At 39.4% G+C, this 72,089-nt stretch overlaps 1 protein-coding gene across 1 annotated transcript; it reads right to left on the reverse strand.

The window, feature by feature from the left end:
* Positions 1-25,137: 25,137 nt before the first annotated feature.
* LOC127078551 (uncharacterized mitochondrial protein AtMg00810-like) lies at positions 25,138-25,791 on the reverse strand. The gene has a single exon (XM_051018997.1). It carries the CDS (start codon positions 25,789-25,791, stop codon positions 25,138-25,140), a length of 654 nt encoding a protein of 217 aa, XP_050874954.1.
* Positions 25,792-72,089: the final 46,298 nt, after the last annotated feature.

Below are 72,089 nucleotides of genomic sequence, written 5' to 3' on the forward strand. Positions count from 1 at the left end.
ATCTTCATCGTGTTCATCATGTTCATGCATTTTCCAGTTTTGCTGGGGATTTACCTATGGAATTACCTACGAAACGCATAGCATTACCTGCGGAACGCATGCATGTTTCCTGCGGATTTTTTTGAATGGATTGAGCGCGCGCTTAGGGTTTGGCCTGGTGAAACGCAGTCGTTTTGTTTGGCGCGCGTGTAGATTTGAATGTTGCCAGGGTTCGAATCCGGTTGGGAGCGTTTCACATAGCCTTGCATTTTCTCATTTCTTCATTTGTTCATGCATTGTCCACTTCATTTTTTAAAATTTTTTCCACACTTCCAAAATTCATTAAAAATTGAAAACTAAACCAAATTCATCCCAATTTTTTGCATCATGATCCTCATTCTATCTAGTTTCTTATGGTTATAAAAATGCAAATTGTGCCTGGCCTGGAAATTATTTTGTCTAAGGAGTTCGAACATGTATGCTTGCTTGACCTTGCCATGCTATATCCTTTGTGAAATGCTTGATTCTTGTCCAATGCTTATGAAATTTTGCATGCTATAAATAGACACTTTGCTTGACATTTTGGTGTTGATTTAGTATTTTTATCAATTACCATGACTGTTTTATGATTATGCTAAGTTAGGTGTGACAATTTGTGTCACACCTTGTGATGTTCAACTTGAATGATGTGTTTGCCATGCCAAATGAGCTCTAATTACCCTGATTTTTTGTGTGATGCATGTTATGGATGTTGTGATTGCTCATGAATTTTGTTGGAATTATTGGAATCATTTCTGATTTAATTGAGATTTTTCATTTTGGTTGGTCACATTTGAGCTTTAAAATTGCCTTGAACTTCATTTGATCATGAAATGCTTGTTCCTTATCCAATGAATGTGAAATTTTGCATACTATTTCTAGACATGTTGAGTGTTGTTTTGGCTTTGGTTTGAGGTTTTTACCATGATCCATCCCTGTTTTATGCCTATGCTAACTTGGTGGGACAATTTGTGTCACACATGTGCTTGTTGTGATTATCTTGACTTATGCTATGTGATTGCCATGCCTAATGATGTCCAATGCCTCTAATCTTTTGTGTGATGATCATGTTGTATGTCCTGTTTACTCATGAATTTTTCCCAGATTATTCGAATCATTTTTGATTTAATGTGCATTTATTTCTTCTGATGTCACAATGTGGTCACAATTTGCATACCTTGCCATGTTTGGTTCATGAAATGCTTTTGGTTAATGATATTGATATGGGACCTTTTGGAATGTGTTCTTGATTGATTGAAGTTGATTCATGTTAAATTTCATGTTCTGTTTTGAATGTTTGACCCTCTTTTGACCCTAGGCTTTGACCTAGTGGTTTGGACTCACTGTTTGGATTGTGGATTTCAGGTTAAGAAGCACATTACCATGGTTGAAGTGGTTCACTCATTTGGATTGATTAAGTTGATTGATGTTTGGTAACCTTGTGTTGTTTTGTAGGTTGATGCCAAGTTATTTGTGTTGTGCCCATTGGCTTGTGGCTTGCACATTGTTGCCTAATGCCTTATCTGTCTGATTGTGTGATTGACTGTTGTCTGTCTATTTATTTGAATTGTATACTGATTGGGTTAGATTTTTTCAGATACCTAACTTGCTTTGAGTTCTTTTGAACTTGCTTTTGCTTTGCTTGGTTGCTTAACCATTGAGGTATAACTCTCTGACTTCATGTAGTCTGGAAGACCTGTCCTGTTATGTGGACAGGCACCTGTCTGAAGCCCTCCTTAAGAGGCAATGCTTGTGTTTGTTTACCTTTGTGCCGAGCAGGAAAAGTCCTCTTATGAGGCAATTGTCAGATAAAAGAGATGAGCAATCCATCTCCTGCTATTCAGTGTGTCATTCACTTTGCTCACACCCCTTGTGTTGATGCATGTGGATAATAGCCCGAGATCTTTGTTGTGTCAGTCATATGTGGAGAAGAGTTCCTACTTTCTGAACTCCCACACTTTCATTTGTATGAAGCTCTCCCAGGCTAGGGATAAGAGCTGTGAGGTCTTACCCTCACTTCCCATTTCATCTGCTTCACCCTAACTCTCAATGTTAGGGTTAAGAGCTAATCATACCCCATTCGAGTTGGCTTGTGTTTCACAGCCTAACCTTGTATGAGCCCAATTGTTTGCATATAGTGTGTGTGCTTGCTTTTTGTGCTTGTATGACTTTGCCTGTGCTGTTTAGGATAGCTTGCTTCCTGTGCAAGTTAGATAGAAACCTTAACATAGGGATCGTATGCATGACAACTTCTAGGCTCGAGTCGTAGTCTCCCTAGTAGTTGGTGTCTCCCTTTGTATCTGGTTAGGCTAGTCCTTTTTCCCTGCGTAGGGGAACTACGTCGCCCTGATCCTCATACCAGATGAGGTACGTAGGCAGGAGATGAGCTGATCTCTCCGGGCGCCCTTTTTCTTTTGCAACCCCTTTGCGTGTGTTTGGAGTCTGACATAAGTCCAGCGATTGGCAGTCGGTTTCCTGTGTGTGTGTGTTTGTTGGTTCGGAGTCTGATGTAAGTCCAGCGATTGGCATTCGGTTTCCATGTTTGCCTGTTTGTGTGGAGTCTGACGTAAGTCCAGCGATTGGCAGTCGGTTTCCTGTGTGGTTTTGTTTGGCGTGCGTTAGCCGAGCTACGAGTGCTCTGATTCTTCTCCAGTTAGAGAAGATACGTATGCATAGGATGCGTCATCCTAGCGAGCACGTTTCCCCTGTCCCGAACTACACCGACTCTGATGTCTGTGCCTGACAGACTACGTAGGCCCAGGATACGATATCCTGCCGAGTTAGTTTCTCTTGTCTTTCTGTGTTTCCTTCCAGCCTTTGTGTGATGTTTGAGCAGTCTTTAGCAACCTTATCCTTTCTTTTGTGCATGGATCCCGTTGAGTACGACGGATGCGTAGAGGTGCTAATACCTTCCCTTCGCATAACCGACTCCCGATCCCATCTCTCTTTGGTCGCGAGACCATGTCTTTCCCATGTTTACTTCGAGCGTTTCCTTTCCCTCTTTTGGGATAAATAACGCACGGTGGCGGCTCTGTTGTTTTCGTTTCCCGCCGGTTTTTCGCGTAATGCGACAATGGGTACCGTACATACATCCACGCTTCAACATGGGAAACCCCTTTCTCTCTTGTTTATGGTATGGAAGTCGTGCTCCCCATTGGGTTGAGATCCCATCATTGCGTGTTTTGATGAAAGCCAAGTTGAGAGAAGCTGAATGGTGCCAAACTAGATATGATAAGTTGAACTTAATTGAAGAGAAGAGATTGAGTGCCATGTTGTAATACCCCAAAATTTACCCTTCATTTTTCCTAAAAAAGAAAAAAAAAAAAAAAAAAAATTAATTAATTAATTATTTAATTAATTAATTAATTAAATAAATAAATAAATAAAATATAACAAATTATTTTGGACTTGGGTCTGCCTCATTTGAGCCCACTACCCACGAAAATCAGTCTATAAATACTGAAGTTTCAGTAGAGGAAAACACACTTGGAGTTACACTGGGAGATTCACTAGAAAAAGATAGTGAGAGAAAGAAGACAGAACAAAGGGGGATTTTGAGGAGAAACAAAACACTCTGAGGTTTCCTTGGAACAAAACCCTGAGGAAAAAGATAGTGAGAGAAGACCTGACAGAGAACTCAGAGCAGCCTCCAAACCCTGAAGGGAACTCAACTTGTAAACCTCACGGGTGCAACTCAATTTCAATCAAGCTCTCCAATCAGGTTTGCCCTATATCCATCATCTTTATGCCTTTAATTTGAATGCTCTAAATGTATGAGGTATTATGGGTGAATTTGATACATTTTTTGTGAGCCTTTTGTGAATTTTGATGGAATTATTCATGTGGTTACATTTTGATTTAGGGGCAACTCTGGGTTACCCTATTTTGTTTCTCTAACCTGTCTTTGCGTTGCCATGACATTGTTTTCTCTTGATTTCACCCTGTTGCTCTAACCCTTTGTCGAGTTTTGTGAGGGCTCACATGGCTTTTGCAGAGACACTCGCGTGGTTTCCCACTTTATTTGTGGGATACCCCCCTGGAGTTTTATTCTGATTATTCGTGTTGACTGATTTCCTTTGACGGTCCAGCTGGAGAGATTTCAGGGTTTCTTGCTCCTTTAACTGTTATAGCTTCGGATCTTTATCCGTGTGGTAATTTTTTCCTTTTCTCGTACTTTATCGCTTTCTTAGTTGGAAGACCTCGATAGGAGGCAATGTTTGGGCCCCTTGGTGGCATTTTACTTTGAGATACATGTTTTGTGTTTTGTATTCATATCCCCACATGTAGCGCGGTTCCTTCGTCAAGGACTGCCTGTTTGCCCTCGAGCATCCCAAACCCTAAAATCCAAAGCAACACGTTTACTCCTTCTACTACAGGCGAGTAAGTCTCCAAAGGTCGAGCATCCGGTAGATTGCGTAGTGACGTCGTTCGTCCAAAACCCAATCCATAACCCCGTAGTTAGCCGAACTACGGCTTGCTCTGATTCTCATTCCAGATGAGATACGTAGGCATAAGACGCGATGTCTTAGCGAGCACACATCCCCCCAACCCATAGGTCAGCCGAGCTACGAAGACTCTGATTCTCATATTCAGATGAGATACGTATGCAGTGGATGCAACATCCGCGCGAGTCATTTTCATTTAACCATTTTTTTGTTTTTTTTGGCAAACAGCACAAGATAAACCCACACCCTTTAGACAAAAACCACAGAAGTGGATCCCGTAGAGTACTATGGATGCGTAGGGGTGCTAATACCTTCCCTTCGCATAACCGACTCCCGAACCCAAGATTTGGTTGCGAGACCCCGTCTTGTCCTTTCCTTTTTCAGGTTTACTTCGAGCGTTTCCTTTCCCTCCCTTGGGATAAATAACGCACGGTGGCGACTCTTCTGTCATTTTCTTTCGCCGGTTGTTTTTTCGCACACTGTATTTTTCAGGTTGCGACAGCTGGCGACTCTGCTGGGGATTTTGAGAAGTTGACCTCTTGCTGGTCCATCTTCCCTAAGCGAGTCCCTCCAAGCTTTTGTAGTTTGTTTGTTTATTGGGTGTTCATGCTTTTGTACAGTTATTTATTTACCTGCTTTACCTTATTACATTGTGTACATATCATTGTTGTATCTGTTGGCTGGCTATGACTGCTTGGTGATCTTTGTGAGATGAGTTCTATACCCGAACTCGAGTGCACTTAGGATAGGAGAATGGCATAGTCCTGTCAACTTGTGTGGAGTTATTCCTTAGCGAGTTGACTTGCAAGCCCATTCACTTGGTGGAGGTCATGTTGAGATCAATAATGTCACATAAGTAAGTTGTGGTTAGACATTACTTGTTCCAATATAGACCTAAGAAGCCAAGGACCTTAGTTTACCAAACCCATCTTGGCCTATTCGTAGGACGTAGTGCGAAAGTCGTTCAAGTGTAAGATTTGATACGATTGTTACGCGATGCTACACTCATAAGAGTCTCTCTTGAGAATATTGTTGGAATACGAGTAGTCGTTCCTCTGATAATATCCGAAAGATGGGATTATGACTATGGGAACCTTTTGTAGAACATGTTTGGCAGGTTTAAACCTTAGTACACTCCTTTTGGGTGGTTCTTAACCTAAACTCCATGCTCGTGACTTGCGGCAAACCCTTGATTCATGGTTAATCCGATCAGGTATCCTTAATATCAATGAAACTCGGGTGTTGATAAGGTGTAAACCATAATCCACCAAAATGGGTGGTTGATATTAAGGATAACATGATCCACCCCATGACCTTTGTTTGGTGTACTCTTAATTTCTCTCCAGACAATGCAACCTGACAGATGTTCAAGCAGATACAGCAATCCTGATTGACATGCCACTGTATTGCATTCACATCGTTGCATCACATCATTTGCATTCATATCATTTAACACATGTTTATCCATTTCTGTGGGGTTTATATCTTCTACTTGATTCTAGTCGGAATTTTCTTGGTTCTCATCAACGGCTTAGTCTTTTTCTTACACTGCTTATCAAATGTGAGACTGGAATCAAGGGGGTAGAATACTTTTGGAATTGATAAACATGTCATTGCATTTGCATAGTCATCCGCATGTCTTGCATAACAGGTACCACCACAGTGTTCTCAGTTTGTTTGGTGTTCCATTAGCAGGATAGCTGACTCAGGCATTCACCGATACGGTACCCGAAGGAATCAACAGAGAGTAATGGAAAACCTACAGGCAGAGTTCGCCGAGATGAAGATTCACATGAATCAATTCATGGATTTGGTTCAAGGGGTGGCTCAAGGACAGCAGGAGCTTAGATTATTGGTACAGAGGGATCCCCCTATTACTCAACCGGAGACGTTGGCCGATCCTCCAGCTGGAGAGGCTAATGGTCCCAATGGACCGGGGCCTATCCCAATCCTACATGTCACCTCCGGTCAACAACCCATTCAGGATGGTCAGGATGATCAGTTCCCCTTGCTTCAGGAAGACTTTGGCATGGACCCCATGTTTAGAAGATTGGAAGAGAGGTTGAAAGCTGTGGAAGGACAGAATCCTCTGGGAGTAGATGTTGCTGACTTGGGGCTGGTCCCAGGTGTGAGAGTGCCACCGAAATTCAAGGTCCCGATATTTGACAAATACAATGGCAGCTCTTGCCCCAAAACTCACGTGCAAGCCTATTTCCGTAAAATGGTTGCATACTCTGATGACGAGAAGCTACTTATGTACTTCTTCCAGGATAGCCTAGCTGGGGCATCCTTGGAATGGTATATGAGGCTGGACAGAGCCCACATCCGTTGCTGGAGGGATTTGGCAGAGGCTTTCGTGAAGCAGTATCAGTATAATGCAGACATGGCTCCAGACAGAACTCAACTTCAGAATCTGTCTCTTAAAAGCAATGAGTGCTTCAGGGAATACGCTCAACGCTGGAGGGATACAGCTTCCCGTGTTCAGCCTCCTATGTTGGAAAAGGAAATGGCCAACATGTTCATGAATACGCTGCCTAAACCTTACTTGGAGCGTCTGGTAGGTTGCAATGCTTCCAACTTTGCTGATGTGGTCTCTACTGGAGAAAGGGTGGAGAATTACCTAAAGACATACAAGATCCAGAGTGGAGGTGGATCCTCATCAGGGGTGAAGAAGCCGTTCATTCAGGGACAGAAAAGGAGAGAAGGGGATGCAAATGCCATATCTTCTTATCATAACAGGGATAACCGGAGGAATAATTTTCAGAATTATCATCAGCAACCGTATGTTGCGGCTGTGACCATTCCAGCTGCAACACCACTACAACAACAACAATCACAACGTCAACCAGCTCAGTATCAACAGCAGCAACAACCGAGTAACAGACCCGCTTATCAACAGAGGCAAAGGATGATGGACCGGAGTTTCGACACCATTCCAATGTCGTACGCCCAGTTGCTTTCTAGTCTTCAACAACTACAACTTGTGCAATTACGCACTCTGGCTCCTCCTGTCGGTAGACTTCCGGTGGGTTACGACGCCAACGCTAGGTGTAGCTTCCATTCTGGGGCACCTGGCCACAATATCGAGAACTGCAAAGCTTTTAAGCACGTAGTTCAGGACCTCATAGATTCAAAGGCCATCGACCTTGCACCAGCTCCGAATGTCGTCAACAATCCCATGCCCCAGCATGGTGGTGCGAACGTTAATTTGGTAGAGGGAGAAGCCAAGTCCATTAAGGATGTGTTGAAGTTGAAGACTCCATTGTTGGATATCAAAGGATGCTTGCTGAAGGCCGATGTCTTCCCCGGTTGTGGGAAGGGTTGTTTGGATTGTGCCACTCAGAGTGGAGGTTGTTTGAAACTACAACAGGGTATTCAGGCCTTGCTCGACAAAGGTATCCTCCAGGTTGAGGGTCTGTCTGTCCAAGAGTCTGTGGAAGGGGTTGAGGAAGAAGAGTTTGAAGATGCTAATGATGAATTCGCAGATGTTGTTCCTGTTAATTTTGTGATTCCCAGTGAGGTCTCTGCGGTCAACAATGAAGATGGGGATAGTGATTGCGACATTGACAACTGGGTGCGTCCGAGGATCCCGGGTGAAGTCATCAACAATTGGTCTTCTGAGGAGATTATCCAAGTCACTCTTCTTGAAGAGTAATTTTCTTTGTTTATTCATGCATCTCCAAGTCTTACGTTCCGCCCAGGGCGTAATGACTCATTGTAGGGCCCATCTATGTGACACTTGCATTTTTATCATAAATAAAGGACGTATTTTTGCATTCAAATATTTCGTTCCCTGTCTTTCTATTTTTGTAGTTTTTCAAAATAAAAAAATGGCAATGTTTCGTTTAGTTTTCACTTCTTGTTCACACTCATAAGCACATACCATCACTCATGCAGATGCACATCACCGGATCCTATTGATAACGGTTCTGCTATGGCTCGTTTCGACTTTGAAAATCCAATCTTTCAAGCTGAAGAAGAGGGTGATGAAGACTGTGAACTCCCTGAAGAACTTACCAGGTTATTAAAACAAGAGGAAAGGGTTATTCAACCGCATCGAGAGTCTGTTGAAGTGATTAATCTCGGCACCGAGGACGCCAAGAGAGAAATCAAGATAGGGGCTGCTTTAGAAGACAATGTGAAGAAAGGGCTGATTGAATTGCTGCAAGAATACGTTGACATCTTCGCCTGGTCTTATCAGGGCATGCCCGGGCTGGACACAGACATCGTGGTACACCGCTTGCCTCTCAAAGAAGGTTGTCCTCCGGTCAAGCAGAAACTCAGAAGAACAAGACCAGAGATGGCTGTCAAGATAAAGGAAGAAGTGCAAAAGCAGTTGGATGCAGGGTTTCTAGAAGTCACAAATTATCCGCCATGGGTTGCAAACATCGTCCCAGTACCTAAGAAGGATGGAAAGGTACGGATGTGTGTCGACTACCGGGATCTGAACAGAGCTAGCCCTAAAGATGATTTCCCATTACCTCACATCGACGTTTTGGTGGATAATACAGCTCAGTTCTCGGTATTCTCCTTCATGGATGGCTTTTCTGGCTATAACCAAATCAAGATGGCACCAGAAGACATGGAAAAGACAACTTTCATAACCCCATGGGGCACCTTCTGCTACAAGGTGATGCCGTTTGGTCTGAAAAATGCCGGAGCAACATATCAACGAGCTATGGTAACTCTGTTCCATGATATGATTCATCATGAAATCGAGGTTTATGTGGATGATATGATTGCCAAATCTTAGACAGAAGAAGAACATTTGGTGAATTTGCAGAAACTGTTTGAGCGTTTGAGGAAATTCAAACTGAGACTTAATCCGAACAAGTGCACTTTCAGGGTGAGATCGGGAAAATTGCTGGGTTTTATTGTTAGTGGAAAAGGGATTGAGGTGGATCCTGACAAAGTAAAAGCGATACAGGAAATGCCAGAGCCAAGAACAGAGAAGCAAGTCCGTAGTTTCTTAGGGAGGTTGAACTACATTGCAAGGTTCATCTCTCACCTAACAACCACGTGTGAGCCAATTTTCAAATTGCTGAGGAAAGATCAGGCTATCAGGTGGAATGAAGATTGTCAAAGGGCTTTCGAGAAGATAAAAGAGTATCTACAGAAACCTCCGATCCTTATACCTCCAGTTCCTGGGAGACCTCTGATAATGTACCTATCAGTGACTGAGAACTCGATGGGGTGTGTATTGGGACAACATGACGAGTCTGGTCGAAAAGAGCATGCCATATACTACCTTAGCAAAAAGTTTACCGACTGTGAAGTCAAATATTCGCAGCTTGAGAAAACTTGTTGTGCTTTGGCCTGGGCTGCTCGCCGGCTGAGGCAGTATATGTTGAATCATACTACCTTGTTGATTTCTAAGATGGATCCAGTGAAGTACATCTTTGAGAAGCCGGCTCTAACCGGACGTTTTTCCCGTTGGCAGATGATTTTAACAGAGTATGATATCCAGTATACGTCACAGAAGGCCATCAAAGGGAGTATTCTGTCAGACTACCTTGCCGAGCAACCGATTGATGATTATGAACCGATGAAGTTTGAATTCCCTGATGAAGACATCATGTTCCTCAAGATAAAAGACTGTGAAGAGCCAGTTGTTGAGGAGGGACCTGATCCAAACGAAAAATGGACTTTGTTGTTTGATGGGGCTGTCAATGCTAGAGGAAGTGGAATTGGCGCTGTTATTACTACTCCGAAAGGTGCCCACATACCTTTCACCGCTCGTTTGACTTTTGAGTGCACAAATAATGAAGCTGAGTACGAGACCTGTATCTTGGGTATTGAGCAAGCCATTGATCTGAGAATCAAGACTCTGGACATCTTCGGAGATTCAGCTCTGGTGATCAATCAAGTGAATGGTGATTGGAATACTCTCCATCCCACTCTGGTCCCCTGCAGGGGCATCCAACAATGACAGAAAGACTTTGAGAAGATTGGCAGGCAGTTTCTTCTTGAACAAAGACGATGTGTTGTATAAGAGGAACTTCGACATGGTTTTGCTCAGATGTGTGGACAGACACGAGGCGGACATATTAATACAGGAAGTTCATGAAGGTTCCTTCGGTACTCATGCCGGCGGACATGCAATGGCTAAGAAATTGTTGAGAGCGGGTTATTATTGGATGACCATGGAATCAGATTGTTTCAAGTATGCTCAGAAGTGTCATAAATGCCAGATTTATGCTGATAAGGTGCATGTACCACCGAATCCTCTGAATGTGATGTCTTCGCCGTGGCCGTTTGCTATGTGGGGTATTGACATGATTGGAAAGATTGAGCCGACTGCTTCCAATGGGCATCGCTTCATCCTTGTTGCCATCAACTATTTCACCAAGTGGGTCGAAGCAGCGTCGTTCGCAAATGTCACCAGGCATGTGATTGCCCGTTTTATCAAGAAAGAAATCATTTGTCGCTATGGGATTCCCGAAAGAATCATTACTGATAATGGTTCTAATCTCAACAACAAAATGATGAAGGAGTTGTGTCAGAACTTCAACATTCAGCATCACAATTCTTCCCCTTACCGCCCTAAGATGAACGGCGCTGTTGAGGCGGCAAATAAGAACATAAAGAAGATTGTGCAGAAGATGGTCGTCACGTACAGAGATTGGCATGAGATGCTACCCTTCGCCTTGCATGGGTACCGTACTTCAGTACGTACATCGACCGGGGCAACCCCTTACTCCCTGGTGTATGGTATGGAAGCAGTCCTACCTGTTGAAGTGGAGATTCCTTCTCTAAGAGTCATGTTGGATGTCAAGTTAGATGAAGCTGAATGGATTCGGACAAGGTTCAATGAGTTGAGTCTTATCGAAGAGAAGCGAATGGCAGCCATTTGTCATGGGCAATTGTATCAGAGTCGGATGAAGAGAGCTTTTGATCAGAAGGTGCGCCCTCGTTGTTTCCAAGTCGGAGATTTAGTGTTGAAAAGGATCCTTCCTCCTCAGACAGATCACAGGGGCAAGTGGACTCCTAACTATGATGGACCGTATATTGTCACCAAGGTTTTTGATGGTGGGGCCTTAATGCTTGCAACTATGGATGGTGAAAACTTCACTTCCCCTGTGAACTCAGACGCAATTAAAAAATACTTCGCATAAAATAGACCCGCTGGACAATAAAAAAGAGTAGTCCAGGCAAAAATGGGCGTCCCGGCGAACCAAGAAAATGAAAGGGTTCGGGCAAAAATTAGGGACAAAAATAAAAAAAAGATTGTACACCCGGTAAGTTGAAAACCTGAAAAGGCAACTAAGGCAAAAATGGGTATCCCGGTGGATCGAAAACCCGAAAAGGGCGATCCAGGCAAAAGTTAGGGATTAAGCGAATGACTGCGTTCTGAGTAGTTCTGAATCTCATCTCGTGCCAATGACTGGAAATTTTTGAAGGATAGGAAACAGTGCAATCACTCTTTCAGAAAGCTGATCATCTGGAGGATCTTGAAGACGGGCAAGTCATAGCAGAATTGGAACCCAATTGAAATCCATTTCACATTGCCATTAGATTAATTTCTGTTTTTATCTATTGTGCGATTACCTCTTTCCAGGGATTGCTTCTTAATGTAAATGCCTATTCAGAGGCCATTCAATCAATAAAATCATGTTATTCAGTATATCTCTGTTTTCATTTTCATTTTACTGTTTTGTTTGCAAAAATGACGTCCGAATTTTTGATAAACATTGCATCATGACACATAAGGGCTTTACAAGTACATGCTTAATAAACATTTAAAATTGCTGTAAATTTTAAGTGCTTTGGATCGTCTATTCAGAACGGATACCCTCGGGGCATTTCCTTAAAATCCCCTGCAGATGATCGTGAATATCTTCCCTAGTGAAGTCGCCAACAGACGAATCTGGTGTCTTATCCCTGCAGAGCTGATCAGAATGTTGGATTCTTCAATCCCCAGCAGGTTCTCACCACTGTACTTCCCCAAGCGGTTGTTTCAGGACATACACTCCCCAGCGGAGTTGACAGTGCCAGACTGTATCTTCCCAGCAGAAATGGCTGCTCCTTAGAGTTTGATGCCAGATCGATAATCCCAATGCCAGATCCATGGTTTCTTTTCTTGAAGCAGAACCTCGGTACCGTATCAGTGTTTGCTCCCCCTGCTAAGTCATCTCTCGCAAATCGTGGTTGCCAGAATCATTGTAGCTTTCCTCAGCAGCAGGCTTCCAATGCCATCCTTTCCCCGATCAGAGTCTCGGTATGGCCAGAACACCGCATGGCTAGTCATCTCCCCACAGAGTTCTTTGCGCTGTGCATCTCCAACAGCCTTGTCAGGGTCCAGAAGATGGTGATCATTTCCCCAGTAGATCCCCTTGCCTCAGCTTGACATTCTACCCAGCATTTCGCATCCCTGCATGTAGAATCATATTGCATTGCATCCTTCCAAATCGCGTAGCATTTCCATTTTCATGGAGCATTACGCCATTGAAAAATTCAAACATACGCATGTAAGCATAAAACATTCTCGGTATCCCAAGTGATAAGCTAGAAGTTGTTTCCAGTACTCAGACTGAAGATTGTTCATGACTTACCTTTGTTATCCCCAGCAAGTGTCATTGGCCCATGCGCCGCCTCTATTATCATTCCCTATTTCTGCCAATGCTGACAGACATGAAGTTTTCCGATGTTCAGATCGAAGAAGTTTCCGACGTTCAGGTCGATGCAACTTGTGGCATTCAGGCCAGTTTTCCGGTATCCAGACCGAAGTGGCATTCAGGCCAGTTTTCCGGTATCCAGACCGAAGTGGCATTCAGGCCAGTTTTCCGGTATCCAGACCGAAGTGGCATTCAGGCCAATTTTCCGATATTCATATCGAAGAAGTTTCCGATGTTCAGGTCGATGCAACTTGTGGCATTCAGGCCAGTTTTCCGGTATCCAGACCGAAGTGGCATTCAGGCCAGTTTTCCGGTATCCAGACCGAAGTGGCATTCAGGCCAATTTTCCGATATTCAGATCGAAGTGGCATTCATGCCAAGTCTTTCTGATGTTCAGATCGAAGAAGTTTCCGACGTTCAGGTCGATGCGACTTGTGGCATTCAGGCCGATTTTTCGATGTTCAGATCGAAGAAGTTTCCGACGTTCAGGTCGATGCGACTTGTGGCATTCAGGCCAATTTTCCGATGTTCAGATCGAAATCCTTTCTAGTATTCAGACTGATGAGCGACATTCAGGCCATGGTTATTTCTGTGTTACCATTTATTTTGGTATCCAGTTTAACATTCTTTTTCGATATTCAGACTGACTTTCATCGTACCAGACGGATTCTTCTTTCAAGACCACCTCTTTGCCGATTCTGACAGACATTGTTACTTCACTTCACTTCAGTGCAAATTTTTGGGCTTTTATTGTATTCAATCCCTTGATACCTCGAAAGCACGAAAGCAGCTGCCATCTTCTTTCCGGGTCTCCAGTTGATTGAATAGAGGCAGTTGTAATACCCCAAAATTTACCCTTCATTTTTCCTGAAAAAAAAAAAAGAAAAAAAAGAAAAAAAATTAATTAATTAATTAATTAATTAATTAATTAAATAAATAAATAAATAAATAAATAAAATATAACAAATTATTTTGGACTTGGGTCTCCCTCATTTGAGCCCACTACCCACGAAAATCAGTCTATAAATACTGAAGTTTCAGTAGAGGAAAACACACTTGGAGTTACACTGGGAGATTCACTGGAAAAAGATAGTGAGAGAAAGAAGACAGAACAAATGGGGATTTTGAGGAGAAACAAAACACTCTGAGGTTTCCTTGGAACAAAACCCTGAGGAAAAAGATAGTGAGAGAAGACCTGACAGAGAACTCAGAGCAGCCTCCAAACCCTGAAGGGAACTCAACTTGTAAACCTCACGGGTGCAACTCAATTTCAATCAAGCTCTCCAATCAGGTTTGCCCTATATCCATCATCTTTATGCCTTTAATTTGAATGCTCTAAATGTATGAGGTATTATGGGTGAATTTGATACCTTTTTTGTGAGCCTTTTGTGAATTTTGATGGAATTATTCATGTGGTTACATTTTGATTTAGGGGAAACTCTGGGTAACCCTATTTTGTTTCTCTAACCTGTCTTTGCGTTGCCATGGCATTGTTTTCTCTTGATTTCATCCCGTTGCTCTAACCCTTTGTCGAGTTTTGTGAGGGCTCACATGGCTTTTGCAGAGACACTCGCGTGGTTTCCCACTTTATTTGTGGGATACCCCCCTGGAGTTTTATTCTGATTATTCGTGTTGAATGATTTCCTTTGACGGTCCAGCTGGAGAGATTTCAGGGTTTCTTGCTCCTTTAACTGTTATAGCTTCGGATCTTTATCCGTGTGGTAATTTTTTCCTTTTCTCGTACTTTATCGCTTTCTTAGCTGGAAGACCTCGATAGGAGGCAATGTTTGGGCCCCTTGGTGGCATTTTACTTTGAGATACATGTTTTGTGTTTTGTATTCATATCCCCACATGTAGCGCGGTTCCTTCGTCAAGGACTGCCTGTTTGCCCTCGAGCATCCCAAACCCTAAAACCCAAAGCAACACGTTTACTCCTTCTACTACAGGCGAGTAAGTCTCCAAAGGTCGAGCATCCAGTAGATTGCGTAGTAACGTCGTTCGTCCAAAACCCAATCCATAACCCCGTAGTTAGCCGAACTACGGCTTGCTCTGATACTCATTCTAGATGAGATATGTAGGCATAAGACGCGATGTCTTAGCGAGCACACATCCCCCCAACCCATAGGTCAGCCGAGCTACGAAGACTCTGATTCTCATATTCAGATGAGGTACGTATGTAGTGGATGCAACATCCGCGCGAGTCATTTTCATTTAACCCTTTTTTTGTTTTTTTTGGCAAACAGCACAAGATAAACCCACACCCTTTAGACAAAAACCACAAAAGTGGATCCTGTAGAGTACTATGGATGCGTAGGGGTGCTAATACCTTCCCTTCGCATAACCGACTCCCGAACCCAAGATTTGGTTGCGAGACCCCGTCTTGTCCTTTCCTTTTTCAGGTTTACTTCGAGCGTTTCCTTTTCCTCCCTTGGGATAAATAACGCACGGTGGCGACTCTTCTGTCATTTTCTTTCGCCGGTTGTTTTTTCGCACACTGTATTTTTCAGGTTGCGACACATGTGTCATGGTCAGTTGTATCAACAAAGAATGAAGAAAGCTTTTGATAAGAAGGTCAAGCCTCATGTGTTCAGAGAAGGTGACCTCGTGCTCAAAAAGATTCTATCTTTCAAACTTGATGCTTAGGGCAAATGGACTCCTAATTACGAAGGCCTGTATGTTGTGAAGAGAGTCTTTTTAGGCAGTGCTTTGATTCTTACAACTATGGATGGTGAAGAGTTCACTCGTCTTGTAAACACCGATGCAGTCAAGAAATACTTCGCCTAAAAAAGAAAAGAACATCTCGCTAAGTTGAAAAACCAAAAGGGCGGCTTAGGCAAAAATGAGTGTCTTGGTGGATTGAAAACCCGAAAGGGCGATCCAGGAAAAAGTTAGAGACATAAAACATAAAATTTATCTCGGTAGATTGAGTACCCCACCTTGGGGAAATCTAGGCAAAATTAGGGATTATGGCAAGTAACTGGATTCGTCTGGTCCCGATTTTAGAAGCAGTTTTGAGCAGGTCATTTGGTTGTGATTCATCATTCTCAACTAAATACAAGCACAATGGATTTTAAAGTTGGTAGGGAGAGTAGTGGTCATTGTATTCAATGTATCCCCTTTTCCATGTAAATTACCATTTTCAACTTTGTAAAGATCTATGGAGTCTCGTCATTTACGGACTACCATTCTATTAAATAAAGTTGAGTTGTATCCAATTATTTCTATTCTTATTTACTTCTACTAAATAAAATTGAATTTTTATGATAATAATTTTAAAATAAATTTATGAATAATAATTAGTTTTCTTAAAATAATAAAAACAATCACTTTAAGGATAATCAATTTTAGTAAGGAATGTCAACAGCAATCTGAGAACAGGTAAGTCTTGAAGTGTGAAGCATTATGGGTTTTCCCCAAGCAGTTGGTTTGGTAACTATTTTCCTCTCCAATAATTCCTATTTATCCTCGGCCTGGTTGAAGGGTTTCTCCCCGAATATTTCATCGTCCCCAGTAAAGCCAGTGGATCTCATCTTCAATTGAGCTGATGATTGATCCCTTTTGCAAATCCATATTCCCCAGCTGTAGTGATCCTGTTTGATTTGTGATTGGACCCTGGAGATCTGGAACCTTTATTTGGTTTCCATTTGCATAATTGTGTTGCATAACTTTGGCAGTTTCTCCTTTGTGTGAATCAAATCCGATTATCTTTTCCTTGGATTTGGTTTATTTCGCAATTCCCAAGAAGAATTTGATGATTATTGAGGAATGCGATGATCTTGGTCATAGCATCCTCAACAATTTGCTTAGATCCCCATGCAGAGTTTTATCTCTTGTGTCCCCTAGCAGAGTTCATCTTCTGATAAGAAGATCCCTTGTTCCCGGCAGTATTGGATTATGAGCAGTATTCATTTTTGTACCCTGCAGGGTTGTCTCCCCTTTGATATGGTTTTGACCTAAAAATTCCCCACAGTGTTGACAATTTCGATCCTCAGCAGATCTTCTCTCTATCTTCGGCATGTTTGGTTGATCATCCTTCAGCAAGTACTCTCTCTCCCTGTAGAGTTTGATGTGATTGATTGGAAGCATGTTCTTCATGACTTTCTCATCCAGAGTTGATTTGTTCATAGCCATATGATTTAAGTTCATCCCTAGCATTTTCTCTAGTTGGTGTTTCCATCTTGTTGAGATTAGCCGAGTATCACAACAATGATTCAAATCTATGTTATTTGTATCCTTTGTGTTGTGTTGTCAACATAATCATGAATCATATACATGCATAAAACCCAACATAAGATATTTCATTATGCATCTTATTGCATTTGATTCTTTATTCTGATCCCCTGCTTCGGTAATATCATTTACCTACGCCGATTTGGTGTGTCTGTCCTCCTTCGGTAATATTCTTTCCCTTTCTCCAAGTGGTCTATCCTTGATATGTTCATCTTAACAGATGACGAATATTCTTCCTTTGAGTTTATCCTTGATATGTTCACTTTAATTAGGTGACGAATACTCTCTCGTTGGTCTTCTGCCCAGTAACTGGAAGTTATAAATCCTATTTGAGTTCTCTCCCTAGTAGGTCATTCTTACCCAATAACAGGTAACGAATATACCTCTTTTCCTCAACGAGTCGTCCTTGATATGTTTACCCTAACCGGTAACGGATGTCCCTCTGTTAGAGTGTATTATCTTCCTACCCAGTAACCGGTAATAGATGATATATCTCTGGTACTCCTGTGTTGAAGTTCATGCTTCCCTAGTTGAGTTTGAGTGTGTATTTCCTAAGTGGAATCTCCCTTTTCATGTTTGATTCGAGTATTTCATATTTGTTATGATCTACTCGTTTCCCTTGCATCTTCCCTTATCCCCGGACCGAGTCCTTCCATTGATTTATTTTTATGGAAATCCCCTGGTGTCTCCAACAGTTTTTAAGTCATTGCCCGGCCTACGTATAGCCTTTTATCCCCTAGTGTATCTGTTTCCCCAGGGAGTTTTTCCTTACGGAATATGTTTTGCTCCTATGGACTTTCAGTCTCTCCAGATTCTTTTCCTTTGTGGCAATTTATTCCCCACAAATATTATTTTAACATTCATATCATATGCATCATGAGGTCTCTTAGGGACAAAAATTCATTTCTAGATGTTGTTATTTAAGTCCATTCTATTGAGTTGATACAAAGATTTTAACTTTCACATCCTCAGTTAGAATGTCCTTAAATAGGGGCAGCTGTAAGACCCCAATTTTGACCCTAAGATCCCTCATGTTATCTCACCATATACATTGGCTTTGGGGACCACACCTTGGCATCCTCCTCACCCCTCATTCATTGGCTTTGCATTGGGAGAGATCACCAAGCATATTTGATTGTATCATACTTTGTTTTTCTTTGTTTTCTAACCAAAATACCCAAAATATGTCAATGTATAGTTTTGTTTCTTTTGTAGGTAGTGCGTGCATCCACCAATGCCTCATCAAGCTCATATCTAGGGTTTGAGACCCTCAATGCAAGGAGATCAATCAAGAGATAATTCACATTGTTTCTAGACACCATATATGGGCCCCCATGTTCTTCATTTATCATTTTTATCAAGAATTCATCAAGAATTTGAAACTTGTTTGCCTTGGAAGCCCTAATTCATATGGGTATCTTGTGTGACTTCCTCAGCAAGTTTCTTCAACATTTGATCAAATATTTCAAGGTATACTTCATTATACATCATATTATACATATATGATCCACCATGAGTCCAAGACGTCAAGAGAACTTCAAGTTTGCCAGTTGGTTCATGGTGGTTGTCCAGAAAAAGTCAACTAGTCAAAGCCGGGTTCTCTAGACCCCATCTCCTACAATTTTTCATCATATGAAAATGATTCCAAGAGAAACGTTACTTCTTATGACACTCCAAACAACTTTCATGTTAAGGTAAAGAGCTAGTTTTGCTTAGAAAGTCATTTTATATGGTGAAAGATTATAGGTCATTTTGTCTGAACCCTAGTTAGGAGGTCAACTTCCAAGGACCATAACTTGCTCAATTTTTATGCGATGAAGGCCACCCAAGTTTCATGATCAATTTAAAGATGTCCTCTATAACTTGTATTCTTTGAGAAACTTGAAATTCAACTTGAAAGGGCATGTTCCAAGAGGAAACATTATAGGTCATTTCGGGTCATTACCATTGAACAAGCAATTTTCCTCAACTTCTAAAATGCATAACTCCTTCATGAAAAATCCAAATGGGTTCAAATTTATGACCAAATTTTAGAGGTTTAAAATAGACACAACTTTTATGAAGGAACTCTTTCCATTTCAATTATGTTTGATTTCCCAAATTTCCACCTCAAAATTCATCATTATCAAAGCTTCAAATGGAAAGGTGTTCAACATGAAAGTTGTTCCCCTTAATCTCACATTTCTAAAAAGTCCAAAATCACTTTATTTGACCAAGGATTGAATGACTTTCACATGGATTTTCTTCAAGGTTCCATTTGGATGAATCTCATGATCACTTTTCAATTCCAATTGCATGACTTCATGACACATTTTCAACATCACTCATGATCAACTTTGTACCTTTTGACATCACTTCACGGGCCTATCATACGCCCATGCATCCATGAAACTGAGAATTTCTATTTTTGGAATTTTGATGGAAGTGTATGGAAATCAATTGCCTAACCTTTAAATAGATTGCCTCATGCTCAGAATTATGGACACCTTGCCCAAGCTTTGATCCTGCAACCATACCCTTCACCATTAGAGGATAAACTTGAAGGTTTTCAATTGAAAGTCCAGTTTCAATTTCACTTATGTTTTGAAGTTGAAACTCCAAGAATCCAATCCATTCTTTGATCCTATTCACTTCCTGCAAGCTTATGAAGTCAAGCCAAGGCCAATTGGAAGCAAGATCAAGCAAGATTCAAGCTCCTCGAAGGTGATTTTTCAGAAACTTTCTCTCTTTGATTCTCTCTCAATTCTTCACCATTCTATTTAATTTTTGGTTGGATGAAGTCCTACCAATGTAGGCAACAAGATTGAGTTTCTTTGAGGTTAAATCGAAGCAACTCAATTCATGATCCTCAAAATCCAAATCCCTGTATCTTTTAATATACTTGAAATTGATGAAAATTGAGGCCAGATTCGAGTTCCTGAGCATTTTCTCTTTGGAATAGTGTTCATGTTTTTAATTTTTCATTAAGTTGAAGGTGGATCAATCCGGTGAGGTCCACCGAAGAAGATGACCGGAGCCCTAGCTCTGGTGGTGTGTTGGCGTGTCCAGAGCCATTTGATCACAATCTCATGTTTTAATCTCAGCCTTTCCTTTTAATTACCAAGCCTGTTGCGCATTGACTAAGGACCATTGTGGAACGCGCGCGCTTGGCCATCATATCTGCCACCTCAATAAATGAGGAAGATCTGATGGCCCTTGTTTTTTTAGTATTTTTTGATTTTTCATTTAATTGCTTTATTTTGTTTAATTCATATTAATTTCAATTTTAATCCAAAAAATATGGGACTTTCACCAAAAATCTTTAAATATTTTCCTTTTCCATATTCTGAATTCAAATTATTTTTTGGATTAATTTTGATATTTTTCATAAATTAAATGTTTTTGTGCATATTTTTAATTGTTTAAAAATACTTCTGACATTCTAAAAATTCTCAATTTTTTTGTCTAAAGTCCTTTGACCTTGTTTGCCCTAGGATAAATTCCTTGGACATTTATTTGGTGTTTTGAAGGGATTTTAGGTTTTGACCAAATTAAAATGTATTTTAATTCATTTTTAAATTGATATTTAATTGATTAAATGTTTAAAAATATTGTTGAGCCATTTTTATGGTCTTGTGATGTTTGACTTTCTGTTTGGGACTTGGTCAAGGTTGATTTGACTTTTGTTGGATCAAAACCATTGGGCTTAGGGGATTGATGAAATGTACATTTCATCTCCCAAAATGAATGGATGGTTTTGATTTGATGAAATTCCTCCCATGATCAATTTGTGTTTCTATCTTCCCCTCCCTCTTCATCTTTATCCCTATTCTTCCCCATTCCCTCATTTGACCAATGAAATCTCTAATGTCTAAAGACTAATTGATTCATCTATGACCTTGTGTCAAGTGAATCAATACAAGTATGACTGAGATATGTCCCTCCTTCTTGATCTTTTATTTTAGTGTGTGGTATGTTTTAGGAGTTTGGTTCTTTATACCAAAACTCTAACATGCATTAATACCTAAATTTTTATTTCCCGACCTCAGAGAGTTATGACTTCTACATAAGTCCAATTACGATTGCTTAACATAGAGCTAAATTTGACCCTCAAGGCATAACATTCTAGTAAGTGAGATTGTAAGTCTCCCATTCTTCATGGCATTGTATGGAGACTTGACCTTTTTTCCTGTCATGGGAGCTAGTGACATACTTGTTGAATTATCCAAGTTGGAGCCCTTCTCATGGAAGATGTCTTGGTCTAAGGATTCATACTTGTGAATGAATGATTGAGTGTTCTCCAAAGAATGACTTAATCAATTAAAATCACCACTAACACTTGACTAACTTTTGACTAACTCTTGACTAAAGTTTGACTAACTCCTTTTAATATTTCTTTACTTTCAAGTCATTTACTTTATGCAATTTAAATTTCAGTCATTTATCATTCATTGCCATTTACATTTGATTTAACTTGTTTATGTTTATGTCATTTTCAATTTACTTATTTGAGCCATATCTTGGGATTACATATATTGTTTGTGTGTTTTGGTTTTGTTTATGGTCTTAGGACCTTAAAATACCTAATAATAACAAAAAAATCCTAAAAAACATCTGGTGGATTGTTGAACTTGATCTGAACTTTTGGACTTAGGATTAGGCAACATTCCCTATGTAAAAAGGACTTGGCCAATGCCAACATTCTGAGACTAAGCTATTGTGAATTGAGCTTTCATCTGATACAAGCCTTGGGATTTGTTTGAATTCATCTACTAATATGTCTTTGTGCTTAATTGTTATTTTGAACCTGTGTCTGATGCTTTGTTATGAGTTGATCAAGAAATATTTCATCTGATACATTGGAAGACAAAGAAGACTGCTAACTATGGTAATTGCTTATGTGAATATGGATATCTTTATTTGATGCCTTGATCTTCATGATATATAGATATTGCTCATTGCTTATTGGTTATTGCTTGATTAAAAGTCCAAAGGAACATGGGTTTCTATATGACATTCTTGTCTATATGATTGCATCCCATTGGTCAGATCTTTTCAACTCTTAACTTTTAAGTTTGTGCTTAGGGTAGTCTCTTCATCTCCTCCCACTTCTTAAATTTCAATACTTCTCCCTCTTTTCAAAAATCTTTTTTGCTTGTTTTCTAACTTTGACATGTTTTAAGAATTAGAAACTTTGGCCTTATGCCATTGAATTTTTAAACCTTTTCTTAAATCAAACTTGTAAATAAACTTAATCATATTGACTTAAAATTTCAAAAAGACAAAAAGAACTAACAACTTCATTCAAACTTTTGGCCCTTTGTGCCTTTTCATTTAAACTTTTGTTAAAAGCAATTCACCAACTTTGAAATTTTTACCACGAACTACGAGGTTTTGATCCCTCATTTTTATGTTGGTACGTAGGCACAAGTTCGAAGGTCTTATCAAACACAAAAATATAATCAATGAATTCTTTTTCTCATCCCCACACTCTATTTTTACTAAACATCATTTATACCAAAAACACATACACACATAAAAAAGGGCTCCCTAGGAGTACCTAGGACACTTTGGGGGCTAACACATTCCTTCTTTGTAACCAACCCCGTTACCTTTAACCTTTGGCATTTTATTAGTTTTGATTTGAAAACATCTTATAGTTGGGTTTTGTTCGTACTTTTCTCTTTTCCTTTGGAAACAATAAAAGCGTGGTGGCGACTCTGGTTTTATTGACGTCAAGTTTATCCATAGCTTAATGGTCATGAATTCACCGCTACACCTATTTTCTTTATTTACTTTTTACTTTTTTTTCGTATATGCTCTTCGGACCACTACCTCAAACTTTAAATGTTGCTATTTCAGAGCAACCCAAACTTAAAACTATGCTACATATATGATTTGTATGATCTTATAACTACCTAACTCCAATTGAATCAAATTATTACAAGAGATGCTTTATAAATGATATAATTTATTTTGATTTTAACAAAGAAAAGGTTCAAGGCATAAAGGGTTTAGCGATGTATAAGTTTATAATGAGTCAATTAACTATAGATAAATAATTGATGTTCTATAAAATCACACTATAACATGGATGTACTCATATCTAGACAAAAATAGTAGACACTGATTATTTGACTCAAACCTTATTTATTTACGTATCTAAAAATTAAAAGATGTTCAACTAGAGTTCCATCTTTAGTTGTTATCATTTAGTAGTCTTTTTGAACTTCCACGGATCTTAAACATTGGCGTTTAGGTACCTAATTTATTTCATGATCTACTTGTATTTATCATTAGCAGCGTAGACACAAAGAAAGATTTGAAAGCAAAAATATCTCATAAACCAAACACTTTCATTACTAGATTATGAAAATCATTACAAATTTTGTGTTATAAGTACTATTCATCAACACAAATATAAAATGAAAATAAAATAAAAACAAAAGTGGAAAATAAATTAATATAAAATAAAAACTAAGTAAAAATAAAACTAAATGAGCAAAAATATAATCAATAGTGAGACACTCGAAACACATTTGGTTAGGATAATTATTTGGAGGGAAAAGGTCTTGGTAGGACTTCTCTCTTTGCTCAAAATCAACTACCATGGCCATTCTCTTTGCATATTTTCCATTGTTCCTAATCGCTCATAAGCAGTGACTGATGGTGTTATTGGTGGTACTCATGCACAACTACTAAAAGGTAAATATCTATTATGGGAGGATTGGTTAAGATTATGGAAGCGTATATTTGGCACAAGCCATGAAACCTAATTTATATGTAGGGTGGTTTTTGCGGGACACATGTTGATGAGGTTGCTCTTGCTCCATAGGTTGAGCTTCCCGAGGTTGCTCTGATGGTAATGGTGGAGGGATTTCTCTCATAAGAATATCCGTGTAGAATGTTTTGATTGGTACCTTGTATTTCATCTTGATATCACTACTTTCAGGTACAACATCTTGAGAAACACATAAGGGAGTTATGATGCCCAAATATCCTAGAACTGTAGCAAAGGAGTTTGTGAGATTTACTATGTTGTTAGAAATTAAATCCTAAATTTTTTATATTTGTATGTTTGATTTAGCATACAAAGATATCTGAAACCATGACGCTTGTCTTATTTACGATTGTTGGAGTTCAATAATGAACCTCCATTAACAATGCACAAGAATTTGGAGAAGATGAAGATGAAAGATGAGAAGAGATAGAGATAGAGATAGATAGATAGATAGATAGATAGATAGATAGAGAGAGAGAGAGAGACTGAAATTTATAACAAACTTTCTTCAAATTTAATTATGTTACAAATGCAACTTCATTTGAGTTTTCATACCGAGACTCAAATTCAAATTCAAATGCAAATTAAACTTAAATGCAAAAGAAATGAAAAACTAAACAATCTTGAATGTTGAATTACATTCAACATCATACCTTAATTCACATTCAAGTTAAAAATCAATAATACCAATTCCATCCCTCAAATTGATGAAGTGTTCAGTTTCCTTGGTCAACACATCTGCAAGTTGCTTATGAGTGCTGACATGAACAACCTCAAGTACTCCATTCTGAACTTGATTATGAGGAAAACAGTACTTGGTATCAATGTGCTTGCTTTTTCCATGAAAAACTGGATTCTTAGCAAGACTTATGGCAAATTTATTGTCAATCATCAATTTGATTGGTTTTCTCACCTTTAACTTCACTTCCTGCAGCAAATTCATCAACCTAATAGCCTGGCAAGCTGCTAAAGCACCAACTATGTATTCAGCTTCACATGTTGATAATGCAACCATTGGCTGCTTCTTGGAGTACCAAGAAACAGGAGCTCCCATATACATAAACATGTATCATGTAGTGCTTCTTATATCTACCATGTCTCCACACCAGTCATAGTCTGAGTAGCATATCATCTCAGCATCACCTGATACTCCAGATGGAAATAAAATTCCATGCCTCAAAGTTCCTTTTACATAATTCAGAATCCTGATTGTAGCTTGATAATATGACCACTTTGGTTTAATCATAAACCTACTCACCATTCCAACTGTATAACATATGTCAGGCCTGTTGTTACATAGATATCTCAGACAACCAACCAACTGTTTAAAGGGTATATCATCTACATCCTCTCCATAAAAATCAGAGTCTAGGTTATGATTTGTCTTAGCAGGTGTGACTTCTGACTTACAATTCAACAACTCAAATTTCTTCAGCAATTCAAGTTCATACTTCAGTTGATGCATAATAATTCCCTTCTCAGAATGCAAAATCTCCATCCATAGAAAATATACCATACTTCCAAGGTCAGTCATATCAAATTCATTCATCAACACCTTCTTGAACTTGTTTATCTCAAAAGTACAACTCCATGTCAGAAGTATGTCACCCACATAAAGACACACCTGAATCACATTGCCATCAGAAGTATGCTGCATATACACACCATATTCCATTTCACATTTCTTGAATCCAAGATCCTTGAGAAGTGAATCAATATTCATATCCAAGCTCTTAGAGCTTGTTTCAGCCTATATAAGGCTTTATGCAGCTTGTATACCATCCCTTATTTGTTCTCTTTCATAAATTCAGGAGGTTGTAACACACAGACTTCTTCTTGCAACAAACCATCTAGAAAAGCTGACTTTACACCTAAATGTATCAGATGCCAATTCCTATTTGCAACTATAATAATAACCAACCTTATGGTTTTGTTTCTAGATACATGTGCAAATACTTCAAAATAGTCTAAACCAGACTTTTATAGGAATCCTCTAGCTACTAATCTTTCCTTATGCTTGGCAACTGAATCATCCGGCTTCAGCTTTATCTTGAAAACTGTTAAGGGCCAATTTGTGTAAATAATCTATAGTATTTTGTGTCCCTTTCCACTTGACCTCAACGAAATTTATTGTTCACACCTTAGTTTTAAGTGTAAATATGTAATTTTTAACATTATCATGTAAATAGCTTTTGTTTAATCATTTTGGTGTAAATTTTTAGGTTTCAAAGTCTATCGGAAGCATGAGAATCTTAAGGTGCCAAACAAGACCCATAGTAACAGTTTTGAATATTCCAAGTTTTCTAGAACGTGCTAAGCGCGGTCCTAGCGCACTTATAGAATTATAGGCCATGGGAAATTGGAATTCACGCTAGGAATGTGATAGGAGCGTGCTTAGCGCGAATCAAGACAATTTAAGTTTATATTTGTAGATCGCACTAAGCGGGTTCTGATGGGGCTCAACGCGATTTCACTTTTTATCCCATGCTATATATACTTTTCGCTAGATATTTTGGAGAATAATTCACTCCAACTTTATTCCAAAGGAAGTTTCAGATAAAAAATCACCCAGAACTTAGAATCAAGACTTCGAAGCATCAATCTTTGAGATTTTTAATGTTGATGCTTGTGAATCTCTTCTTGTTACTTGTTGAAGAAGCTACCATGGTTATGGGTAGCTAAACCCTCTTGTATCAAGATTATATGCAATCAATCTTAACTTGTATGTATTTCTTTTGATCTTTTGTATGTGAATAACTTGATAATCAATGTAGATGATAACCTTTACTTTTATTGAATATTTGTTGAGAAAGATCTTTTAAGTCTTGACCTACGTTTATCATATATCAAAGACCAAGTCTAGACATGGAAGTGGAATTTGAAATTCACTTTGTATTAGATCATTAATGTTATTTGTAGTGTTTAATAGGTTGATACATCGTCGATTAAACAATACAGTAAAAATCACAATACCGTCTTAGACATGAGCGGTATAGATGAGTGATACATGGTTATATTGATTATAAATGAAGTTCACATGCTTGATTAATCGAATACATACAAAATAGGTTGATGAAATGTAGTCTTGATATGTCTTTTAAAATGTTAATCTTTCTCAACTTTTATCATTGCTACAAACTCTTATGAATGTTACTTTCACCAAACCAAAACCAATTGAAACCATCACTTAAGACATTGTAAACTGTAGAACGGAGGTAATATCTCATCAATCCCTATGGATACGATAAAACAAATACCCACTGAAAACACTTTCAAGAAAATGGCTTCGTTGTCAGGATGGTTGTTATGATATTATAAGCATTGCAATAGTTTATCATGTTTTAAGTTTTTTTTTTATATTGTTATCCCTTATCTCATTTCTTATTCATTGTGCTTTTTTGCTATCTCTTGGTTAGATCTTTCCTCCCTATCTTTTACTTTATGTTCTAGGATAGTCTCTTCGTCTCATCTCCTTCTTCAATTTTCAAAATCTTCTCTCTTTTTCAAACCTTCTTGTTTTTAAACTTGAACCATTTTCTCAAATAAGCCTTGATTTTTGTCAAGTGATTTTCAAGAGTATTTTCTTAATAAAATCTTAATCCATCTTAAGCATATTCAGACCAATTTCAAAAAGACTTTAAAAAAATGCATGAACTCATTCAAATTATTTTATGCCCTTTGTGCATTTTTTCCTTTTCAAACTTTTCTAAAAGTTTAGACATGAGTATCGGATTTTTTTTATCCTGAACTGCAAAAAGACCAAGACACAAGACACAAGAAGTTTTATCCTGAACCGCAAAAATACCAAGACACAAGAAGTTTAGAGAAAAAAAATGCTAAAACACAATACCTAAAATTATAATAATGGTTAAGATCTACAAGAGTCCCCCGCAACGGCGCCAATTTGATCCGCTGTCGCACGCGGGTCAAAACGAGTAATAATATATAGTAAGCGGAAAGCAACACCTCGAGTATCGTATCGCAAGGACTCTTGACAAATTAACCAAGTATGAAAACAAAATATGGGGGTTTCAATTCGATTTAGAATAAGTGATTATGAAAAGTGATTAAAAAAAGTGATTATAGAATAAGCTGACACGAACCAACCTACTGCATCATCTTCCGACTTATCATTGATTCTTATAAAATTCCAAATCCCTAACGGGTCTGCTCCTATTCGATTATAATTACCATTAACAAGCGTAAAGAAAATTATGCGAGTAATATTCCCAAATTCCGAATTAAGCAAACGGATTAAAAACTATTGCGAATTAAGCAGACGCAACTTGATCGTTCGTGATAAAATAAAAGCTATGTTAACATGAAATTGATTCGGGATCATCATTCATCAATCGAATTTAAGGATTCTATCCTGTAGCAACAATTAGATTAAGCAAATAATTGGAATTATAAGAAGAATTCAAAGGAAACAAATTGGAATTAATAAAAACCTCAAAGCGGGTTCTGAATTACAACAGGTTGATTCAAAAGGGATTAGTTCTCCATAGTCATCTTGCTAGCTCTAAAAAAATCATACCTGAACAGAAAAATGTAACCCTATTTTTGGCTGCCTCCGCTAGGTAAAAACACTCAAACCCGTTTCACAACTCAACCGGGTCAAATGTACGATCCAGGCCCAATACAACTAACCCAAACAAAATATAAAAATAATGCAGCAGCTTCAACGAAATTTCTGGCCTTTTTACAGTCTGATTCAGCTCTCGACTTCTGAACAAAAGTAGTAGATCTTTTTCTTAGCTTTCCATCGACTGGTAGCACGTCTCAATCCGATACTCCTAGCTCAAGATATGATTTTTCTCGCGAAAGCTGCTAATGCTGAAAATTAAATAAGTGCAAAAATAAAATAAATTATGAAAACACATTAAAACATAAAAATAATCAAAGCAAACCGAAGAAATGCTTAAGTACAAACATGGAAGAACGTGCATCAAAATGCACAGATCAATGAGTCATTTCCATAGTTGAGATATAATTCTTCTATCTCCATAGTATCGATGATAATTCTTTTCTATCTAAGAGAGCTAGTGGCATACTTGTTGATCATTATCCAAGTTGGAGCCCTTCTCTGTGAAGATGCAAAATTCTCATACTTGTGGGTGACTAGTTGAGTGTTCTCCTTAAAATGACAAAATGCATTTTCATTAAAAATGAATCAAAACTAATATCTTTGTTATTTTTACAACGAACTATGAGGTTTTGATCCTCCATTGCCCTTTGTTGGTACATAGGCATGAGACTCCAAAAGTCTTGGCAAACACAAAAATTAAAAAAGAAAAACAAATTTTTTCTCATCTCTCCAATCTTTTGCAAACAACGTCATTTTTAAGGCAAAATGTACATATTTTCAAAGAGGTTCCTAGAGTAATATAGATGTTTAGGGTGCTAATATCATCCCTTTGCATAACCAACCCTCAGGCCCTTATATATTTTTATTAGTTTTGTTTTAAAAACTTCTTTGGGTTTAGTTCCTACTTTTTCCATTTTCCTTTGGAAATAATAAAAGCGCGGTGGTGACTCTTGCTTTGTGACTTAAGTCAATCAAGAGCTTAATCTAAAAAAATTTACCGCTACAAATACCTTGAGGAGTAGGAGACTTACAATCTCACTTATAAAAATGACTTACTTTCGGGACAAATTTAGCGCTATGTTAAGCAATCATAATTGGACTTATGTAGAAGTCACAACCATCTGAGGTTGGTCAATAATAATGTTTGTGTTAATACATACTAGAGACATGATATGTAAATAATTCTCCTAAAGGCATGCCACACAAAAAGAAAAGAGGAAATATCAAGCACAAAGACTAGGAGGGTGATACATTACTTTAATCCATACTTCATAGTACTCAGGACAAACTTATGCATCAATCCAAAGTACCTTAAATGATCCATGATCAGTTAGAATGTAGATTTGAAATGATGAAAGTTCATCAAGTACCAATCCATACACCATGACTAAGATGGACACAAACTATCCAATTGATCAAGAGGAAAAGAAAGAGATAAAGAAGAAAAGGACAAGAGAGATCACATCCAAATTGGATCAAAGGTTTGATCAAGTAATCATCAAAATCAATCATCCATTTTGGTGGAATAGGGTTTTCACCCCATCAACACCCAAGATCCATTGAGTTTGATGAGACCTATGATAAAAAATCCATGATCCAAGACCAACAAATGTCAACAAAGGTCAAACAAATATAAAATGCAATAAAATAAAATAAAATGCATCAGAAACATTTTAAAAATGAATTTTAAAATGGAAATAAAAGGGAAAATCCATAAAGTCCTTTAAAACACCAAATAGATGACCAACAAAATTATGGAAGGTTGGAAATAAAATAAAAAGCATATAATTAATTTTTTAGTATTTAAAAATACAAAAAATTATTTTTAAACCAATTAAAACAAAGGAGAAAAGAGAAATTCCATAAAAAATAGAAAATCAATAAAATAAAATGTTGAAAAATAAAAATCAGGTGAAGAAAAATAAAAGAGAATTTTAGAAATTATTTAGAGATTTTTTGGATGTAAAATGAATTTTTTATGAATTTTAAAAGAAAATGCAACTAAAAATAAAAATAGAAAAAGAAATAAAATCAGAAAAAACACGGAGCGTTGGATCTGGCCTCATTATTTGATGTGACAAATCCAACAATCCTCAGGCTATGGTGCACGATGGAATTTAACAACAAAGAAACACGAGATGTAATTCAAATTGGGCCAATCAAAACATTTTAATTGTCCAATGTGTCTGGCCAAACTCAGACGGCCTGAAACACTCTTGTCATCTTCTCTGATGATCACTCACCGGAGCTTCATGTTTTGGTAAATTTGGAGTACGAGACCACCACCAATGTGATCGCCTCCTCGTCACGAATTCAACCTTATGCTCCAAATTCATTTATCTAAATTGAGCACGGGGAATTTCATAGAAGTTTCAAAAACAAGAAAGCCATGAAAAATAAAATTAAATGACAAACATGATCAATCAACACCAGATAAGTTAGGGGAAAACATCAGAGAGTGAATGACTACATTATGGTAACTTGTTTGAGTTTAAATGGTGCTCACACATACCTTGTCCAAATGGTGATCAGAAGTTGATGAAACTCGATTTGGTTAGAGCACTTCAGGAGGTCTTAGAGCTTGGGAATTGTTGTAAAATCTTCAGAGAAGGCCGAAGATGCTAATGGAATCAAGATATTGGATTGAAACAAACTGGAATTTAAAACACGATAGTTGAATTTTTCTGGAAAATTTTAGATTGAAGAAGCTTGGAAATGAATGCAGTAGCTTCCTCTATTTATAGGGAATGTGTTTGGATCCAAATACATGTGGAATCAAGCTTAATTCGTGCAAAATGAATTTGATCATGAAGTGAGAAAAATGTGACTTCCAATCCATCAAAACTCAGTCAAATGATGTGTTTCAAGGGTCAATTAACTTCTAGAGACTTGGTTAAACATGTTTAGATCCAAAACACATTCTAATTTGGCTTGGAATTGAAAATTAGGGAAGTTAAAATTTGGACCATCGTGATTTCTTAAGTTCCAAGTCACCATATTTAGCTCAATGGGGCATCTTGCTCAGGAGGCTTTTTGATCCCATTCTTTTTGCAATGTGTTAACATCATACCAAAGATTACAATTTGCCAAGAAAGATTGAATTTGGATGCTTGTGCACAAAGTCATATCATGTTGAAGTTGGCATAAAAAACTGGTCATGTAACTTAGAAAAAGCTAAGTCCTAAATGGCTGAAAATGGCCTATAATGTCTCAATGAGTTCCATGGCCTTCCAAGCATATTTTGACTTTGATACTTGAAGAAAACCTGCATATGGAATCATAAATGATATTATTCAAAAAGAATCATCCTCAAATGTTAAAAATTGAAGAAGTTGTAATCCTTGAAAGTTGATAAAAAGTCACTTGAACATAGGTCAAATTTCACTAAGTCCACAAATGACCTATAATGTCTTCAAACTTTTGATGATCCTCCAAGCATAATTGGCTCTTGTCATGTAAAGATAATTTGTAAATGATAATGAGAATATTCATATGCAAAAATAATAATTCAATTTTTTTGAGAATTCAAGGAGTTGTGATCCTTGGAACTTTGACTTTAAATGTTGATTTTTTGGTCAAACCTCTTGGAATAAACTTGTGCACTTGGACTTTCCTTGAATTTATAAGTACATTGATGATCATATGAACTCAAAATAAGGTGTCATTGAATTTCTCTTGATTAATTTGCTTAAAATTTGAGGTAACTTGTTGAAGAAGGCACGAAAATAAACACTTGACCCTTTGACTTTTCTTGAGAAATAAGCAATCAAACATTGAGGTACTCTTGATAAAAAATGAGATTTAAAGATGCTTGATAACCTTATAGATCATGCTTTGAGAGACAAGCCCCTTTATAATCAATGGTTGACCATACTTTGACTTGAGGAATCAACACAAACCCTAGCCGAGGAAACATGTTTAATGTTCTTGATGGGAAACCCTACCTTACACAATAAACTTACAGAAAACAAGACATATTTTTGATATTTTGATTAGTGTTTAGATGAGAAATGAGCATATAAACACAAAAGTAAAATACCAACAAAGAGGTTTTTGTTGATCCCTACAAAGGACAAACCCAAAGATGAGAGGGAGACGACCAAGATGTGATCCTATTTGTATGCAAGGATGGAAATGGTATGTGGGATCTTAGGGTTAAAAATTAGGGTAGGACATCATGGCAATGGCATCGGGGCAATTATCACCTCCCTAACTGGTTTTCATTTACCCTTCACTGCAAGGTTGTGCTTTGAATGTACCAACAATATGGCAGAATACGAGGCTTGTATCTTTGGCATTGAAGCTACGATTGATCTTAGGATCAAAATTCTTGAAGTCTACGGAGATTCAGACTTGGTCATCAGCCAAGTCAAAGGAGATTGGGAAGCTCAAGATCACAAGCTCATCCCTTACAAGGAACATGTCCTGAAACTGATCCCATACTTTGACGAGATTACATTCAACCACATCCCTAGAGAGGAAAATAAGTTGGCTGACGCCCTGAAAACTTTATCATCATGTTTAAGGTCAAATGGAAAAATGAAGCACCAACTTTCCACCTTGACTACTTGGACGAGCCTGCTTACTGTTTGGCAGCAGAAGATGAAGTTGATGGCCATCCTTGGTTCTATGACATCATGAAGTTCTTGGAAAACCAGGAGCACGCTGAGAATGCATCCATCACCGATAAGAAGTATCTTCAGAAGATATCGTCCAAGTTCTTCTTAAGCGGAGGAGTTTTATATAAGAGGAATTATGATTCATTTTTGCTTAGATGTGTGAGCAAGAAAGAAGCAAACCAGATATAATGGAAATCCATGAAGGTTCTTTTGATACGCATGCTAGCGGACACATCATGGTAAAGAAAATATTGAGGGTCGATTATTATTGGATGACCATGAAGGTTGATTGTTACCGCCACGTCTAAACATGCCACAAGTGCCAACTCTACGCCAACCAGATCCATGTACCACCAATTCCACTCAATGTCCTAACATCACCTTGTACTTTTGCCATGTGGGGCATTGACGTGATTAGACGTATTGAGCCAACTACCTCGAACGAACATCGCTTCATCTTGGTATCCATATACTACTTCACTAAATGGGTGGAAGAGGTCTCCTACACCAACGTCACAAGACAAGTAGTCGCTCACTCATAAGAAAATAAAGCAGTTGCCGTTATGGGGTCCCCAACAAGATCATTACTGATAATGGATCTAATCTCAATAACAAAATAATGAAAGAGTTATGCCAAAGCTTCAAAATTGAACACCATAACTCGTTTCCTTATATTCCCAAGATGAACGGAACTATTAAGGTAGCTAATAAGAATATCAAGAGGATCGTGCAGAAAATGGTAGAAACCTATAAAGATTGGTACAAAATGCTCTCGTTTGCGTTACATGGCTACCATACCTCAATACGTACCTCCACTGGGCAACCCCCTTCTCTCTAGTGTATGACATGGATGTAGTCCTTCCTGTTGAAGTAGAGATTCCTTCCTTAAGGATTTTGACTGATGTCAAGCTTGACGAAACCGAGTGGGCGCAAGCTCGATTTGACCAGCTGAACCTCATTGATGAGAAGCGTTTGGAAGCCATCTGCACGGCCAGCTATACCAAAAGCGCATCAAAGGGGAACATGACAAGAAATTCTTCCCTCGTAACCTCAAGGTCGGAGACCTCGTGTTGAAGAAGATTCTACTGATTCATATTGATCCAAGGGGAAAATGGACGTTGAACAACAAAGTCCCATATGTTGTAAAAAAGGTTTTCTCTGGAGGAGCCTTAATCCTTGCAATTATGGATGGTTCAGATCTTCCATCACCCGTAAACACGGATACAGTCAGAAAATACTATGCTTAAAAAATATATATAAAAAAAGATCTCGATAAGTTGAAAACCCGAAAGGGAGACTTATGCAAAAATGGGTATCCCGGTAGTCTAGGCAAAAATTAGGGATTCATAAAAGCGAGAGGCTGCATCCCACAAAGAATCTTCTTCACTCCCCAACGAGTTAATCCAGTCACTCTCCTTCTGAAGCAAGATCTGAGGACAGTCAAAGACATAAGGACTATAGCATAATTAAAACTTGGTGGAAATCCGAGCTATTTCATTTCCATTATAGTTTTTTCAATTGCAATCACCTCTTTTAGGAATTTCTTTCTTTGTACAAATCACCCACTTTTGGGACCATTTTATCAATAAAATAAAGTCCATCATATGTGCTCAATGTTTTTACTTTTCCTGCTTTGTTTGTGAAATGTGACTTTTCTTAAATTGAAATTGCATTGGAAGTTTTTTCGGTAAAATAACCTTTTAATACCAGTAATTGAAATCGCATGTGACTTCCTATTAAATTGAATCACCGTAATTTTTCTCCCCAGCCATTGCTAGGGGCAATCACCTTTTTCTTTTTGTCGATATTCTCATTTCCCAACGAAGTTTCTTCCCTACCCTTCTTCTTGGAGTTTTGACATCAAACTTTCCGCTTTAAAGAGGTACTTATGTTGCATACATCATATTTCACATATAATCATCATAACCATATTCGTTTTCCCCAGCAATTGGTCTCACATTAAAATCATTTTCCATCCCATAAATACTTTCCCATATATAATCCCTAACAACTCATAATACTCTCATCCCCAACAGGGAAAATTCCAGGTTACTCCTTTTAGTATTTAATCGTCTCCTACCTTGAATGCATTAGAAGCCATTTCTATCCATACATTCAGGTCCGAGAAGATTAAATAGGGGCAACTGTCATACCCTCAAATTTACCTTACCTCCACATCATCCCCTTTAACCCCAAATCATGTGCATGCATCCCATACATGTCATCTCATATGCATTTGTACTTAATGATCCACAATAGTCCACAAACTCAAGGCATGGGGTTCATCCATGAAGCCTCAAGACCCTCTGGCCATGTTAAGATGTGCACAAACCACCTTAACCCTAATCTCTATCGTCAAGCATCTAACAAAGCTTGGAGGATCATTCAGGACATCTTAATCACTCTCCAAAGCCCTAATTGGATGATGAGTCCCCATTGAAGACACATCAAGATTCATCTGGTCACCCAAGGACCTTATCCCTAGCTCTTGACCCCTTTTGGTTTGTACAAGTCATGGTTCACCATGAGTCTTGACCATGTCATTGAGGATCCCTAAAATCCAAAGTTTGCTCATGCCCCAAACCTTGAAACATCTCAATATATCCCTTGCATCACCAAACCCTAATTTCTCTAACCATGGTTCTTGATGAAGCTTATGATTCATGAAACCCTAATTAGGGCATCATTTGATCATTGACCTTGCTTCATTTTGATCACCCTATCATGCCACCACTCATTCAACATCAAATTAAGTCATTTTCAACCTTAATTCACCATTTAACTATCCATTCAATTCATGTTACAAGTATTTGGTTTGGTCATGGTTTTTGAACTTTCAAGGCATTTGATTCACCCATGAGCTTGACCTAACATCACTCCACAAAGCCCTAAGCCTCATTTTACATCATGATATGATCATATGAGCTTCAAACATCCACCATTTCACCACAAAAATCAAGAAATCTCATAGTCACATTTTTAGGTCATGTTGGTTGGTCACATTTTGGCAAGAATGACCTATGGCAAGTTCCAAAGTCCATAACTTTCTTATCTTACAAGATTTTTAAGTTCCACATTCGAGAAAAATGTGCTAATTGAGTCCCTCTCCAACTTTGTTTCAATGTCCAATACCTATTTCATTGAGCAAGGATCTCAATTTTTGCATTGGCTAAGCTGGTCTAACATGCCTACCATGCCCTAGAAACATGACCAAGACCACTACTTTACTACATTTACATTTCCAAACCACAACTCCTTTTGTTCTGGTTCTTTTTTCATCTGATCAATGACATGGCAAGGAACATTTTGCACAAATTTCATGCAAAATGCATGAGCCAAATTCATTTGGCCTTGGTTCAAAAATTGAAAATTGTCATGATGCACATGTCCAACCATGTCAGCCAAAATTTGCAAATCCAATCACCAAGGTTTCATTTCATTCAAATCTGATCTTTATTGACCTGTGGCATATTATGTAACATACCAAGGCCCAAATGGAGGTCAACTTTTATGTGGAAACCTCTCCAATCCCCAAACCCGATGCCATGTGATTTTTCAGAAATTTCCCAAAATGGCCAAAGTTCAAATGCATAGCAGACTATTTCATTGCCTTTGTCTGTTCCTTATTAGTGATAAGAACCAAAACCAAGTGGTTGGTGAAGGAAACTAGCTCAGAATGTACCATTCCATGTCTCCTCAAAGCCGTTTTCGAGCATGCTCCAAGTCACATGGGATTTCTGACCAAACCACTGCATTCTCCCTCCAAAACCATTCCATCACCTTCCCTATAAATAGGGGAAGGTGTCTCACTAAAAACACAAGCTTAGAAAGCCAGAAAACCTTTGTTGCAAAATCAATTTTCTCACCCAAGAACAAAGTTACCATTTTTGAGATTCAAAGCATTTCAGTTCAAGATAGCCATCCGGAGTCCGTCCTTGAACATCACTAAAACTTTCCCAAGCCATAAGTCACCTTTCCAACACCTCCCCTGAGTTTTCCTTTGTCATCGTAGCACCACTCTGAAACTGATTTAGATCAGGTAGTTTCACACACCCATTTCACTCAAACAAGTTACCATTCAACTCGAAATCACTCACTGGTCATTAACCCCATGCTTTGAGTTGTGATTAACCATTTTCCATCATTTAATTTTTAATTTTTAATTTAGGTTAACTTGTTCTTCTGATTTTTGGCAAAATACTCCATACTCAGAGCCAATCAATGGCTCATGAGTATGGAGGGTGATTCATTTTTATGATTAGGTAATGATTACATGTTTAAATTCCTTGAAAAACATGTGTTTTTGGACTTTTATTCTGAGGTTCTAAGGTTGAAGATGAACGTTTTCCCGCGATTTTGAATTTGAAAACAAATGCTATCGTGTCCTGATTGGCCAGCTGCCGCACGTCCCATTTTTCATTTTGTTTTGCTATTTTGTTTCATCAGTGTGTTTCTTATCACAATTGGGCGTTTGGCCCGGTGGGAGAGGGGGTTGGCCCCTCATGACCCCAAGGTGAGTGGTTCAACCCTCAACGCATGCATTTTGTCTTGTTTTTATTTCTTTCACTTTTATTTTAGTTATTTTCCACCTTATTCATTTCCAATTTCATTTTATTTTTTATCCCACTTATTTTTATTATTCTGAAAATATTCCCAACATAGACCCTTGTACTTTATCATGCTTTGTTTCATGTCATTTGAGAAATTTTTCATGGACTTATGATGTCTTGAACCTAATGGCTAATGAAGTCTATAGTTGTCATGATATTGGATTGATTAGGGTTGCTTGAACCTTCTATGTTTCAAACCTACTAATGAATGATCAATAGTTCATTCATGGTACTTTGAAGCATGGATAGATTTCACCTACATCAAACAACTTGGGTCATTTGACATATAGATGAAGCCTTATTTATGTACATATTAGCTTGTGATTCCTTTTGTTCCACTATGTCTCTATTATTATACTAACCCACTAACCCTTATTGTTAACTTGTTTATATTGTAAATTGATCCTTATAACTTGTCTAACCTAATATTTTAATCAAAACATTAACTTTTAACCCTTGAGTTGGTATAGTCTTCCTTTTGTGAAAATATTGATAGATGGACTTGGGGTTTGCATAACTTTCATTGTTACAAATCTATTGTAAGTTTATCTTTTCATCATCTTCAATACTTTGCATCAGTGATAAGTTATCCCCTGATGCGCCATATTTTGAATCTTTTAACCTAAGGATAGATAATCCTCAAGTGTTGGACTTGTTCATAACACTAACCATTAACTCAAACTTTGATTACCACTAACCATTGTTAGTATTATTACCATTAGTACCTTGCTATTTACTTTTATTTCATTACTTTTCAATTTACACTAAAGTACTTATCATCATCATATTCATTATATAAACTCATCATGCATGTTTATTATTGTCATTTATCTTATTGTCATCATACAATTAAAAACAACAAAAACATGATAAAATGATAAGACCAAAAATATTCATTCCACTTAATCAACTTGGAATTAGAGGATCTCATTTAGGACCTTTGCTTAGAGGCCTTTTACTTATCTTTGTGATACTTGGTTTCAACTTTGAATTTCGTATGTAACTTGCATATCGGTTGTAAGAATGGCATAATGGCACCATCCTAGGGGGACATATTTATAAACCATTACCCTTTGTTTAGCTTAGGTCACTTTTTCACACACAATGCTTTCTCTTGGGCTACCTTACAATGAGACCCTTTATTTTCTTGTTGGTTACTTTGTATATTCATTACATTACCCAATTTCATAATCAAATAAACAAACCCTTGATCCAACGTCAAGTGGAATTTTCATAATCAAAATTCAAAAATACAATAAAACTACGATTAGAATTGTGTGCCACGAGCCTTAAATGGCGGAGAATGAGTAAGAATGGAACTTTCCTACCCTTACTCTGATTATTTTGGACGTAAGACGCTTGACTTGTTGTCTAGAATTTTCACCTCCGCCCCATAGACTTTAGTACAATCTAATCACAAACATTCTTTTCATAAACCTTTCTTTAAGGTAAAATCAACACAAGCCATCAAACCTTATTTTTGTGAATAGAAAAATAAACACCGACTTCTGGCTCGAGGGGGTTGACTACAAATTATCTCCTTATTTCTCCAGTGTTTGTCAACCATGTCTTACTATTAACAACATACATCAACAGATTCAGTTATTTTGTTTACATCATTCTCATCCTAAGTTTGTTAATAGGTGAAAAGTGAAAAAAAGTGTTGATTTTTTTTATGATGGCATAAGAAAGAGTAAAAATGAATGGATTGATTCCAAAATCATGCATGCTTATTTTATTAAAATTACTTTTTAAAATAGGTGAGAAAAGCATGAATTGATGATAAAACCTGATCGTTTTCAGCTTGTTTGCCCATATTTTAGTGTCACGAATAAGTTGCACATGTGCAAGTGGTCCCAAAATGCAAAATGACTTGTAATTGCAAAATTAGGGCATAAGGCAAAATAGAATTCATGGCACCATGTTTGAAGCTAGGTCAAATGGAATCCACTCGTGCGTTTTATGATTTTCTTTGTGCCTTTTCTTCATCTCATTGCAATGAATTGAATGCAAAAAGAATCACATCAAGAAGAGGCTTGAGCTGAAAATGGAAAGTGTTGAAAGTTGAGGTCATGACATGCTTTCTAGGTCAGGCATTTGGTCAAACAGGCTTGGCATGTTTTGGGCATCTTGAGACTCTAAGTTCATGACACCATAACTTTTGGTTCCCTCATTCATTTTGAGCAAAACTTGGGCCAAATAAACTTTGTTATGAGCTTAACAAAATTCAAAAGGAATGATACTAAAAGGGTGCTTAAGCTAAAAATGGCATGGCTGCCAAGTGGGGGTCATGAAAAAGTTTTGGCCCATTTTGGAAACTTATCTCTTTACAAAATTGAGGTCCTTAAGGGTTGAATAGATTCTTGAACCTTGTAGAAAAGTTATAGAGGAACTCATTATGAACATTTTGCCCAAATAAGCTTGTCAATTGGTTGAAAATTGAAGAAGTTATGGGGTTTGAACCAAAAGTAAGCCATACTTGCAAATTAGGTCAACCAAACTTGTGCCATCTTGTGCAAACTTGAAACTCTCTTGCATCCCAAGCTAACATAAGGATGGAATGGGCATCCGTTGAAGAAAACTTGATTAAAGCTTGAATGATATTGAGGATAACTTGAAGATTGGATGAAATGGCATGGAAATAAATACATGAACCACCTTTGAATCAATGAAACACACTTGTATATTTCTTGACCAAAATGACCACTTATTTTGTCTTGAATTGAGGCATGATCACCTACATGAACAAGGGACAAACAACTATCATCTTTTATGATGCTTTAGTTAGTTGATAAGTGAACCAAAGTAAAAAAAACATAATGTTAAGATTAAACAACGAAGGTGGCAATGCTTGTGAGTCAAGGACCTAATGCAAAGGCCATACTAAAGCTATGATGATACATGATATGATTCCATGTATGCAAATGCATCACAAACCAAGATGGACAAGGGGAAGGTAAATTTTGGGGTAAGACATTATGAAATTTTAAAATGGAACAACAATGGCATCAACTTTTTCTTCTTTCTTGTTGTACAAACGAACAATTTGAGCAATTTTTTTTTGAATACACAACCCACAATTTCAATAATCAACATGTAGGTAAATTACAACAGAGGAATGAGAATAGAACTAGGATATTGTTGTGAAATATAAAATATTATATTTAAGTACTTTTAATACCATAAGACACTATAAGACCCTAATTTTAACCCTAAGATCCCTCATGGCATCATAACATTTCATTTGCATAGCCTCAAGGATCATAAGCATCTTGGTTCCCTTTGCCTTTGGGTGGGATCTCTTGTGAGTGGTTTGAGATAACCAAGCATGCTTGAATTGTACATTATTGCTTTTCTCATTTTTTTATTAACTCAAAAGCACAAAAATATGTCACTAACATTTCTTGTTTGTAGCTTGAGCAATCACAAGATCCAAAGCTTCTAGGAGATCCTTTGTGCAATGATATGGTCAAGAGAAGATGAAAGAAAGCATGGTAATGGTTCCCAAAGTTCTCATCCATCAAATATGCCTCCCAGGTATCTCAATTCACCATTTTGATCAAAGCAAGTCAAGGGGTTTGAGGTTTGTTTCCCAAGGAAACCCTAATTCATCTGATCATCAACAATGCCTTGCTCATGAAGTAACCTTAACCCATGGTCAAATACAATCAAGAGAAGTTATTTAATTCATCATCTAATACATATTTGAACTTATTTGAGTGTCCTCAATCATCAATTCATCAAGATATGAGTTGTGGACTTGAGAAGTTGATCAGTCAATTCATCTGACTATTTTGAGATGCACTGAGACCTAACTTTTTATGTGTTGATCAAATGGAGATGACCCCAAGAGAAAAAATGTTCTTAAGGACAATATGAACAACTTTCATGTTCATCAAAAGTTTATTTGAAGCTTGTAAGGTCATAATCCATTCCAAGACATTATAGGTCATTTTGACTGAAAGCCTAATTTTGGGTCAAATTCCCAAGAACATAACTCATTCATTTTTCATGATTTTTAGGTGAGACTTAATGCATTGGAAAGCTTATTGTGTCTAATTTAAATGTTATGTTGAGAAACATTGCAAAATATCAAAAGAAATACATGTGATAATGCAAAACATTATAGGTCACTTTGGGCCAAATGCATTGAAATGTGAAAAACCCAACTTCAAGTGCCCATAACTTCTTCACTAAAAATCCAAATGATGCAAACTTTAAGTCCAAATTGATTGTCGTGAAAAGATCTACAACTTTTATGCTGGAGATTTTATTATTTGGAGCCTGCATCATCGAAGACATGAAGAATTAAGTGCATTTTGTGAAATTCATTTCAAACACATTGCATGAGTTGTTAACATCTAATCTGCACGTCCATTTCTCATTTGGTGATGTATAGCAATCCATTCCAATCAGAATTGGCCCCTCCATGCGCCTGTACAGGCCCATGCATGGAGGCCCTCTTCTCCCATGCACACTTTGTTCATTGCATTTCAGATGGTTTTGGCTATAAATACAAGTGCTATGCTCTTCATTTCTTCAACCTAATGGCGCCTAAATCCCTGCTGAATTGAATCCCTACCCATACCAAAGGAACAAACTTCATTTTTCTCTAAAAAATTCAGATCTGAAATTCAATAGCATTGATTGATTTTTAAGATCTAAAGTTCCTAGACCTCTTCACCTTGATCCATTGAAGCTTCTGTTTGCAAAAGGAATCAAAGAGAGTGACTAAATTCTTCACAATCCAAAGGTTTTGCTCAACTGAATTTTGCTTCGAATCTCATCATACATTGCTCCATTTGCCTTGATCTTGTGTTGTCTGAAGTCATATGTATAGAGGCATCATTATTGTGTTCTTAATTGTTGGAATTGAGCAAGTTCAGTTGAACACCACCAAAGTTCCATCTTTGATTTCTCTATTAGTAGGAATCTAGAGTGGAATTGAGTGGCATAGGAGTGATGTACATCACTCCACCTTTCTAATGGTGCCTGGATCGTGCATTTTAGTTAACATTTTTTTGACCTGCAATTTTTGATCTTCATCGGAGCTTGCCGGAGAAGACGGTGGCGCTGGCCACCGTCTGGTCTCCAGATCAGATCTGGACCGTCTCTTTCCATTTCCAGATCTAATCTCAGCAGTCCAACCTTATGACTTTTTTATGTACCGCGTGTGGTTGCATTGACTTTGTAACACATTGGACGCGCGCTTATGGATGCTTGGATCTGCCATCTCAATTAATGAGTTCAGATCCAAGGGCTCTCGCTTTTCCATTTATTTTAATTCTGATTTTAATTTCTATTTCATTTTTTAATTCCATTTCATTTTCTAAAAGTCATATCTCTTTTATTATTGGTCCAAAAATTATGGGACCAATTGCATTATTTCTCTTTTAATTTCTAGTTTCTAAAAATGATTTTTAATATTTTTTATTTTATCATTTGCTATTTTTTAGTAATTTTCTCTTTTCTGGTTATTTTTAATTCATTTTAAATAGTTTTTGATATTCAAAAAATACAAAAATATTTTCTCAACCTCTTTGAATGATGATAGATCTATGAAAAATATTCTCATCAATTTATTAATTGATTTGGGATTTATTTGAGATTTTAGTTCAATTAGGTTATTTTTATTCATTTTTAATTTATTAAAAATAGTTTCTTACTTTTAAAAATGCTGAATTTTTTTGTCAAACTTTGTTTGACCTTGTTAAACTTGGGATAATTCACTTGGTCTTTCCAAAGTTGATTTGTAGTGAGTTTGAAGTTTGATCTTTCTTTAATATTTTAATTCAAGTTTTATTTTAAATATTAAAAAATGCTAAAATATTTTGTTTATTTCTTGACTTCCAATCTTCATTTTGCTTCTATTTTTCTATTGTTTGACCTTGATCTTCCCTATCTTTGGTCAACATTTGTTGATTGGTACATTCCATTTCATTTAATGCACTTTAATTCTTCATGTATATTCTTTATCTTCTTCTTCTTCTTTTCTTTGTTTGATCAATGAGTTAAAGGTTGATGGTTAGCATTGATTAGGGAGGTTTAATCTTCCTTGATTCAAATATAATTCATCTTGATCAAATGATCAAGTGAATGGCTTTGCATTAAGGATAGATTGCTTTCTAAATCATGCAAAAGAATTAAACCAATACAAGATCATTTCTCATCTTCTTTTTTTGGCATGGCAAGTTGTTGGAGTTTGATTCACTAATCAAGACCTCTAACTTGTGTTGTTGCCTACATTATTATTGACCGGCCTCAGATAGGTTGTGACTTTTACATAAGTCCAATTACGATTGCTTATAATAACGCTAAATTTGCCTTATGGCACACTAACTACTAACACTAACAATTAACCATTAACATTTACTTCTTGCTCTTTACATTTATGCAATTTACTATTCTTGTACATATTATTCATTTGCTTTTCCCCCTTTGCTCATTTGAGCACATGTTTATGTTAATGCAATTTGCCTTTTGCTCACTTGAGCACATAATTGTGTATATATTATTGTGCTTGTGTTTTGTTTTGATTGTTGTGGACCAAATGCAAAGAAATGGACAAATGGACTTAGTTTCTAGGACTTTCCCTATGCAAATTGGAGTAAAAGGACTTTAAATGAGGAAGATGGATTAGAAGGACCAAACCTCTAAACTCACTCTTGTCCATTCTTGATTTGCTTCATAAAACTTTTGATGTGTGTGCTCTTGTGCTAGGGAATCCTATGAGAGCTCAAATTGAAGAATCATTACCATGTTCATCCAAAGTGAAAGATACAAGATACATTGAGGATCTCTTAAGAGGCTTGTTTGATTGTTGTTTGAGCTTACTACTATTATGCTTGCATATTCCAAAGGACGGGAGCTACTTGGATCATCAATATGAATCCAAGAGAGGAACTCCATTTGTGGTCTTGTTACTTATCCCTTATCTCTTGTACAATTAGGACTTTAGCCATTCTTCTTCTTCCCTCCACTCTAACCCAAGACAAAACTTTTGTGCAAACATTTAACACTTCTTTTCAAACAGTAGAAACCTAAGCCTTATGCTTTTGATTTTCAAACCTTCTTTTCATAACACTTATTTTGAATTGAACTTTTAAATCAACTTTGACCATATTTTGTAAATACTTTTCATTGGTAAATACCACTCATTTAAATACCTTTTGTGGTTTCAATGGCCACTCTCTTAATCAAAACTTTTCATAACCTTTAGCTATTAGGTTTGAGTTATCCTTGAGGTAGATGTAATACTCACCTATATCCTTAGTGATGGACAATGAGTCTTCCATGCTTATTATAGGGTTAACCCCTCACTAGCATGTTGAAGTTATCCTCACATGGTGGATTTGTGGTTTTAGGTTGAGTTTTCTCCCTTGGATAAGAAAAGACCTTAAGGCTTTTGGACCAATCAATTCACCAACTCATTTTGATATTTTTACCCCAAACTACGAGGTTTTGATTCTAATCTTTTTTAAGATGGTACGTAGGCAATGAGTTTATGCATCCAAACACAAAATGTAAATAACTTGTATATTCTCTTCTCATCTCTTTAATCATGTTTGCACAAACAAATTTTCACAAAACACCAATGTTACAACAAATGTGAAAAGGGCTCCCTAAGAGTACCTAGGATATTTTGGGTGCTTAAAACCTTCCCATTGCATAACCAACCCCCTTACCCCGATATCTGGCATTTTTACTAGTTTTTGATTCGATAAAACTTTTAGGTTTTTGTTCGCTTTCTAACCATTCCTTTGGATAAATAGAAGTGCGGTGGTGACTCGACTTGTATGGTTTACCTTAGATTAGTTAATATCTGTAATGGTAACGAATACCCCGCTACAGAAAAGTGGCGACTCTGCTGGGGATGTGTAGCGGGGTATTCGTTACCATTAGAGATATTGACTAAATCCAAGGTAAATCATACAAGTCGAGTCGCCACCGCACTTCTATTTATCCAAAGGAATGGTTAGAAAGCGAACAAAAACCTAAAAGTTTTATCGAATCAAAAACTAGTAAAAATGTCAGAGATCTGGGTAAGGGGGTTGGTTATGCAATGGGAAGGTATTAGGCACCCAAAGCATCATAGGTACTCCTAGGGAGCCCTTTTCACATTTGTTGCAAAGGTTGTTGTTTTTTTTGAAAATTTATTTGTGCAAACATGATTGAAGGGATGAGAAAATCGTGTATGTTTATCTAATGTACTACATACTAAAAGAAGGGTCAAAAGAAAATGACTCGCACGGACGTCGCATCCACTGCATACGTATCTCATCTGAATCTGAGAATCAGAGTCTTCGTAGCTCGGCTACCTATGGGTTAAAGAGGAGTGTGCTCGCTAAGACATCGCGTCTTATGCCTGCGTATCTCATCTGGGATGAAAATCAGAGCAAAACGTAGTTCGACTAACTACGGGGTAAGGGTTGTGTTTTGGGGTGAACGACGTTACTACGCAATCTACCGGATGCTCGACCTTTGGAGACTTACTCGCCTGTAGTAGAAGGAGATAACGTGTTCTTAGGAGAAGAAAAATCAATGAGTTTGGGGTGTTTAGGGATGCTCATGCAAAAAGGAAGTCCTAGATGAAGGAACCGCGCTACCTTAAATGACATGCCACAAGAGGCTATACGAAACCTAAGAAATCGGTAACATGCGAGAAAAGTAAAGGGATCGAGAGATCTACCGTACGGATAAAGATCTGAAGTAACAGCAATTAAAGAGATAAGAAACCCAGAGATCTCTCAAGCTAAACACCATCAAAGAAAGTGAGTCAGTACAGGTAATCGGAATAAACCTCCAGGTGGTATCCCACAAATAAAGTGGAACACCAGGCAAGCCATCTCTGCAAGAGTCATGTGAGCCCTCACAAAAAAAACTCAACAAACAGGTTAGAGAAACAAGATAGGGTAATCAAGAGTTGCCCCCAAATCAAAATGTAACCACATGAATCATGCCATTAAAATTCACAAAAAGCTCACAAAAAGCAACCAAGGGTAGGAGGCCTAAACCTCTTGTCAAACACATGCATCAAAAGGGTATCAAATTCACCCATAATACCTCATACATTCGGAGCATTCAAATTAAAAGCATAAAATAATGGGAATAAGGCAAACCTGACTGGAGAGATCGAATGAAATTGAATTGCCCGGTTGGGTTTGCAAAGCAATTTGAGTGTTTATATGAGAGGGAATTGGTTCTTCGCCGATGAGTTCCCTTCAGTCTCTGGAGGTTGCTCTGAACTCTGTTAGCTCTTCTCTCACTATCTTTTTCCTGCCAGGGTAATAGGAATAGAATTATTTGTTTCACTGAAACTCTGAATTTATAACCTGATTTTTGTGGACCTGTGGGCTCAAATGAGAAAGGCCCAAGTCCAAAATTTTTATATTTTATTCATTTATTTATTTATTTTATTTTTCTTTTATTTTATTTAATTTTTCGTTCGTTTTTTCGTTTTTTTTAAAACACGTGGGCTTCGCCTAGCGAGCATGACAGTTCATGAACAAACTTTTGCTCCTTCAAGATTAACGTTTTGACTGACGAATAGACCCCATTTGAACCTGTTGGAAGTATCTCAAGCCATTCCCTTGTGTTAACTGATCATCTAAATAGAACCCACAAAGTGTCTTGGATGATACTCAAGCTTCAAACAAAAGATGTTAGTGACACATTTGTGTGCTTTTGGTTAGTAAACAAAAGTAAGAGAAACAATGATGTATAATTCAAGCATGCTTGGTGATCTCAAACCAATCACAAGGAGTCCCACCCAAAGGCAAAGGGAACCAAGATGCTAAAGATCCTTGAGGCAATGCAAATGCAATGTTATGATGCCATGAGGGATCTTAGGGTCAAAATTGGGGTCTTACAGATGCCCCTATTTAAGGTCATTCTAGCCGGAGAAGTGAAGGTTAAAATCTTCGTCTCGACGGGGTAGAATGGGCTTAAATAATAACAAAGAGACGAATTTTGGTCCCTAAGAGACCTCATGATGCAAATGTAGGTATGAAAAATGGTAGCACTCTGTGGAGATATGTGTCCGCAAAAGCAAAGAAATCAGAAGCCACTGATAATCCATATGAGCAATTCACTCCATGGGACCAAGACCCTGGGGACTCTCCTGGGGATAAAAAAGGGATAAAAATGCGCGAGCAGGTCACGACTCAAAGCGTGGGGAACAGAATTCCAAAGGGAAAAGATCCAATGGAAATACTCGAGCTGACTCGAAGATGCATGTATTGGGGAATATGCCAATACAGCAAAAACTATCCACAACGGATACTTCGGATAAAATCTGGATGAAAACAATCCACTAAGGGACTTCGCTGGGGATGTCCACAAGGACACTTCTGGGGAAGCAGCGGGACGAGGTATTACCTGTTACTGGGTAATAAGCTCAAGGAGACATGTGATCTGAACGCCAGGTATGAGGGTGAGAGATACAACATGCTCAGGAAGAGATGAATATCCAAGACCTGTATAAGGGTGAGAGATATCAAAACTTCAAAACGTCTGAGGAAAACCTAAAAGGTATACTTCAACTCAGGGATTCTGACTCCATAGGGGACAAAAAGTCATAATAGGGAGCAGAGAGGAAGGAACACCAGGGATACCGGTTACTGGGCATATAATAGGTGACTAACCAAGGCGTGAATTGGGGAATATTCCCAAAACACTCATCATCCAAAAGAGGGCTAAAAGCAAACTCGATTACAGGATGGATATTCGACTCCACAAAGGGGATACGAATCTTACTCAACTGGGGAAGAACAAAGGCTTCAGACCCGAGAGTGCATGAGATATACTATCTATTACCGTCAGAACGTAGATAATATACTCGCATGGACGATTATCCACAACCGGTTACTGGGTTAATAAAGGATAAATCGACCAAAAAGAAAAGGCACCGGGATACCGAAACTAGGTATATAATGATGACCAATTTAGGGGAGAAACAATCGTTACCAACAACAACAAGGTAGACGAGAGATGACCCGCTGGGGATAAATTGCGTAATCAGGGCAATTATCCAAGCAGATAAGGGGATATCATCACCGAATATTGGATGAAGATAACTGTCACCAATTAAAGATGAGCAAAAATAGTTACTCTGCAAAAAGGGAAGAAATAGGGTTTACAACTACCGGTATGAGGGTAGAGAACCACAGACTCCGTCGGGGATAATAATTACTAATTATTGAGCAATTATTCATTTACCACGGGGAAACAGGAAAAGAGTCTCAAGAGACCGATCTAGGATCAAACTAGATAGGCACACCAAATCAAGACTTGTCCCGGTGAGGATATAACTCAATGGGGAAAACCATCCCAATATATGTGTCGGGAAGGAACAAAAACAATCGACATCCACGAGGATATAACCCGGTGGGGAATATGGAAGAAAGGATAGACGCTTTCTGCCTATGGAGCTGACTCTATATGGAGAGATCAGACACATACGTCTGCTTGGGGAAGTATATCACCAAATAGCAGGAGACAGCAAACTACGATATATGGCAAAAAATGCAACATGAATACCTGAATGTTATAATTATGCATGAATATGCGTGGTTTATGTATGATGTATGCTGACAGACAGACATATCTAACACAACCAGGTCCAGGAATCAACCACCCGGTACTACATCTCAAGAGAGAAAGCCAAGTTCACCGGGGAGTATCCAATCTGCTGGGGATCAGAGATACCAGGAAGCAAAGAACTCTGCAAGGGATGAATCATCAATCATTCCAGCTGGGGACGAGAGTTATCACAGACAAGGTCCACCACACCAACAACTCTACTAGGGAATCTATCCGAGGAGATAAAGGATTTATTGGGATCAATCACCAAATACCGCTCTTGCCCAAAGAGATCCAAGCTGCTGAGGAAGAAAGATTGCTACTCTGCTGAAGGGAAGAGAGGCGACTCTCAACAAGCAATCCACTTGGTAGGATAAACCACAAGGGGTTCCGAAGGGAGGAGATACAGTCATGCCAGGAATATGAACAAAAATCTTACCCTGTAGGGGACCGTACCACCCTTGGGAGAGCACTGAGGATCTCCTAAGTATCCTTTTGTCATTGTGAATGTTCACTTTGTATAAAAACAAATTATAAAAAATTTGATTGTTTAAAACAATGATATTTTCTTAATCAAAACATGCAAAACATTTGTTGAATAGAAACAGATAAGAGTGCCAATAATTGGATAAAAGGCTCAAATTTATTTGATAGAATGGTAGTCTGCGAATGGCAAGACTCCATAGATCTTTACAAATTTGAAATTGGTGATATATATTGGAAAAGGGATACATTGAACATAATGACCATTTATCCACCAATTCTGAATCTGATGTATTTGAAGCTTTGGCTAATAATGAGCAAGGATCTCTGACGGACGACAGTTGTAGAACAAAGTCTTGTCAGGATGCAGTTACTTGCCAAATCCCTAATTTTTGCCTAGATTGCACCGGGATGAGGTACTCAATCTAGCGGGATACATATATCATTATTATATATTTTTTTTGTCTCTAACTTTTGCCTGGACCGCCCTTTCGGGTTTTCAATCCACCGAGACGCTCATTTTTGCCTAAGCCGTCCTTTCGGGTTTTCAACTTAGCGAGCTATTCAATTTTTATTTTTTTAGGCGAATTATTTCTTGACTGCATCTGAATTCACAGGACGAGTGAAATCCTCCCCATCCATAGTTGTAAGTATCAAAGCGCCGCCTGAAGAGGCTCTCTTAACAACATACGGACCCTCATAGTTTGGAGTCCACTTGCCCCTGGAATCGGGCGCGAAAGACAAAACTTTCTTGAGCACAAGGTCACCTTCTCGGAATACACGAGGCTTGACCTTCTTATCAAAAGCTTTCTTCATCCTTTGCTGATATAACTGACCGTGGCACATGGCAGTCAATCTCTTCTCTTCAATCAAGTTTAGCTGGTCATAACGACTCTGAACCCATTCAGCATCAGTCAACTTGGCCTCCATCAAGACTCTCATTGATGGGATCTCCACCTCTACTGGGAGTACAGCCTCCGATCTTGACTTAGCGATCATATCGTCAACGTACACCTCAATCTCCTTATGCATCATGTCATGGAACTAGGTAGTCATAGCTCGTTGATACGTGGCTCCGACGTTCTTCAAACCGAAGGGCATCACTCGATAACAGAATGTTCCCCAAGGTGTGATGAATGTTGTCTTCTCCATATCCTCGGGTGCCATCTTAATCTGGTTATATCCGGAAAATCCATCCATAAATGAGAAGACCTTGAATTTAGTTGTATTATCTACCAACATATCAATATGTGGTAATGGGAAATCATCTTTCGGACTAGCTTTATTCAAGTCTCTATAGTCCACACACATCCGGACTTTTCTGTCTTTCTTAGGCACGGGCACAATATTGGCCACCCATTGAGGATACGTAGAAGTCACCAGAAACCCCGCATCAATTTGCTTCTGAACTTCCTCTTTGATCTTCACTGCCATATCAGGATGAGTTCTCCAGAGTTTCTGCTTCACAGGCACGCACTCAGGCTTTAAAGGTAGGAAATGTTGCACAATATCAGTATCTAGACCAAGCATGTCTTCTATGACCAGGCAAAGACGTCAACATATTCTCGTAGCAACTTAATCAACCCCTTCTTAACAGATTCTTCCAGAAGTGCCCCAATCTTTACCTCTCGCACACAATCTTCAGACCCCAAGTTGATTGTTTCCAGATTTTCAAGATGCGGCTGAATGATCTTCTCTTCATGCTCAACTAGACGGGTAATCTCGTCAGGAATCTCTTCAACATCATCTTCCTCTGCCTCAAATACAGGGAATTCAAAATTGGGAGATGGTGTTGGGTCATTATGTTCAATGGGTTTAGAAATCAACCTGCATAATGACTTTGGATATGAAAAGCTTTTAGAATTCAAACAAGGCAAATCATTATGCAGATGAAAAGATTGATTCTATTTTTTAGGGTTTTATGTGATCACCGAATTCATGCAAAAAGTAATAAGGGAAAATAATTTGGAAAAACAAACATTTAACATGAATTTATTGAATGAAAATATCATTGAATTTATGTTGCCAACAATGTCATCACTCCTCCTTTTGGCATGGGATAAGGGTTTTTAAACAAAGTGATTATTACGTTGACTTATGGACAACTGTTGGAATATCCACAGCGACCCAATTGTTGCAGACCCCACCAGGGATGATGAAGTTGCCAGAATCCTTTGTATCTTCTTCTAAAACGGCAGCAACCTCCTCATCTAGACCAGTGTGGATGAAACCTCCACTCTTGAATAGCCCTTGCTTGTTGAAAGTACCAGAAGAAAAACCTATGCCAGCCCAAGACTCGTTGTCTTCTAACTCAATCATTTTTCCTAAACCAGTGGTTGCACCACGCTCAATGGCCAACTTTGCATCTTTGTAGGAAGCAAATGAAGGAGTTCTCTTCTTAATAGGCTCAGCTATAGATAAAGCTTGGAAAGGAGTTCCAATTTCAACCTCAGCATCTATATAAGAGAAGGAAGACAAATGGCTAACCAAGAGAGCCCTTTCTCCCCCTACCACCACCAGCTTCTTGTTTTTCACGAATTTCAATTTCTGGTGTAGGGTGGACGTCACGACGCCTGCCTCGTGAATCCATGGTCTTCCTAAGAGACAACTATACGATGGGTGGATGTCCATAACCTGGAAGGTAATCTGGAAATCACTTGGTCCGATCTTGATTGGGAGATCAACTTCCCCAATCACAGTTTTGCGAGACCCATCGAAAGCCTTCGCAACTACTCCACTCTGCCTCATGGGAGGCCCTTGGTATGATAGCTTTGAGAGAGTGGACTTTGGCAATACATTCAATGATGACCCAGTGTCCACCAGCACATTGCACATGGCGTCGTCTTTGCAATTCATAGATATGTGTAAAGCCAAGTTGTGGTCTCTTCCCTCCTCAGGGAGATCAGAGTCACAAAAACTCAGGTTGTTACAAGCAGTAATGTTTGCAACAATGCTATCGAATTGCTCCAAAGTGACATCGTGATCTACATATACCACATCCAACACCTTCTGCAGAGCCTCTCGGTGTGGTTCTGAATTTAAGAGTAAGGATAACACAGATATTTTGGATGGCGTTTGTAAAAGTTGGTCTACAACATTGTACTCGCTCCTTTTGATGAGTCTCAGCATCTCATCACAGTCTTCTTTCACATTGCCACTCGGGCCAACAGAAGTAGGAGTTTTCAGTACGGAGGAGGGCTTAACAGCAAGTGCCGGATTCGGAGAATTCACAGCGTTCCCGATCGGGCGTTCAACAAAATCAGCATTAATTTGAGGCTTCGGCGGTGCTGAAAATACACAGCCACTACGGGTCAAACCGCTAACATCGACAATATTCACAACAGAAGAAGAGGGCAAGGACACCTCTTTCCCATTCTCTGCTGGTACGACATTGTAGCGATAGGGAACTGCCTTTTCAGAAGAGTAAGGCACAGGACCAGCAGGCTTAATGATCAGAGCGGGAGAAGCCTTCTGCTTGCTACCATTGTACTTGATGATAACAGGCTCGGGTATCCAGAACACTGGGGAGATCACATTGACCTCAGGCTCATTTTCATCAACATTCCTGTTTTGAAGGATCTCAATGACTCCTTCGTCCAGCATTTCTTGAACATCCTTGCGCACCTGGCAACAACCCAATCGATTAACGGAGCAGACTCGACATCTATCATGGTCATGCTCATAATGACTGTAGTCACACAACAAACGATGCATCTTAACCAGAGACTGTTGAATATGACTGACATATTTGACCTTGTATTTTCCAGGGCAACCCTGGACCATGTTGACAGATTTCCCATGTTCGGGCAATGGGTTCTTCTTCACATTAGGGCCTACGTCCTCAAAACATAGAATACCACACCTCACAAGGTCTTGAACCTTGGTCTTCAAAGGGTAACAATTCTCCACGTCGTGGCCGGGAGCACCAAAATGGTAAACATAATGTAACTCAGGCTTATACCACCACTAGAGGTTAGCAGGTATAGCCGGTGGGTCTCTCAGACTAATCAGCTTCCTTTCTATCAAAGAGGGATATAATTCTGCGTACGTCATTGGAGTAGGATCGAAGGTGACCTTTTTCCTCTCGTAACTCGTGCTGGTTTGATTACTGTTTCGAGGCTGGTAGGCCTGCTGTTGCGGTCGGTGTTGTTGTAGCTGATATTGCGGATGTGATTGCTGATTGTTACTATGTTGCAAATACTGTTGATTGTCTCTGAAAACAGGTGCTATATGAGCCACCTGGTGCTGGTTACTCGCGGGACGCACAATCTTCCTCCTCACAGAGGGTCTTCTTGGTTTCTCATGGGAGATCACAGCATGTGCCTCTCCATCTTTATTCTTTGCAAACGCCCCATAACGTTTGGCAGAAGAGCCTTCTTCTCTGGTTAACCGTCCTTCACGGACCCCTTCTTCTAGATGCATCCCCATATTCACCATCTCGGTGAAGTCAGAAGGAGCGCTAGCAATCATCCGCTCATAATAAAAAGAACTTAAAGTCTTCAAAAAGATCTTAGTCATCTCTTTCTCTTCTAGCGGAGACACGATCTGTGTTGCCACCTCTCGCCACCTCTGGGCGTACTCCTTAAATGTTTCTTTATCCTTCTGGGACATGGCTCTCAATTGATCTCTATCGGGGGCCATATCCACGTTGTACTTGTACTGGTTGACGAGGGCTTCGCCGAGATCATTGAAGGATCGGATGTTCGCGCTGTCTAAATCCCTGTACCAACGCAAAGCGGCACCAGACAGACTGTCCTGAAAGTAGTGGATGAGTAGTTGGTCATTATCGGTTTGAGTCGACATCTTCCTGGCATACATGACCAGGTGGCTGAGAGGACAAGTATTTCCTTTGTACTTTTCAAAATCAGGGACCTTGAATTTCACAGGGATCTTCACATTTGGAACCAAGCAGAGTTCGGCAGCAGACTTGCCGAAAAGATCCTTCCCTCTGAGAGTTTTCAATTCCTTGCGAAGCTCAAGAAATTGATCGTTCATAGCATCCATCTTCTCATAAACATCTGGGCCCTCAGACGGCTCAGAATGATAGATGGTGTCGTCTACCCCGGGCAAAGTATGCACGACAGGAGGAGGAACGACAAGGACCGGGCTAGATGCCGGCAGAGAAGCAAAGGCGGGAACAGGACCCTCAGACATGAAATTGGGAGGCATCCCCCACGGGAATCCGGTTGGCATGGCTGTTGGAACAAAGTGTGCACTGGCAGCGGGCACAGTAGAGGAGACAATCTCGGAGATAACTATCTTCTGGGGAGGAGTTGAAGGTGTCGGAGAGGACTGGCTCTGGGCGGCCATGAATGACTCCATTAGGGAAGTCAATCTGGCCACTTCCTCTTTCAGCTCGCGGTTCTCTTGCTCTAAGTGATCCATCAGTCTTGAAATGTTGGCTCTAGTGTAGTACCGGTGAGTCAGCTTGTCTTCCAAATAAATGAAGGACACAAAGTTAGACCACAGGGCAAGGGACCGGAAACAAAACCTGTTTATGCATATGATGCATGCAATGTTTGTGCATATGATTTGTTTTTTATTTCAAAGGAACTTTAGAGTTTTATTTGCAAATTTTGGAAATATTAAGCATTTCATCACATATGGAAATATCTCGTCAAATAATATCAGGGAAAAGAAGTGCAGCATCGTCAATCATATACAAGAGAAAAGGAAAATAATCATCCTATGGATCCCTAGAAACAATCATCCAAAGCTCGGGACACAGGAAGATAAGATGCGCGAAGCCTCTTCACCTCCCTCTCGTAGGCTGCCTCCATATCGGCCTTCTCTTTGGCGAGTCGATCATACTTCCTCTTCCAGAACTTAGAAGACTGAGGAAGTAGAGAAGTCCATACATCATCCGTGTCATCAATAACCTGATGCTCAAGAAACTCAATCAACGCATCCTTCTCCTTAATCTGCTGAAGCAATTCTTCACGTTCACGGATCCAGGCACGTGAACGGTCTTCGTCTCTCAATTCCTCTACTCCTTGATTAGGGAGGGTTGAAGGCCCAACCATAATCATAGGTGTAGGTCTCGGATACTCGTAAGGCATGAGATACTCAGACGCCCTCTTCCTAACCCAAACAGTGTAAGGCTCCAAAGCGATGCAATTCTTAGGACCCAACTCTTTCCTTCCTTTCCTATGAATCTTGCGCCAAGCGCGGACCATCCTAGCTTTCAAGCCTTGGGGATCTTTACCATCCTGAAAGAATACACCCTCTAACAAAATATTATTGGGTTTATCCTTTAAGGGGAACCCAAGCTGGCGACGTGCTAAAACAGGGTTGTAGATAATCCCACCACATGTACCAAGAAGAGGTACATTGGAGAATTTGCCACAAGATTCAATAATCTGCACACCATCATACACGCGGTTATACCAAGAGATATCATCATTAGTGAGAGACATAAGTCTCGTGGACCATCGTAGACATTCCTTGTTCTCCTTGAAAGCGATCGTCTGAGTTAAGTGAGAAATAAACCACTTATACAACAGAGGCAAACAACACACAATGGCGCCACCACCCTTTGCATTCCTCATATGCAAAGAGAAGTAGGTATCGCCCAACAGGGTCGGGACGGGATTAAGAGTAGAGAAGATCCTAATAGCATTCACATCCACAAACTTGTCGATGTTGGGGAATAACACTAGCCCATAGATGAGAAGTACAAATATGGCTTCAAAGGCATCCTCACTCATGGCCTTCCCATATATAGTAGCTTGAGCAATGAGGAACTCAGAAGGGAGACCTTGAATTCCACCTTTGGTAGTCATATGAGCACCAACCAGAGATTCATCTATGTGTAACATGTCAGCTATCTCTTGAGAAGTAGGAATACTCTCCAAGCCACTGAACGACAAGTGGTCTAGAATAGGTATACCCACAAGGTAAGCATACTCCTCAAGTGTAGGCAAAAGCTGAAAATCCGGAAACGTGAAGCAACGGTACAAAGGATCGTAAAATTGCACCAACACGCTCATCAATCCTTCATCCACCTGAGTGGTCAGAAGAGGAAGAAGCTTCCCAAAACGAGCCTTGAAACCCAAGGGATCTAGTACATAGGATGTAAGATTCCTTAACTCTTTCAAATCTGGTTGTCTGAAACTGTACTTCTTTGTATTCCTTCTTTGTCTTTCCATGTCTGAAAATTTTGCAAATAGACCTCTTAAGTTCCTTGAAAATTTTCTTATTATTTTGATGATATGAATGCAAATGGGTGCATGAATGCATGAATGCAACAATCACACTCAAGGATCAAGCAAAGCACACCAAACAAAGGTCATGGGATGGATCATGTTATCCTTAATATCAACCATCCATTTTGGTGGATTATGGTTTACACCTTATCAACACCCAAGTTCCATTGATATTAAGGATTCATGAACGGATCAACCATGAATCAAGGGTTTGTTGTAAGTCACGAGCATGGAGTTAGGTTAAGAACCACCCAAAGGGAGTGTACTAAGGTTTAAACCTGCCAAACATGTTCTACAAGAGGTTCCCATAGTCATCATCCCATCTTTCGGATATTATCAGAGAAACGACTACTCGTATTCCAAAAATATTCTCAAGAGAGACTCTTATGAGCGTAGTATCGCGTAACAATCGTATGAAATCTTACACTTGAACGACTTTCGCACTACATCCTACGAATAGGCCAAGATGGGTTTGGTAAACTAAGGTCCTTGGCTTCTAAGGTCTATATTGGAAAGAGTAATGTCTAACCACAACTTACTTGTGTGACATTATTGATCCCAACATGACCTCCACCAAGTGAATGGGCTTGCAAGTCAACTTGCTAAGGAATAACTCCACACAAGTCGACAAGACTATGCCATTCTCTTATCCTAAGTGCACTCGAGTTCGGGTATAGAACTCATCTCACAAAGATCACCAAGCATACAAGGAATTAATATTCAAACAATTCAATCATTACATAAGTAAGTTGTGGTTTACCTTAGATTTAGTCAATATCTGTAATGGTAACGAATACCCCGCTACAGAAAAGTGGCGACTCTGCTGGGGATGTGTAGCGGGGTATTCGTTACCATTAGAGATATTGACTAAATCCAAGGTAAATCATACAAGTCGAGTCTCCACCGCACTTCTATTTATCCAAAGGAATGGTTAGAAAGCGAACAAAAACCTAAAAGTTTTATCGAATAAAAAACTAGTAAAAATGTCAGAGATCTAGGTAAGGGGGTTGGTTATGCAATGGGAAGGTATTAGGCACCCAAAGCATCCTAGGTACTCCTAGGGAGCCCTTTTCACATTTGTTGCAAAGGTTGTTGTTTTTTTTGAAAATTTGTTTGTGCAAACATGATTGAAGGGATGAGAAAAGCGTGTATGTTTATCTAATGTACTACTTACTAAAAGAAGGGTCAAAAGAAAATGACTCGCACGGACGTCGCATCCACTGCATACGTATCTCATCTGAATCTGAGAATCAGAGTCTTCGTAGTTCGGCTACCTATGGATTAAAGAGGAGTGTGCTCACTAAGACATCGCGTCTTATGCCTACGTATCTCATCTGGGATGAAAATCAGAGCAAAACGTAGTTCGACTAACTACGAGGTAATGGTTGTGTTTTGGGGTGAACGACGTTACTACGCAATCTACCGGATGCTCGACCTTTGGAGACTTACTCGCCTGTAGTAGAAGGAGATAACGTGTTCTTAGGAGAAGAAAAATCAATGAGTTTGGGGTGTTTAGGGATGCTCATGCAAAAAGGCAGTCCTAGATGAAGGAACCGCGCTACCTTAAATGACATGCCACGAGAGGCTATACGAAACCTAAGAAATCGGTAACATGCGAGAAAAGTAAAGGGATCGAGAGATCTACCGTACGGATAAAGATCCGAAGTAACAACAATTAAAGAGATAAGAAACACAGATATCTCTCAAGCTAAACACCATCAAAGAAAGTGAGTCAGTACAGGTAATCGGAATAAACCTCCAGGTGGTATCCCACAAATAAAGTGGAACACCAGGCAAGCCATCTCTGCAAGAGTCATGTGAGCCCTCACAAAAAAACTCAACAAACAGGTTAGAGAAACAAGATAGGGTAATCAAGAGTTGCCCCCAAATCAAAATGTAACCACATGAATCATGCCATTAAAATTCACAAAAAGCTCACAAAAAGCAACCAAGGGTAAGAGGCCTAAACCTCTTGTCAAACACATGCATCAAAAGGGTATCAAATCCACCCATAATACCTCATACATTCGGAGCATTCAAATTAAAAGCATAAAGTAATGGGAATAAGGCAAACCTGACTGGAGAGATCGAATGAAATTGAATTGCCCGGTTGGGTTTGCAAAGCAATCTGAGGGTTTATATGAGAGGGAATTGGTTCTTTGCCGATGAGTTCCCTTCAGTCTCTTGAGGTTGCTCTGAACTCTGTTAGCTCTTCTCTCACTATCTTTTTCCTGTCAGGGTAATAGGAATAGAATTCTTTGTTTCACTGAAACTCTGAATTTATAACCTGATTTTTGTGGACCTGTGGGCTCAAATGAGAGAGGCCCAAGTCCAAAATTTTTATATTTTATTTATTTATATTTTTTTTTCGTTTTTCGTTTTTTTTGTTCGTTCTTTTTTTTTTTAAACACGTCGGCTTCGCCTAGCGAGCATGACAGTTCATGAACAAACTTTTGCTCCTTCAAGATTAACGTTTTGACTGACGAATAGACCCCATTTGAACCTGTTGGAAGTATCTCAAGCCATTCCCTTGTGTTGACTGATCATCTAAATAGAATCCACAAAGTGTCTTAGATGATACTCAAGCTTCAAACAAAAGATGTTAGTGACACATTTTTGTGCTTTTGGTTAGTAAACAAAAGTAAGAGAAACAATGATGTATAATTCAAGCATGCTTGGTGATCTCAAACCAATCACAAGGAGTCCCACCCAAAGGCAAAGGGAACCAAGATGCTAAAGATCCTCGAGGCAATGCAAATGCAATGTTATGATGCCATTATGGATCTTAGGGTCAAAATTGGGGTCTTACAAGATGTATTTGCCTAGTGGGTTTTGCCTACTTTTCATATTTTGTTGTATTGTATTGTATATTGTTTTGTGACATATTTTTGTGCAATTTGGGATTACTGTATTGTATGTAATGATTGAATTGCTTGAATATTAATTCCTTGTATGCTTGGTGATCTTTGTGAGATGAGTTTTATACCCGAACTCGAGTGCACTTAGGATAGGAGAATGGCATAGTCTTGTTGACTTGTGTGGAGTTATTCCTTAGCAAGTTGACTTGCAAGTCCATTCACTTGGTGGAGGGGAAGTTGGGATCAATAATGTCACACAAGTGGTTGTGTTTAGACATTACTCTTTCCAATATAGACCTTAGAAGCCAAGGACCTTAGTTTACCAAGCCCATCTTGGCCTATTTTTAGGATGTAGTGCAAAAGTCGTTCAAGTGTAAGATTTGATACGATTGTTACGCGATACTACACTCATAAGAGTCTCTCTTGAGAATATTTTTGGAATATGAGTAGTCGTTTATCTTATAATATCTTAAGGATGGGATGATGACTATGGGAACCTCTTGTAGAACATGTTTGGCAGGTTTAAACCCTAGTACACTCCCTTTGGGTGGTTCTTAACCGAGACTCCATGCTCGTGACTTGCAACAAACCCTTGATTCATGGTTGATCCGTTCATGTGTCCTTAATATAAATGGAACTTGGGTGTTGATAAGGTGTAAACCATAATCCACCAAAATGGATGATTGATATTAAGGATGACATGATCCATCCCATGACCTTTGTTTGGTGTGCTTTGCTTGATCCTTGAGTGTGATTGTTGCATTCATGCACCCATTTGCATCCATATCATCAATAATGAGAAATTTTTCAAGGAACTTAAGAGGTCTATTTGCAAATTTTCAGACATGGAAAGACAAAGAAGGAATACAAAGAAGTACAGTTTCAGACAACCCGACTTGAAAGAGCTAAGGAATTTGACATCCTATGTATTAGATCCCTTGGGTTTCAAGGCTCGTTTTGGGAAGCTCCTATATATTCTGACTACTCAAGTGGACGAAGGATTGATGAGTGTATTGGTGCAGTTTTATGATCCCTTGTACCGTTGCTTCACATTTCCGGATTTTCAGCTTTTGCCCACGCTTGAGGAGTATGCCTACCTTGTGGGTATACCTATTCTACACCAATTGCCGTTCAGTGGCTTAGAGAGTATTCCTACTCCTCAAGAGATAGCTGACATGTTGCATATAGATGAATCTCTGGTTGCTGCGCATATGGCTACCAAAGGTGGAATTCAAGGTCTCCCTTCTGAGTTCCTCATTGCTCAAGCTACTTTGTATGGGAAGGCCATGAGTGAGGACGCCTTTGAGGCCATATTTGTACTTCTCATCTATGGGCTAGTGTTATTCCCCAACATCGAAAAGTTTGTGGATGTGAACGCCATTAGGATTTTCTCTACTCTTAATCCCGTTCCTACTCTGTTGGGTGACACTTACTTTTCTTTGCATATGAGGAATGCAAAGGGTGGTGGTACCATTGTGTGCTGTTTGCCTCTGTTGTACAAGTGGTTTATTTCTCACTTGCCGTAGACGGTCGCCTTCAAGGAGAACAAAGGATGTCTACGGTAGTCCACGAGACTTATGTCTCTCACCAATGATGATATCTTTTGGTATAATCGTGTATATGATGGTGTGCAGATTATCGACTCTTGTGGTGAATTCTCCAATGTGCCTCTTCTTGGTACATGTGGTGGGATTAACTACAACCCCATTTTGGCACGTCGTCAGCTTGGGTTCCCCCTAAAGGATAAACCCAATAACATTCTGTTAGAGGGAGTATTCTTTCAGGAGGGTAAAGATCCCCAAGGCTTGAAGGGCAGGATGGTCCGCGCTTGGTGCAAGATTCATAGGAAAGGAAGGAAGGAGCTAGGTCCGAAGAACTGTATTGCTTTGGAGCCTTATACTTCTTGGGTTAGGAGGAGAGCTTTCGAGTACCTCATGCCTTACGAGTATCCAAGACCTACACCTTTGGTTGTGGCTGGGCCTTCAACCCTCCCTGACCAAGGAGTAGAGGAGATGAGAGACGAAGACCGTTCACGTGCTTGGATCCGTGAACGAGAGGAGTTGCTTCAGCAAATCAAGGAGAAGGATGCTTTGATAGAGTTCCTCGAGCATCAGGTTATTGATGACCCTGATGATACATGGACTTCTCTACTTCCTCAATCTTCCAAGTTTTGGAAAAGGAAGTACGATCGACTTGCCAAAGAGAAGGCAGATATGGAGGCAGCTTACGAGAGGGAAGTGAAGAGGCTTCGTGCATCTTATCTTCCTGTTTCTAGAGCTTTAGATGATTGCTTCTAGAGACCCATAAGATGTTCATTTTCCTTCTCTCTTGTATTATATTTGGTTACCAAGACTGTACTTCTTTGGTGTAAAAATATTTTCAGATATTATCGATGAGATATTTCCATATGTGATAAATGTTTAATATTTCCAATATTTGCAAATAGAACTCTAAAAGTTCCTCTGATAAATAAAAACAAATCATATGCACAAGTATTGCATGCATCATGTGCATAAGCAGGTTTTGCTCCAGGCTTCTTGTTCTATGGTCTAACTCTGTGTTCTTCATTTATTTTGAAGACAAGCTGACTCACCGTTACTACACCAGAGCCAACATTTCAAGACTGATGGATCATCTAGAACAAGAGAACCGCGAACTGAAGGAGGAAGTAGCCATATTGACTGCCCTAATGGAGTCATTCATGGCTTCCCAGAGCCAGTCTTCTCTGACACCTTCAACTCCTCCCCAGAGGACAGTCATCTCTGAGATTGCCTCTTCAACTGTGCCTGCGGCCAGTGCACACTTTGCTCCAACGGCAATGCCAGCCGGATTTCCGTGGGGGATGCCTCCTAATTTCATGCCTGAGGGTCCTGCAACCACTTTTGCTTCTCTGCCGACATCTATCCCGGTCCTTGATGTTCCTCCTCCTGTCGTGCATACTATGCCCAGAGTAGACGACACCATCTATCATTCTGAGCCGTCTGAGGGCCCAGATGTCTATGAGAAGATGGACGCTATGAACGATCAATTTCTTGAGCTCCGCAAGGAATTGAAAACTCTTCGAGGAAAGGATCTTTTCGGCAAGTCTGCTGCCGAACTCTACTTAGTCCCCAATGTGAAGATCCCTGTGAAATTTAAGGTCCCTGACTTTGAAAAATACAAGGGAAATACTTGCCCTCTCAGCCACCTGGTCATGTATGCCAGGAAAATGTCGACTCAGACCGACAACGACCAATTGCTCATCCACTACTTTCAGGATAGTTTATCTGGTGCTGCCCTACGTTGGTACATGGGCTTGGACAGTGCGAACATCTGATCCTTCAACGACCTTGGCGAGGCCTTCGTCAAGCAGTACAAATACAATGTGGATATCGCTCCCGATAGGGATCAATTGAGGGTCATGTCCCAGAAGGACAAGGAAACATTCAAAGAGTACGCCCAGAGGTGGCAGCACAGATCGTGCCCCCGCTAGAAGAGAAAGAGATGACCAAGATATTTTTGAAGACCTTGAGTTCATTCTATTATGAGCGGATGATTGCTAGCGCTCCTTCTGACTTCACCGGGATGGTGAATATGGGAATGCATCTAGAAGAAGGGGTCAGGGAAGGGCGCCTGACCAGAGAAGAAGGCTCTTCTGCCAAACGTTATGGGGCATTTGCAAAGAAGAAAGATGGTGAGGAGGAAGACCGTGCGTCCCACCGGTAACCAGCACCAGGTGGCTCATATAGCACCTGTCTTCAGAGATAATCAGCAATATCAGCAACACAACAATAATCAGCAACAACCACATCCGCAGTATCAACAACAACACCGTCCGCAACAGCAGGCCTACCAGCCTCGAAACAGTAATCAAACTAGCACCAGTTACGAGAGGAAAAGGGTCACCTTCGATCCTATTCCGATGACGTATGCAGAGTTATATCCCTCTTTGATAGAGAGGAAATTGATTACGCCACGAGACCCACCGGCTATACCTACTAACCCCCAGTGGTGGTATAAGCCCGAATTACATTGTGTTTATCATTCCGGTGCTCCCGGAAACAGCGTGGAAAATTGCTACCCTTTGAAGACCAAGGTTCAAGACCTTGTGAGATGTGGTATTCTGTGTTTCGAGGACGTAGGTCCTAACGTGAAGAAGAACCCATTGCTCGAGCATGGGAAATCTGTCAACATGGTCCAGGGATGCCCTAGCAAGTACAAAGTCAAATACGTCAGTCATATTCGACAATCTTTGGTCGAGATGCATCGTTTGCTGTGTGATTATAGTCATTACGAGCACGACCATGATAGATGTCGAGTCTGTTATGTTAATCAAAGAGGTTGTCGCCAGGTGCGTAAAGATGTTCAAGAAATGCTGGATGAGGGAGTCATTGAGATCCTTCAAAACAGAAATATTGACGAAGATGCTGATGAAGTCAACGTAATTTCTCCAGTATTCCGGATCCCCGAGCCTGTTATCATCAAGTATGATGGTAGTAAGCAGAAGGTTTCTCCTGCTTTGACCATTAAGCCAGTCGGCCCTGTACCGTACTCTTCTGAGAAGGCGGTCCCTTATCGCTACAATGCTGTAGCATTGGAGAATGGGAAAGAGGTGCCCTTGCCCTCTTCATCTATTTTTAATATTGTCGACGTTAGCGGCCTGACCCGCAGCGGTCGTGTTTTCTCGGCTCCGCCAAAGCCGCAAGCTGATGCTCGAAGGAATGATACTGCTGATTATGCTGAACGCCCGATTGGGAATGTTGTGAATGCTCCGAATCCGGCACTTGTTGCTAAACCTACCTCTACGTTGAAAACTTCTGTCTCTGTTGGTCCAAGTGGCAATGCGAAAGAAGACTGTGATGAGATGCTGAGGCTCATCAAGAGAAATGAGTACAACATTGTAGATCAGCTTTTGCAAACGCCATCCAAAATCTTTGTATTATCCTTGCTGATGAATTCAGAACCACACCGAGAAGCTCTGCAGAAGGTGTTGGATGTGGCGTATGTGGATCACGACATCACAATTGAACAATTCGACAGTATTGTTGCAAATATCACCGCTTGTAACAATTTAAGTTTTTGTGATGCTGATCTCCCCGAGGAGGGAAGAAACCACAACCTGGCATTACACATATCTATGAGCTGCAAAGATGACGCCATGTCCAATGTGCTGGTGGACACTGGGTCATCATTGAATGCATTGCCGAAGACCACTCTTGCAAAGTTATCATATCAGGGGCCTCTCATGAGGCAGAGTGGAGTAGTTGTGAAGGCTTTCGATGGGTCTCGCAAAACTGTGATTCGAGAGGTTGATCTCCCAATCAAAATCGGACTAAGTGATTTCCAGATTACCTTCCAGGTTATGGACATTCACCCATCCTATAGTTGTCTCTTAGACCATGGATTCACGAGGCAGGCGCTGTGACATCCACCCTACACCAAAAACTAAAGTTTGTGAAAAATAAGAAGCTGGTGGTGGTAGGGGGAGAAAAGGCTCTCCTTGTTAGCCATTTGTCTTCTTTCTCTTAAATAGATGTTGAGGATGATGTTGGAACGCTGTTCCAAGCTTTATCTATCGCTGAACCTGTTGAGAAGAGAACTTCTTCATTTGCTTCCTATAAAGATGCAAAGTTGGCCATTGAGCATGGTGCAACTGCTGGATTGGGGAAAATGATTGAGTTGGAAGACAACAAATCCCGGGCTGGCATAGACTATTCTTCTGGTGTCTTCAACAAGCAAGGGCTGTTCAAAAGCGGTGGATTCATCCACACCGGTCAGGATGAAGAGGCTGCTACCATTCCGGAAGAGGACGAAGAGGATTCTGGCAACTTCATCATCCCTGGAGGGGTCTGCAATAATTGGGTCGCTGTGGATATTCCAACAGTTATCCATAAGTCAAAGTAATGTTCATTGCGTTTGAAAACCCTTCTCCCATGCCAAAAGGAGGAGTGATGACATTGTTGGCACATAAATACAATGATGTTTTCATTCAATAAATTCATGTTAAATGTTTGTTTTTCCAATTATTTTCCCTTTTCGCTTTTGCATGAAATTGGTGATCACATAAAACCCTAAAAATAAGAATAAAATCAATCTTTTCATCTGCATAATGATTTGCCTTGCTTGAATTCTAAAATCTTTTATATCCAAAATCATTATGCAGGTTGATCAAACCCATTGAACATAATGATCCAACACCATCTCCCAACTTTGAATTCCCTGTATTTGAGGCGGAAGAGGATGATGTTGAAGAGATTCCTGACGAAATTACCCGTCTACTTGAGCATGAAGAGAAGGTCATTCAGCCGCATCTTGAGAATCTGGAAACAGTCAACTTGGGGTCTGAAGATTGTGTGCGAGAAGTGAAGATTGGGGCACTCCTGGAAGAGTCTATTAAGAAGGGGTCGATTGAGTTGCTACGAGAATACGTCGACGTCTTTGCCTGGTCATATGAAGATATGCCTGGTCTAGATACTGATATTGTGCAACATTTCCTACCTTTGAAACTTGAGTGTGTGCCTGTAAAGCAGAAACTCAGAAGAACTCATCCTGATATGGCAGTAAAGATCAAAGAGGAAGTTCAGAAGCAAATTGATGCGGGGTTTCTGGTGACTTCTACATATCCTCAATGGGTGGCCAATATTGTGCCTGTGCCTAAGAAAGATGGAAAAGTCTGAATGTGTGTGGACTATAGAGACTTGAATAAAGCTAGTCTGAAAGATGATTTCCCTCTACCACATATTGATATGTTGGTAGATAATACAGCTAAATTCAATGTCTTCTCATTTATGGACGGATTTTCCGAATATAATTAGATTAAAATGGCACCCGAGGATATGGAGAAGACAACATTCATCACACCTTGGTGAACATTCTGTTATCGAGTAATGCCCTTCGGTTTGAAGAACGCCGGAGCCACATATCAACGAGCTATGACTACCTTGTTTCATGATATGATGCACAAGGAGATCGAGGTATATGTTGATGATATGATTGCAAAGTCAAGAACGGAAGTTGAACATGTAGAACACTTGTTGAAGCTTTTTCAGCGTCTGAGGAAGTATAAGGTTCATCTGAATCCTAACAAGTGTACATTTGGAGTCCGTTCTGGAAAGTTATTGGGCTTTATTGTCAGCGAAAAAGGTATTGAGGTTGATCCTGCAAAGGTCAAAGCAATACAAGAGATGCATGCGCCCAAAACTGAGAAGCAAGTCCGAGGTTTTCTTGGCCGCTTGAATTATATTTCCATATTTATATCCCACATGACTGCCACATGTGCGCCAATATTCAAGCTCCTCCAGAAAGATCAGTCTCATGATTGGACCGAGGATTTCCAAAAGGCCTTTGATAGTATTAAAGAATATTTGTCTGAGCCTCCGATTCTGTCCCCGCCTGTGGAAGGGAGACCGCTGATTATGTATCTGACAGTTCTTGAAGACTTGATGGGTTGTGTCCTTGGTCAGCAAGACGAATCGGGAAAGAAAGAGTATGCTATCTACTACCTGAGTAAGAAGTTCACTGATTGTGAGTCTCGATACTCAATGCTTGAGAAGACATGTTGTGCTTTGGCTTGGGCTGCTAAGCGCTTACGCCAGTATATGTTGAATCATACGACTTGGTTGATATCCAAAATGGATCCAATTAAGTATATCTTTGAGAAGCCTGCTTTAACTGGGAGGATTGCCCGTTGGCAGATGTTGTTATCTGAGTATGATATTGAGTATCGAGCTCAGAAGGCTATTAAAGGTAGCATCTTGGTTGACCACTTAGCACATCAACCAATTGAGGATTATCAGTCAGTTCAGTATGACTTCCCAGATGAGGAGATTCTGTATTTGAAAATGAAAGATTGCGATGAGCCTACACTCGACGAAGGGCCAAAGCCTGGTTCCAGTTGGAGTATGGTGTTTGGTGGCGCTGTGAATCAATATGGAAATGATATTGGGGCAGTAATTATTACTCCTCAGGGCACACATCTTCCTTTTACAGCAAGGCTAACTTTCAAATGCACGAATAATATGGCTGAGTATGAGGCCTGTATTATGGGTTTGGAAGAATGTATTAATCTTAGGATCAAGCATCTTGATGTGTATGGTGATTTGGCCCTTGTTGTTAATCAGATTAAGGGTGAATGGGAAACGAATCAGCCTGGCCTCATCCCATATAGAGATTATGCGAGGAGGATTTCAACGTTCTTCACTGAGGTTGACTTCCATCATATTCCTCGAGACGACAATCGGATGGCAGATGCTCTTGCTACACTTGCTTCAATGATTATAGTTAGACTTTGGAATGAAGTTCCCAATATCACTGTGATGCGCTTGGACAGACCAACCCATGTATTTGCAGTAGAGGAGGTGCAAGATGATAAGCCGTGGTATTATGATATCAAGTGCTTTCTTCAGAGCCAGATTTACCCGCCTGGGGCATCTGTGAATGATAGAAAGACTTTGAGGAGATTGTCAGGCAGTTTCTTCCTCAATGGCGATGTGCTTTATAAGAGGAACTTTGACATGGTTCTGCTCAGATGCATGGATAGACATGAAGCAGACCTGTTAATAACTGAGGTCAATGAGGGTTCATTTGGCACTCATTCCAATGGACATGCCATGGCTAGAAAGATGTTGAGAGCAGGCTACTATTGGCTGACAATGGAGTCTGATTGCTGCAAATATGTGAAGAAATGCCATAAGTGTCAGATTTATGCGGATGAGATTCATATTCCCCCGACACTTCTGAATGTGATTTCATCACCATGACCTTTCTCAATGTGGGGAATTGACATGATTGGCATGATAGAGCCGAAAGCGTCCAACGGTCACAGATTTATTCTCGTGGCAATTGATTACTTCACCAAGTGGGTTGAAGCGACATCGTATGCAAACGTGACCAGGCAGGTGGTCGTGAAGTTTATCAAGAATCAACTCATATGCCGTTATGGTGTGCCAGATAAGATCATTACTGATAATGGATCTAACTTGAACAATAAGATGATGAAAGAGTTGTGTAGCGAGTTCAAGATCGCACATCATAATTCTTCTCTTTACAGACCCAAGATGAATGGGGCTGTTGAAGCTGCTAATAAGAACATCAAGAAAATTATCCAGAAGATGGTTGTTACGTATAAAGATTGGCATGAGATGCTGCCATTTGCTTTGCATGGATATCGTACGTCTGTCCGCACTTCAACAGGGGCAACCCCTTTCTCTCTTGTTTACGGCATGGAAGCTAGGCTCCCAGTAGAGGTGGAGATCCCATCAATGAGAGTCTTGATGGAAGCCAAGTTGACTGATGCTGAATGGGTTTAGAGTCGTTATGACCAACTGAATTTGATAGAAGAGAAGAGATTGACTGCCATGTGTCATGGTCAGTTATATCAGCAAAGGATGAAGAAAGCCTTTGATAGGAAGGTCAAACCTCCTGTGTTCCGAGAAGGTGACCTTGTGCTCAAGAAAGTCTTGTCTTCCGCGCCCGATTCCAGGGGCAAGTGGACTCCAAACTATGAAGGTCCATATGTTATTAAGAGAGCCTTTTCAGGCGGTGCTTTGATACTTACAACTATGGATGGGGAGGATTTCACTCGTCCTGTGAATTCAGATGCAGTCAAGAAATACTTCGCCTAAAAATAAAAACAGAATAGCTCGCTAAGTTGAAAACCCGAAAGGGCAGCTTAGGCAAAAATGAGCGTCTCGGTGGATTGAAAACCCGAAAGGGCGATCCAGGCAAGAGTTAGAGACATAAAAAATGAATATGTATCCCTCTAGATTGAGTACCTCACCCTGGGACAATCTATGCAAAAATTAGGGATTTGGCAAGTAACTGCATCCTGACAAGACTTTGTTCTACAAACTGTCATCTGTCAGAGATTCTCGCTCAGTCATCGTCAACTGAAGTTTCAAATACATCGGATTTAGAGTTGGTGGAGAAATGGTCATTATGTTCAGTGTAGCCCTTTTCCAATATATATCACCAATTTCAGATTTGTAAAGATCTATGGAGTCTTGCCATTTGCAGACTACCATTCCATCAAATAAATTTGAGCCTTTATCCAATTATTTGCACTCTTATTTGTTTTTATTCAACAAATGTTTTGCATGTTTTAATTGAGAAATATCATTGTTTTAAATAAATAAATTTTCATAACTTGTTTTTAAACAAAGTGAACATTCATAATGATAAAAAGATACTTGGGATGTCTTCAGTGCTCTCCCAAGGATGGTATGATTCCCAACAGGGTGAGACATTTGTTCATATTCCTGGCACACTTGTATCCTCTTCCTCCGGAGCCTTTTGTGGTTTTTTCTCCCGAGCAGAGTGTTTGGTATAGGTATTCATCTCTCTTTCCTTCAGCAGAGTAGTGATCCTTCCTCCTCAGCAGATGTGATTTATTTGGTAGCACAGTATTCAGTGGTGGCCCTGGAAGCTTCTGATTGGTGGTTGTTCCCCACAGAGATCCATCCTTCCCTTTGATAATTTCCCCAGTAAAGTTGCTTCTGCGGCGGATTTTATCTGTGCGATGATCCTGTCCCTAGCCAGAATGACTGGTGTTTTTCCCCTGCAGAGATCTTTGTTTCCTGGTATCTCTGATCCCCATCAGATGGGATGTTCTCTAGTGAGCCTGGCTTTCCCTCTTGAGATGTAGTATCGGATGTTTGTTCATTGATTCTTGGACCTGTTTGTGTTAGATGTGTCTGTTTTGTCAGCATTCATCATACATAAACCACGCATATATGCATAATTTTAACATTCAGATATTCATGTTGCATTCTTTGCCATATATCTTTGCTTGTTATCTCCTGCTAGTTGGTAGAATATCTCCCCAAGCAGATGATTATGTTGATCTCTCAATGTAGAGTCAGTCCCATAAGCAGAAAGTGTCTATTCTTCCTTCCATATTCCCCACTGAGTTATGTTCTCGTGGATGATGGTTGTTTTTGTTTCCTCCCAACACACATATTGGGATGGAGTCTTCTCTGAGTTATAGGGAAGAGTCTTGTTTCATCGTGCCTATCTAGTTTGTTCCTAGATTGGTTTCTTGTGTTTTTCCTTGCACTTCCCCGTAGTTTAGATGAATGATTGCTCAGTAACTAGTAATCGTCCATCTTTTCCCCGACGGAGTCTATGGCCTTCTACCCTCATACCGGTAGTTATAAGTCCTATTTATTTGGTTCTCTACCCTTATACCGGTAGTTGTAAACCCTATTTTATCCCCTTGCAGATTTAACCTTTTTGTTCATCCTAACCGATGACGGTTACTCTTCCGTGGTTTTCTATCCCGTATCCGGTAGATGTAATCCCCTCCTTGGTGGTTATCTTTATCCAATATTCGGTACCTATATTCCTTCACTTGTCAGTATATCTCCCTGTAACCGGTGATATATCTCTCCCGGATCATTGCCTTTGTCAATGTATCCCTAGCGGGTCACCTTTCATTTGCCTCTTGTTAGCAATGATTGTTTCTCCCTTTGTGATCGGTCATTATTCTATACCTAGTTTTTGGTATCCTGATGCCCCTTTTCTTTCGGTCGATTTATCCTTTATTAACCCAGTAACCGGTTGTGGATAATCTTCCATGCGAGTATATTATCTACGTTCTGACGGTAATAGATAATATATCTCATGCACTCTTTGGTCGAAGTCTTTTGTTCTTCCCTAGTTGAGTAAGATTCGTATTCCTTTTGTGGAATCGAATGTCCATCCTGTAATTGAGTCTGCTTTTTAGCCCTCTTTTGGATGATGAGTGTTTTGGAAATATTCCCCAATTCACGCTTGGTCGGTCACCTATTATATGTCCAGTAACCGGTATCCCTGGTGTTCCTTCCTCTCTGCTCCCTATTATGACTTTTTGTCCCCTGTGGAGTCAGATTTTCCTGAGTTGAAATATACCTTCTTTAGGTTTTCCTCAGATGATTTTGGATGTTTGATATCTCTCACCCTTATACCAGTCTTAGATATTCATTCTCCCCGAGCATGTTGTCCTTTCACCCTCATACCGGTGTTTTGCGATCACATGTCTCCTTGAGCTTATTACCCAGTAACCGGTAATACCTCGTCCTGGTATTTCCCCAGAGGAGTTCTGTTTGAACATTCCTCAGTGGA

This window comes from Lathyrus oleraceus, chromosome 5 (assembly GCF_024323335.1).
Source record: "Lathyrus oleraceus cultivar Zhongwan6 chromosome 5, CAAS_Psat_ZW6_1.0, whole genome shotgun sequence".
NCBI lineage: Eukaryota > Viridiplantae > Streptophyta > Magnoliopsida > Fabales > Fabaceae > Lathyrus > Lathyrus oleraceus.

Excerpts from the sequence above, each read along its gene's own strand:
- LOC127078551 (XM_051018997.1), bottom strand. The coding sequence starts at position 25,791 with ATGAATATTGATTCACTTCTCAAGGATCTTGGATTCAAGAAATGTGAA.